General features: G+C 44.7%; 6 protein-coding genes across 14 annotated transcripts in view; 2 read left to right on the top strand and 4 right to left on the bottom strand.

Annotated features, from left to right (window-relative positions):
• The first annotated feature begins 9016 nt into the window (after positions 1 to 9016).
• Positions 9017 to 18718, top strand: pwp2h (PWP2 small subunit processome component). Its single transcript, XM_031813516.1, has 18 exons — positions 9017 to 9172; positions 9267 to 9379; positions 9536 to 9730; positions 9831 to 9974; positions 10393 to 10528; positions 10896 to 11119; positions 11326 to 11469; positions 11657 to 11727; positions 11849 to 11985; positions 12234 to 12382; positions 13341 to 13639; positions 13886 to 14066; positions 14205 to 14352; positions 14946 to 15120; positions 15526 to 15744; positions 15952 to 16102; positions 16271 to 16345; positions 17902 to 18718. The coding sequence occupies exons 1-18, from the start codon at positions 9155 to 9157 to the stop codon at positions 18059 to 18061; spliced, it is 2739 nt and encodes a 912-aa protein (XP_031669376.1). The 5' UTR covers positions 9017 to 9154; the 3' UTR covers positions 18062 to 18718.
• Positions 18691 to 30627, bottom strand: LOC109878267 (glycerol kinase). 7 transcript variants are annotated; one of them, XM_031813517.1, is made up of 21 exons: positions 30314 to 30627; positions 29042 to 29115; positions 28823 to 28929; positions 28646 to 28723; positions 28455 to 28534; positions 28142 to 28279; positions 27797 to 27906; positions 27619 to 27685; positions 27360 to 27377; positions 25004 to 25039; positions 24822 to 24889; positions 24653 to 24695; positions 24438 to 24518; positions 24227 to 24305; positions 23991 to 24087; positions 23684 to 23889; positions 23422 to 23565; positions 21568 to 21582; positions 21369 to 21455; positions 20841 to 20927; positions 18691 to 20344 (listed from the first exon to the last, which is right to left on the bottom strand). In XM_031813517.1, exons 1-21 carry the CDS (start codon positions 30404 to 30406, stop codon positions 20334 to 20336), a joined length of 1719 nt encoding a protein of 572 aa, XP_031669377.1. In that variant the 5' UTR covers positions 30407 to 30627; the 3' UTR covers positions 18691 to 20333. The 7 variants fall into 7 exon arrangements, with proteins under 7 accessions (XP_031669377.1, XP_031669382.1, XP_031669379.1 ...); XM_031813522.1 differs by lacking the exon at positions 20841 to 20927; XM_031813519.1 differs by lacking the exon at positions 21568 to 21582.
• Positions 30628 to 30883: 256 nt separating this feature from the next.
• On the bottom strand, positions 30884 to 37869 carry LOC116359800 (transmembrane protein 272). 2 transcript variants are annotated; one of them, XR_004206769.1, is made up of 4 exons: positions 37787 to 37869; positions 33237 to 33319; positions 32316 to 33056; positions 30884 to 31633 (listed from the first exon to the last, which is right to left on the bottom strand). XR_004206769.1 is itself a non-coding variant. In XM_031813515.1 (3 exons), the coding sequence occupies exons 1-3, from the start codon at positions 37797 to 37799 to the stop codon at positions 32679 to 32681; spliced, it is 474 nt and encodes a 157-aa protein (XP_031669375.1). In that variant the 5' UTR covers positions 37800 to 37869; the 3' UTR covers positions 30884 to 32678. The 2 variants fall into 2 exon arrangements, 1 of the variants encoding a protein (XP_031669375.1); XM_031813515.1 differs by having other exon boundaries at positions 30884 to 33056.
• A 4504-nt stretch (positions 37870 to 42373) lies between these two features.
• atp7b (ATPase copper transporting beta) lies at positions 42374 to 60337 on the bottom strand. The gene is given in 23 exon segments (XM_031813512.1): positions 42374 to 43051; positions 44020 to 44122; positions 44263 to 44380; positions 44505 to 44708; positions 44993 to 45135; positions 45918 to 46064; positions 47228 to 47420; positions 47638 to 47820; positions 48051 to 48245; positions 48378 to 48512; positions 48642 to 48796; positions 49304 to 49431; positions 49661 to 49752; positions 50256 to 50489; positions 51536 to 51547; positions 51549 to 51720; positions 51845 to 51921; positions 52101 to 52262; positions 52472 to 52635; positions 52797 to 53048; positions 55123 to 55969; positions 58654 to 58758; positions 60219 to 60337. Coding segments are annotated over 22 exon segments (4044 nt in total). The 5' UTR covers positions 58705 to 58758; positions 60219 to 60337; the 3' UTR covers positions 42374 to 42774.
• Positions 59770 to 65790, top strand: part of hikeshi (heat shock protein nuclear import factor hikeshi) — a 6131-nt gene continuing 110 nt past the window's right edge. Inside the window, exons 1-5 of the mRNA XM_020470524.2 lie at positions 59770 to 59974; positions 60710 to 60947; positions 61190 to 61341; positions 65335 to 65453; positions 65665 to 65790. The exon at positions 65665 to 65790 is cut by the window's right edge and continues 110 nt beyond it. Coding sequence (XP_020326113.2) covers positions 59945 to 59974; positions 60710 to 60947; positions 61190 to 61341; positions 65335 to 65453; positions 65665 to 65719 — 594 coding nt within the window. The 5' untranslated portion in view covers positions 59770 to 59944 and the 3' untranslated portion in view covers positions 65720 to 65790. The remainder of the gene's footprint in view (positions 59975 to 60709; positions 60948 to 61189; positions 61342 to 65334; positions 65454 to 65664) is intronic.
• Positions 64448 to 65790, bottom strand: part of eed (embryonic ectoderm development) — an 8182-nt gene continuing 6839 nt past the window's right edge. For both annotated transcript variants that reach the window (XM_020470527.2, XM_031813514.1), the window contains exon 11: positions 64448 to 65790. This exon is cut by the window's right edge and continues 912 nt beyond it. The gene's annotated coding sequence lies outside the window, so the exon portion shown is untranslated.

The following is a 65790-nucleotide window of genomic DNA, read 5'->3' as shown; positions in this document are numbered from 1 at the left end:
GGCCTTCTGCTCTCCATAGCTCCCAGGCCTTTGGCTCTCCATATCACCCAGGCCTTCTGCCCTTGGCCCACCTTTGTTCAAAGTACAACTAGTTAGCTATGCCCCGTGGGAGTACATTTTTGAGGTGGGCGTTCTTCTGTACACAAAGGGTCTTAGAGTTGCTGACGTCACAATGTGACAAAGGCGTGATCTCCACCACCACATTGAAGCTATTCATAGCAAGGTCACCACTGTTGCTCTAAGACACATTGTAGTACAGAAGAGCACTGAGAGGTTATTGAAAGTGCTTCAGGAGAAACTGCATTGCCTTGCTAGCTGCTGCAACAGCTAACACATAATGGAGGCAGCAGCACTGATGGACGCTGCATGATGGCCAAAGGAGGACTGAATGCTGCAGCCTCAGAGTTCTGGAATCTGTCAAAGACAACATGACAGCTAAATTCATTTTTAAAAATGAGTGGGAGGAAACAGAACGACGCCAGGGCAGTATTGGAGCCATCCCTTCATATATATCTGTAATTTAGGCAGCCCACTCAGAGTCTGGTGTTACAGTAGTTACAGGGGGAACAGTCATGGGTTTGAATGAGTTTGTGAACCCCGCGCCTGGTCTCAAAGAGGACATTGTTGAGAGCGGTGGAGAGAAACTGGAAAATATTTGAGGGAGAAAAAGGGAGTGAGGAAAGTAGTTGAAGTGTTGACTTCCTTAACCCAGAGGGCAACAGTCTCTGATTCTCTACGTGGGGAGAACAATGATGGGAGAGATGACATGCAGGCAATTCATTCCCTGGTGTTTCCACACACAAGTGCTCTGAGGGAGACAGCAATCCTGGGATGACGCTGGCCAGTTGGACAGGGCAGGACCTCAGAGGACAAGTGAAGCTAGTGTCTCACTGTAGAGATGGAATGAGTTGCAGTGTTTGCTGCCAGAGTATGTCCCTACAACACACTGTATGGAACATCCACGTCAGTAGGAGGGAGATCTCTGTATGATGCTAAATACCATCCATACAGGCTCATTTGATAACAAAGCAATATTTTTTCAACATTCCACTGTACATTGTTATTGCTACATCCCTTTTTGGACTTGTAAATGAATGATATGTACCCATTGATTCTTGAAGATATATAACTTATAAATGCCTGGTGAGCTTAGTTGGGCTCCCGAGTGCCACAGCGGTCTAAGGCACTGCATCTCAGTGCTGGATGTGTCACTACAGACACCCTGGTTTGAATCCAGGCTGTATCACAACCGGCCGTGATTGGGAGTCCCATAGGGCGGCGCACAATTGGCCCAGCATCGTCCGGGTTTGGCCGGTGTAGGCCGTCACTGTAAATAAGAATTTGTTCTTAACTGACTTGCCTAGCTAAATAAAGGTAAAATAAAAATATAATAATAATAATGTAGTTCAACTGTCGTACCCCATCAGAACTCCAATGTTTGTAAACAAAGACAATGTAAACAAACACTATTTAGCTTCAAAACATGGTTAAAACTATCATTCTGATATCCTGGATGGTCAGTCCTTACATCCATAGCGCTGTCTATGAATTTGAGAGTGGTTACATTTCTTCAGCCACATTCCTCAGCTTTTTACCTAACCGGGTTCTGGGAGGCCGCTTTGTTCTAGTTTCTACTGCTGATAACATAGAAAATAGGAAAATAAAGAGAAAATCATCTTATTTTGCTGAACAGACTGAGTGACAGGTGTCCTTTCAAATGCCAGAGAAAGAGCTTCCTGCTTGAGCATTGATATGCAGCACTATGTGGTGCTTATCGTCAGGCAGTGGATGGCCTGGATAAATGCCTGCCGGCTCACCTTCCAAATTACCTCAGTATTATTGCATCATTGGGGAGGAGGAGACGGAATGTACGGAATTGGGGGTGAAGCTCAATGATCTATTCTCTTCACACAATGGAAGGTTCTTAGCATTCCTGGGTTATTGAGTCATCCTCTCTGCAAGACTACTCAGAGCCCTGGGGGGGGGGGGACTCAGGGTTACAGGAAGACCATTGGTCCCTATGTCACCAGGTTAGGTGTTTCACTAATCTCCCCCTTCCAGGCCTGTCATGAATATTCTACAGCGTTTTGACTGCCACACAGGTCTGTTTCAGTGGTCACCATGGAGTCAACGGAAACACAGAATGAAGGCTGCCTCCCGTCTTAGCTTAGACATCTGTGTAAACCAACAAATATCCTTCAGGTGTTTGGCAATTTGGCCATTAAGAAGGACTATCAGCCTGGCTGCCAATCTCTTAACAGCTACATTCAACTACTTGTCCTTGTAGCCTACTCTGTGTCATTTGGCAAATGACACATGACACAGAGTAGAAGGAGTGGAATGTTACAGAGACTGGTACCCAGACTAGGACTTCATATTAACAGTTCATGGTCTTGTTCTAATCTTGAAGATTGTTCAGTGTCAATGGTCATGGTGAAACTACTGTCTTTTTTACAGTTGTATCTCAAACACAATTACTTGAGGAAAGAAATGGGCCAAACCTGCCAACCATTCATACAGTGTGTGGGTGGGTGCACTGCCTTACTTTCTGATTGGACTACAAACCAAGACAACGACCAAAACAAAGTTTTGTATGTAGGTGCTTTACGGCGTGGCCCCGAAGTCTGGCAAATATTATGGTCTACCATTCTGAGGGTTGATGGAGCCAATGTAGGGTAAGTGCTAATTGGGATCCTTGGGACACCCATACCCTAAACTTAACCCCTACCCTTATACTAACCTTTCAACTTCAATGGGGTAGGAACATCCAAAGGATTCCGGATAGCACGGACCACCAATGTAGAGAGCTCTCTAAAACAGGAAGCTGTTAAAACGGACACATTCTGTGATAGCGCAAGGTATCTTGTAAGGCTGTTGTTCATCTCCATATTAAATCTAAAAAGAGTCCTGACCTGTAAATCCTAGAACCACTGTAGGACTGGGCACATAGTCTTGCACTGAAACCACCCTTTCCCCAACAGTTCTCACGTCTCATGGTTTAATGTCTTAGTGAAATGTCACCAGAGAGCTTGCTGTTTTATATGTTGGATAAGAGCTCGTTCAGTGGAATTCGCCGGGACTAGCGGGAACTGGAACAGCGTGCTGCATGGCGAAAGGTGGTCTTGATTTTGAATTCAAATCAACACAGTTTGTGTTGTTATTATTAGGTAATGTAGTGACTATGTAATTATGACACGTTGAAGAAACTTCCAGGAAATATAATAAAACTTGAAATAAAAACTGAAATTCCCTCAGGAGAGACGATGAACATTGTTCAGTGCATGTGAGAATCAAAAGCCCGGGGTAAACAGTGGTATTTCAGCTTCCTGCTCTTCTTCTTCCACAAGAAAGAAAGAAAGAAAGAAAGACATTGGTATGAGAAGAACCAATCCTGTTAGCCACCCTGCTGCTACAGAAAGCTAATTAGACCCTCACATATTGCTCCCCCTGCTTGGCTAATGATGGTGGTGTGAACACTATGACACAGAAGTGTCACAAACTATCCCTGTCTCTATGGCTAGCTGAACATAGGTCCACAGATGAGATAAAGTCCTTTATTTCACCTGTATCTCATTGAGCACCAAATCACAACAGGTGTGTGTAATGTAGGACTTTGCTTTTAGTGGGAATTGGTGACATGTATAGCAGCAGATGGTCCTCTGTGTCAGAGTCGTGTATCCATGCTGTAGTCCAATGTTAAGAAGAATAGTTTTGTAGCATATAAAGAATATTCTTATTTATGCATTGGAGGAATGTTGTCCTGCACAACTGCTCTAAAGGTCAAGTGTGGCCCCAGAACAACAGAGTGCTGAATGTGACCTGGTACCTCCTGTGACCCCCAGCTACATCAGGAAAGAAGCCCAACGGAGCTCATCATGTAATGAACAGGTAGCCTGCAGCCATATTATCTGACATTTGCCTCTAGTCAAATGAAACAGTCATGGCTAGAAGGGCTCCAGCTTTTGTCAAATTAACATCAAAAGTAGATTTGTTTGGCCATTTTAGCTAACCTTAACTGTTTTCCTAACCTTAACCTAATTCTTATCACCGATTACGTTAATTCTCCTTACCGGCTGAGTACGTTCTCCTAACTTGCTACGTTAGTTCTCCTAACCGGCTGAGTACGTTCTCCTAACCTGCTACGAAAAGTCAAATTTGAACAAAGCTGTATCCCATCTATTCAAAACCAAATGAAACCGGACGATGTGCATTGCATTCTCCTTCTCCAGTCTCAGCCAAGAGGATTCAATAAAATACACACACTACCACTGCCCAAGAAGAGACAAGAAAGTGCTCTATTGTTGACAATATGCTAAGGTGAATACAAAGTTAGCTTTGGAAAATGTCATCAAATACATTTTACGACACCGTGCAGCATAAGACACAAACATGAAACAAACTTCCAAGAGACAAATGATCAAAGTCAACTAATCTGTCATACTTCACCAGGTCACAACAGCTAAATCAAGATTAGAATGGAGGGAAACAACTCATCAGACCTTTGATGTTTACTACCTTTCTTAATGGGCATGATTGGCCCATGATTACTCCTTTGGTTTCTGTAGATATGTATGTGAATACAGGCAGTAAGGGCACAATGAAATACAGTCTATAAATATTAATGAAGGCTTAAATGTCACATTCCAAACTGCCGTAATCTGTGACATTAGCTACATTTAGATCACTTTCACACACAAATCACTTTCATCTACTCCTCCACATTGTAGTTTGAATTTGAAATTCAATGCCAACGGCACTATCATGGCCAGGAAGATGTTTTGTGGTGGGGGGGGGCTTTTAGTAGCAGGCTAGGAGAACTTACTCAGCAGGTTAGGAGAACTTACTCAGCAGGTTAGGAGAAGTAACGTAGCAGGTTAGGAGAACTTACTTAGCAGGTTAGGAGAACTTACTCAGCAGGTTAGGAGAACTTACTCAGCAGGTTAGGAGAACTTACTGAGCAGGTTAGGAGAACTTACTGAGCAGGTTAGGAGAACTTACTCAGCAGGTTAGGAGAACTTACTGAGCAGGTTAGGAGAACTTACTGAGCAGGTTAGGAGAACTTACTCAGCAGGTTAGGAGAACTTACTCAGCAGGTTAGGAGAACTTACTGAGCAGGTTAGGAGAACTTACTCAGCAGGTTAGGAGAACTTACTGAGCAGGTTAGGAGAACTTACTCAGCAGGTTAGGAGAACTTACTCAGCAGGTTAGGAGAACTTACTCAGCAGGTTAGGAGAATTAACGTAGCAGGTTAGGAGAACTTACTCAGCAATTTAGGAGAATTAACGTAGCAGGTGGCACTGCAGTCTAGCCTCAACTATGCTGCTGTCTGACAATACTGCATTGCAAAATGGGCTCATCTTTCTCTCTCTCTCTCTCTCTCTCTCTCTCTCTCTCTCTGTCTCACACACAGATATTGACCAGGGAGACCATGTGGGAAGAAACACACACACACACACACACAGCCTGCTGTTTGGTCCTCAGTTAATCTAGATCTCAAGCGCCACCTTCTGTCCGTAAATGTAAAAGTACACTGAGTGCTCTTTCCATGACAGACTGACCAGGTGAATTCAGGTGAAAGATGATCCCTTATTGATGTCACTTGTTAAATCCACTTCAATCAGTGTAGATGAAAGGGAGGAGACAGGTTAAATAAGGATTTTTAAGCCTTGAGTCAATTGAGACATGGATTGTGTGTGTGTGTGTGTGCCATTCAGAGTGTGAATGGGCAAGAAGGAGGTATGGTAGTAGGTGCCAGGCGCACCGGTTTGTATCAAGAACTGCAACGCTACTGGGTTTTTCACACTCAACAGTTTCCCGTGAGTATGAAGAATGGTCCACCAGCCAACTTGACACAACTGTGGGAAGCACTGGAGTCAACATGGGCCAGCATCCTTTCGACACCTTGTAGAGTCCAAGCCCTGACGAGTTGAGGCTGTTCTGAAACGCAATATTAGGAAGGTGTTCTTAATGTTTTGTACACCCAGTGTATGTGTAAAGTATATTTTTCTAAATGTAGACCTTCTTGTCTCAAGGTCTGTTCTATGTGTGCAGAGTGAATCTACAAGTCACAGAATAATTATCATCCAAGTCAATTTTGCAGTTCGCTCACTGTTAGTCCAAATCTCTGTTGTTGGTCTGACTGTTCAGGATGGTCTAATGGAATACACTGGAATGTGAAAGAAAAGGATCAGATTCAGTTTGATGTTGTTTTGTGTGTGGCAAGACATGTTTCGCTGTGGTATTCGTCACGGGATCTCTGAAACAACATTTTAAGAACAATCTACAAAAGAAAAACACTTGAACACCAGTTTACAGCAAATACTGTAGATCACATGTCAAACTCATTCCACAGAGGACGGAGTGTCTGCATGTTTTCACTCCTCCCTTGTACATGACTGATGAATTAAGGTCACTATTTAGTAAGGAACGCCCCTCACCTGGTTGTCTAGGTCTTATGAAAGGAAAAACCAAAAACCAGCAGACTCTAGACCCTCCATGGGATGAGTTGGACACCCCTGCTGTAGATTATTCAACTTAACTTATAACATACAGAACAGAAGATTTACATTCTATGAACTGTATAAAAAGCATTTCTTGCAATGATTGGACATTTTAATATACAAAGATTTATTATGACACAATGTCAGGGCAAAAAGTTCCTAAACGCGTACGTGACATCGGGTTATGAGTTTACCATGGACTCAAACTCATCAATCCTCTGTTTGGTGTTCCCTTTTCGTATCTTCCTGTAGGATACGGTGCTGTACTTTAAAGCATTTTTGCTGCCAGGCTTCTCGCCAGGGGACTGCCGCCCACCACTCTGGAGCCCACCTCCATGTGACCCCTCTTCCTCCTCCTCACACTCTTCCTCATGTTCCTCATGGTTCTCTTTTGGCTTGGTGAATGTGTTAGGTCCTGCCCCTTTTGCAGGTTGACCAGTGGACACCCCAGTCTCCAGCTTTGTCTCCTGTGGCGTCCTCTCCATTGAAGATGTCACTTCCTGTTCTAGTTATGCAGAAACTGGTGCTAGTAAACAGAGACAAAACATTTCAATTGTTTATCAATAGTTGTTGTTCTGCCAACAATCCTCCATAATTATATCTCTCTTGATGAGGCACAAAGGCTTTTTGTCCAATAAAAAAAGAGGCTTGTTGATACACTGCTGCCCACTTTGGACAATCAATGGTTGGTAACATGGCATTGCATGAGAAGAGCAACTCTGTGGAACTTTAATTGTTATTCTAATTAATCACAAACTTCCAGCTAGGCCTGATGCCCTAATTTGTGTTGCATTACAGTTGTTGGTGTGCAATGAGCCTGCAGAAAATACGCTGCTTCACATACATCTCGACTGCACTCGCACACCACAACACATAGTTCCTAGAGCATGTGATAATAAATGACTATTTTATTTTTTCCATTCATCTACAATACACATAACTAGACATAAATAAGATAGGTGCATGTATGTGCCCAAGTACATCAACATATCTCCTTATTGTGAGTTTATCTGAGTATCTTCTCCACAATTCAATAATGTCAAGGTACAAAAATCATACCACATCCCTGACTAACTGTTCTCATCAACCATACTGAAATATCTTGTAGGAGCTTCCCACCTTGCTCTATGTGAAGATCTGTCTCTGGGTCACACTGTGTGCTTGGTCCAGGCTTTGGTTCGAGATGAGAAGTTTGTCTCTGTTGCTCTGGAGGTCTCTGGGGGGACCAGAGCAGCTCTGTCCCAGTCCTAGGGGGCAGCGTCTGTGACTGGGGCTCTGTTAGGGGCTCTTCTGCATCACAGGCTGTCCCACTGCTAACTCTCTCTCTCTCTCTCTCTCTCTCTCTCTCTCTCTACCATTGTCCAGTGATGTGACTAAAACATCCCACTGTGATTTTTGGCTGTAGTTCCTGCTGTCCCTCTCTCTTGTACCATGGAATCGCTGGCAGCAGCCATGGTGGCCCCATTACAAGGGTCATCATTGATTGTCTCTGTGACCACCACACTAATTCCCACTTTAGAGAACAGCGACCTACAGTATGTGGTTGTGATGATGATGATGTTCCCTGTACCACCTCACCATCCTTTACTGTGTTAGCTGCACTCATGTCTTCCTCACTGTCATCACAGCTATAATCTGTTTCTTCTTCATCATCCTCGTCATCATCTCCATCAAGCTCGGGCTCTATGGTGGGCTCTGATGACAAGATATCCCCAATACGATCAATGATCTGCATGACATGAGAGAACACTTCCAGCTCCATTCCTTCCGGGAAAATATTCCACCAGAATGCCATCCTTCCTTTGAAAACGGTTCTTCTCAGACAGTTCTGTAGCCCCCCCCCCCCACCCCCTCTCCGTCACTCTCTTTGACTCTCTCTCTCTCCGTCTCACTCTCTGTCTCTCTCTCTGTCTCTGTCTGTCTCTCTCTCTCCGTCTCCGTCTCCCTCTCTGTATCTCTCTCTCTCTCTCCGTCTCTGTCTCTCTCTCCGTCTCTCTGTCTCTCTGTCCCCCCCCCCTGTCTGTTGTCTGATATTTGGGGACTATCTATTGTGAATGAATTATTGGGACAGACAGGATTGGTGTATGCAGCAGACTGCATTCAGTTCTGGTGCACAATTCCATCTTATGATCAATGTTCTAGAACAATCCTGGAGGTAAATAATGTGCACTTTGTCTGCAGGGAGCTGATTGTTTAGTGTTTGTTCCTAATATGTTAATCTGTCAAGAGTAAACACCATCTAACCTCCTTTGTAATTGGATTAACATTCTTTACAAGTTTATCTGTCTGCACAATGTAAAGCTCCAAAGCTTTGCTTATGACTCAGGGTTATGGGGTTCCCACGGATATATATGGCAATATAGGAGGCTATTTAAATTGTGTAACATACCAGTTTATTAAAGTCACCATGAGGAGTTTTGTATGGTCTCAAAACAATATTTGTAACTTTTCACTTTCACGTGCATTTACCCTCCTCGACGCTAGAGGGCTCTGTAGATTTCCCTAACAACTCGTAAATTGCCCCTTTTATACACGGAAATGACTACTGTCAACATGCCGACACATGTGTGGCATGCTTGAAATAAATGAATGTACTCTTTCTGTGATGTTTATGACAATTTAAATAATAACAAATATAGAGAACAACTACCAACATGAAGTTTGCTTACAGGGTAAGTGATACCACTTAGTAGTCTGTATCTGCTTGCTAGCTTTAGTGGTTAGTTAGTTAGCTAGCTAGCTAACCTTTCTCATTTCTGCCTCTAGTTTTCCAATTTGTTGGGAGCTGTGTATCGTCGTGGGAATCTGAGTTTCTCTAAGGATGGCAACTCTGTGATAAGTCCGGTGGGAAACCGCATCTCCGTCTTTGATCTAAAAAAGTAAGATGGCATCAGATTATAGGATTCCTTTTATCTGCTAACTAGCTACATGTTATAGCTAGCTAGATTCCTTTACAAGACTGTGTTGATTAAAATACATTTATAACCTATTGCATTTGGAGAACAGACTAACTGATCACGTTCTCTTTCTAACAGCAACAAGTCAGAGACACTGCCAGTGTCCACTGCCAAGAACATCACCTGTGTCGGCCTCTCCCCCGATGGGAACCTGGCTATACTGGTGGATGAAGATGGAGCCGCGTTGCTGATCAGCCTGATCACAAGGGCTGTTCTCCATCACTTCCACTTCCACAAACCTGTGGCCAGTATCCGCTTCTCTCCTGATGGCAGGTCAGACCCTCTCACATCATGACACACGCTGCATGGCTACATCATTACATCAGCTGATGTAGCCTAATGTCTGTTGGTGTGACTCTCTCCTGGTCCTCAGGAAGTTTGTGGTAACCAAGGAGAATGTAGCGTTGATGTACCACGCTCCCGGGAGGAACCGGGAGTTCAATGCCTTTGTCTTGGACAAGAGCTACTACGGACCCTACGATGAGACCACCTGCATCGACTGGACCGACGACTCCAAGTAAGTCACTGGCCCACCTAGAACAGGTTTCATGTCACCTGGCAATGGAAAACCAGCTAACACTGCTTACCCCGACCACACTGCTTACCCCGACCACACTGCTTACCCCGACCACACTGCTTACCCCGACCACACTGCTTACCCCGACCACACTGCTTACCCCGACCACACTGCTTACCCCGACCACACTGCTTACCCCGACCACACTGCTTACCCCGACCACACTGCTTACCCCGACCACACTGCTTACCCCGACCACACTGCTTACCCCGACCACACTGCTTACCCCGACCACACTGCTTACCCCACTGGAGTTTAGCATCCCCCAGTACACAGTTTTGTGTTGTGACCCTTCCTTATATAATGGTGGTAGTAGTAGAGAGAAACCCCCTGCCTTAACTCTGTTTCCCCCACGCAGGTGCTTTGTGGTGGGCAGCAAAGACATGTCTACCTGGGTGTTTGGAGCCGAGCGCTGGTCCAACCTCATCTACTACTCTCTGGGGGGACACAAGGACATCATGGTGGGCTGCTTCTTCGAGAAGGACAGTTTAGATGTGAGTGTTCTCTCTCGGGTTTCCCCCTCAGCCCTTCTCTGTGTCCAACATGTTCTGGGTTTCTCTGTGCCCTGTGTGTGTTTGCAGATTGGAACCTGCGTGTGCTTGTGCATCATTTACCGTATGTGAGTTAAAGGGATGCTTCGGGATGTTGTCGACGAGGTCCTTTGTCTACTTCCCCAGAGTCTGACAAACTGGTGGATACCATGTTTATGTCTCTGTGTCTAGTATGAAGGACGTTAGAGGTAGCACAATGACTTGAAGTGTATGGGTATCTGCTATCATGCCAAAACCACAAAGTATCCCTTTAAGTGTGTGTGTGTGTACATGTTTCCATAGTGACCTGCTGAATATGTGTGTGTTCCAGTTGTACACAGTGAGCCAGGACGGGACGCTGTGTGTGTGGGAGAGTGATACGGAGCTGGACGGGCTGGTTCTGAGAAAGACCAGGCTACCAGCGGAGAGAGGAGAGGAGGAGGAGAGAGGAGAAGGAGAGGAGGAAGAGCCCAGAGGAGAGGTGATCAGAGGGAAAGGAGAAAGACCCAAGGAGAAGGAGGGAACCAAGAACGTCAGATACAAACAGAGGAGCAAGTATGTCATCTCACAAACATGTTGAAGTATCTGTGGTACAGCAGCAGACTGCCGACGGTTTGTCTGGCCAGGAGTCTAACCAAGTCTTACCAAGCCATTTACAGATAAACATTGATGATACTTACATTTGTTTTGGGCCGACTGAGTGTTACCAATGTGAGGTTGGTTTCTGATTGGACGCTGCCTGTTGTGTTGGTCTCCATCAGACACTTCTTTAACAAGGAGGGTGACTTCAACAACCTGACGGCTGCAGCGTTCCATAAGCCCACACACATCCTGGTGACTGGGTTCGCCTCGGGGATCTTCCATCTCCACGAACTGCCCGAGTTCAACCTCATCCACTCCCTAAGGTCAGGGGTCATACACACAGACACACGCACGCACACTAACTCCTCGACTGTTGAACCACTCAATGACCAGTTTCATTCAGGCCCCAAGTCTGCAGTTCTTGCTCGTGGGTGTCATTCATCATAAGTTGTTAGGACAATTAGGTTTTGTTGTATAACTGAGCCTGTATGTTTTCATGTGTTCTCTCAGTATCTCAGACCAGAGGATTGCCACAGTGTCAATGAACAGCTCTGGCGACTGGATAGGCTTTGGCTGCTCAGGTATGGTCTCATGGTGTCTCAATTAACATACCCAACTAGCACATGCAAACTTGCAGTGTTTAACAAAGGAACAAAATATCATCAATTACCTGTGTGACATGTTACCTTGTGTGTTGTCCAGGTCTGGGCCAGCTGCTGGTGTGGGAGTGGCAGAGTGAATCCTACGTGTTCAAACAGCAGGGACACTTCAACAACATGGCCGCCCTGGCTTACTCCCCCGACGGACAGTACATCGCTACAGGAGGGGATGATGGGAAAGTGAGTTCTTATACGTTTATCTCCATGGCCTGTTAGCTGCTGTATCTCAGTTGTTCTGTTGTGCCAAACCACGTTGGCTGAATGATACAACATTTTTGGAATACCAAGGTCATGAAAATGGTGACCCTGGCCGGGAGCCCCACTCCCCCCCCCCCCCACCCCACAAATGATTCTATGGTTAGGTAACAGCAGGATTTTCCTGTGTTTTCAAACAGGCATGTGAATGCTGATGGTTTTCTGTGTTTCAGGTGAAAGTGTGGAACATGACCAGCGGCTTGTGCTTCGTCACATTCACAGAACACACCAGCTCTGTCACTAACGTCACCTTCACCTCCAGAGGCTTTGTCATCGTCAGCGCCTCCCTGGATGGAACGGTCCGAGCCTTCGACCTGCACAGGTAAGAGAAGACACCTGGTGAAGGTCGCTTCACACCACGCCTACACACCACGCCTACACACCACGCCTACACACCACGCCCACACACCACGCCTACACACCACGCCTACACACCACGCCTACACACCACACCTACACACCACACCTACACACCACACCTACACACCACACCTACACACTACACACCACACCACGCCTACACACCACACCTACACACCACACCATGCCTACACACCATGCCTACACACCGCACCTACACACCACATCATGCCTACACACCACACCTACACACCACACCATGCCTACACACCACACCTACTCACCCTTTCAATTAAAACAACAACAAACTAGCAATGCCACATTATATAAACCTTCCCAGAAACATGTTTCCCCTTTCAGTCACATCCACCTGGAAGGTTTCATAGAGACACAGGCTCTATGGTTAATGAGTGGTTCATACTGATAGTTGATTTCAGTCACATCCACCTGGAAGGTTTCATAGAGACACAGGCTCTATGGTTAATGAGTGGTTCATACTGATAGGTGATTTCAGTCACATCCACCTGGAAGGTTTCATAGAGACACAGGCTCTATGGTTAATGAGTGGTTCATACTGATAGGTGATTTCAATCACATCCACCTGGAAGGTTTCATAGAGACACAGGCTCTATGGTTAATGAGTGGTTCATACTGATAGTTGATTTCAGTCACATCCACCTGGAAGGTTTCATAGAGACACAGGCTCTATGGTTAATGAGTGGTTCATACTGATAGGTGATTTCAATCACATCCACCTGGAAGGTTTCATAGAGACACAGGCTCTATGGTTAATGAGTGGTTCATACTGATAGTTGATTTCAATCACATCCACCTGGAAGGTTTCATAGAGACACAGGCTCTATGGTTAATGAGTGGTTCATACTGATAGTTGATTGTCTGGAACTACTGTATCTACACAGGTACCGTAACTTCCGGACGTTCACGTCTCCGCGGCCGGCCCAGTTCTCGTCTCTGGCGGTGGACCCGAGCGGGGACCTGGTGAGCGCTGGGGCCCAGGACTCCTTTGAGGTCTTCATCTGGTCCATGCAAACTGGACGCCTGCTAGAGGTCCTGGGGGGCCACGAGGGCCCGGTGAGCTGTCTGTGTTTCAGCCCGGTGCAGTCCATCCTGGCCAGTGCATCATGGGACAAAACGGTCCGCCTCTGGGACATGATGGACAGCTGGCAGACCAAAGAGACGCTCCGTCTCACCTCTGATGGTAAGCCCTGCCTCAGTCTCCCCTCAGTCCCTTCCACAGCTCTCTGACTGACAGTCATGTTAATGGGATAGTTTCCTGCTAAATTAGCATTTCTTCGCAATTTTCCTAATCCAGAGTTGTTAGTTGTTTCCAGACAGACACTTAGTCGTAGTGTGGCCGAGTGTAGAGACGATTTGGGATTCAGCGGAAGTAATGGTAGTTGGGGAAACACTGAATCAATGTCTCTGTCTCCGATTGGTTGTGCAGGCCTGGCGGTGTCGTACCGGCCGGATGGTCAGGAGCTGGCCGTGGCCACGCTGGACGGAGAGATCTCCTTCTGGAGCCCCCAGTCAGCCAATCAGACAGGCTCGGTCAGCGGACGCCACGACCTGAAGATGGGACGCAAGGAGACCGAGAAGATCACCTCCAAACAGTCCGCCAAGGGCAAGTGAGTGGAATAACCTGTGTGTTTCTGCCAGGGTTCTGGTTATTGGACCAACAGTTAATTTCCCTGGCAGCGTCTTAGCAATTACCTCATAGTTTCCCTTCGGGCATTAAGTGTGGCCACCCATACTGTGTATTCCAGGTCCTTCACATCGCTGTGCTACTCTGCAGACGGGGAGTCCATCCTGGCTGGAGGCCAGTCCAAGTTTGTCTGCATCTACAACATCAGAGAACAGATCCTCATGAAGAAGTTTGAGATCTCCTGCAACCTGTCCCTGGACGCCATGGAGGTACAATAGTGACCACAGGTTGACCTGTACACCTACAGAGCATATATAGAGTATACCTACAGAGCATATATACAGTACACCTACAGGGCATATACACAGTATACCTACAGAGCATATATACAGTACACCTACAGAGCATATACACAGTATACCTACAGAGCATATATACAGTACACCTACAGAGCATATACACAGTATACCTACAGAGCATATATACAGTATACCTACAGAGCATATATACAGTACACCTACAGAGCATATATACAGTACACCTACAGAGCATATATACAGTACACCTACAGAGCATATATACAGTACACCTACAGAGCATATATACAGTACACCTACAGAGCATATATACAGTACACCTACAGAGCATATATACAGTACACCTACAGAGCATATATACAGTACACCTACAGAGCATATATACAGTACACCTACAGAGCATATATACAGTACACCTACAGAGCATATATACAGTACACCTACAGAGCATATACACAGTACACTGTGCTAGTAGAATGGCGGCTAGCTGTCTTCTAGTCAGATGTTGCGTGAGATTGATCTCGTCTGTTTTCTATCTCCTACAGGAGTTCTTGGACCGGAGGAAAATGACAGAGTTTGGGAGTCTGGCGCTGGTGGATGAGGGGGTGGGCGATGGGGACGGGGTAGAGCTCAGTCTGCCAGGGGTTAGGAAAGGAGACATGAGCTCTCGCCATTTCAAGCCTGAAATCAGAGTGAGCTCTCTCCGCTTCTCTCCTACTGGTTAGTATCAGGATTACAAGTGTCCTATCTGAGCTGGTTCTGCTGAAGAGTCCACCTGGTGCATCGTTCTGTACCACGGATATCCATATAGTCAACGCTTCTCTTTCCCCTCCACCTCTCTTCTCTTTCCCCTCCACCTCTCTCTCTCTTCTTCTCTTTCCCCTCCACCTCCCTCTCTCTTCTTCTCTTTCCCCTCCACCTCTCTCTCTCTTCTTCTCTTTCCCCTCCACCTCTCTCTCTCTTCTTCTCTTTCCCCTCCACCTCTCTCTCTCTTCTTCTCTTTCCCCTCCACCTCTCTCTCTCTTCTTCTCTTTCCCCTCCACCTCTCTCTCTCTTCTTCTCTTTCCCCTCCACCTCTCTCTCTCTTCTTCTCTATCCCCTCCACCTCTCTCTCTCTTCTCTCAGGTCGTAGCTGGGCTGCTACCTCCACGGAGGGTCTGCTAACCTACTCTCTGGACGGGGCGCTGGTATTTGACCCCTACGACCTTGACCTGGACGTGACCCCCGCCAGCGTCCGCCGACAGCTGCGCCAGGCCAAGTGGGCGGCAGCCATCGTGCTGGCGTTCCGCCTCAACGAGACCGCCCTCACACAAGAAGTCCTGGAGGCCGTGCCACACCACCAGAGTGAGTGCTCATGGGCATTTCTGTTTCCGTAAAGGTGTGATGTGACTTACATTTTTGGTAAAAAAGTGCTGCGATCTCTACTTGTTTGTAAAAATGAGAGGTTGGGTATTGGAGGATGTAAGAGTTAGTTTTTTGTAACCACAGACGAGTAGATTATCATGGTAGTAGTCACACGCCATCAGCATGTCCTGTGTGTGTGTGTTTTAGTCGCCGTGGTGTGCGGCTCCCTGCCTGACGTCTATGTAGAGAAACTGTTAGGTTTCATAGCATCAGCCCTGGAGCGATGTGGTCACCTGCAGTTCTACCTGAGCTGGTCCCAGTCTCTCCTCACGCAGCATGGACAGAAACTCAAAACCAGGTGGGTACTGCTGGCCACAAACACACCATAGAAATAACAGGCTTCTCTTCCGTATCAAAAACAGTTGACCATTTACTGAGAGGAGAAATGCCATCTTGTAGAGTCATTTAAAGGATTGTGAAGCCACAGCAGAGGGCAGACTGCTAAACACTGGTTTGTGTTGATCAGGTCTGGAGCTGTTCTCCCCACCATTCAGTCACTGCAGAAGAGTATTCAAAAACACTTTGAGGACCTCTCAAAACTGTAAGTCCAAATATATTACACATCTCTCTTATTTTAACTTTTTGCTTTTCTCACAAAGTTATGTTTTGTCTCGGTACAGATCTGTGTGTGTGTCCTGCAACAGTGTGGAATGTGGTCGTGTTTGTCTCTGTGTCCTGAAACAGTGTGGAATGTGGTCGTGTTCGTTTGTCTCTCTGTCCTGTAACAGTGTGGAATGTGTTCATTTGTCTGTGTCCTGTAACAGTGTGGAATGTGTTCATTTGTCTCTGTGTCCTGTAACAGTGTGGAATGTGTTCATTTGTCTCTGTGTCCTGTAACAGTGTGGAATGTGGTCGTGTTCATTTGTCTCTGTGTCCTGTAACAGTGTGGAATGTGGTCGTGTTCATTTGTCTCTGTGTCCTGTAACAGTGTGGAATGTGGTCGTGTTCATTTGTCTCTGTGTCCTGTAACAGTGTGGAATGTGGTCGTGTTCATTTGTCTCTGTGTCCTGTAACAGTGTGGAATGTGGTCGTGTTCATTTGTCTCTGTGTCCTGTAACAGTGTGGAATGGGGTCGTGTTCATTTGTCTCTGTGTCCTGTAACAGTGTGGAATGGGGTCGTGTTCATTTGTCTCTGTGTCCTGTAACAGTGTGGAATGGGGTCGTGTTCATTTGTCTCTGTGTCCTGTAACAGTGTGGAATGTGTTCATTTGTCTCTGTGTCCTGTAACAGTGTGGAATGTGTTCATTTGTCTCTGTGTCCTGTAACAGTGTGGAATGTGTTCATTCGTCTCTGTGTCCTGTAACAGTGTGGAATGTGTTCATTCGTCTCTGTGTCCTGTAACAGTGTGGAATGTGTTCATTCGTCTCTGTGTCCTGTAACAGTGTGGAATGTGGTCGTGTTCATTTGTCTCTGTGTCCTGTAACAGTGTGGAATGTGGTCGTGTTCATTTGTCTCTGTGTCCTGTAACAGTGTGGAATGGGGTCGTGTTCATTTGTCTCTGTGTCCTGTAACAGTGTGGAATGTGGTCGTGTTCGTTTCTCTCTGTCCTGTAACAGTGTGGAATGTGTTCATTTGTCTGTGTCCTGTAACAGTGTGGAATGTGGTCGTGTTCATTTGTCTCTCTGTCCTGTAAGTGTGGAATGTGGTCGTGTTCATTTGTCTCTGTGTTCTGTAACAGTGTGGAATGTGTTCATTTGTCTGTGTCCTGTAACAGTGTGGAATGTGGTCGTGTTCATTTGTCTCTGTGTCCTGTAACAGTGTGGAATGGGGTCGTGTTCATTTGTCTCTCTGTCCTGTAACAGTGTGGAATGTGTTCATTTGTCTCTGTGTCCTGTAACAGTGTGGAATGTGGTCGTGTTCGTTTGTCTCTCTGTCCTGTAACAGTGTGGAATGTGGTCGTGTTCATTTGTCTGTGTCCTGTAACAGTGTGGAATGTGGTCGTGTTCGTTTGTCTCTCTGTCCTGTAACAGTGTGGAATGTGGTCGTGTTCATTTGTCTGTGTCCTGTAACAGTGTGGAATGTGGTCGTGTTCATTTGTCTCTGTGTCCTGTAACAGTGTGGAATGTGGTCATGTTCATTTGTCTCTGTCCTGTGCAGTTGTGACTGGAACATGTACACCATCCGCTACGCAGTCGCCCTGTCCAAGCAGAAGGGTGTGAAGAGGACAGCGGGGGACGCTCTCTGTGACAAGGATGAGAGCGAGGACTCTGAGGTGATGAGCGAGGCCTCTCTGGAGGAGACAGACATGCTCATGTAGGATGCAGCCCACAACCTCTTGAGTGGTGGACTTCCCTTCATCCACTCTGACCTGAATAACCATTGACTGGTATGAAGCAGACCCACTGCAGTTCTTCTACAGCTAACCACTGATAAAGGAAAGGAGACAAGGAGAGGAAGCCACTCAAGAGTACAGTGATGCAGCTTCAACAAGGTTCTGTTCCAATATCCACACTAGCATACCACTGCTACATTCCAATGAAGCAATGTATTGGGCAAGCATTTTAAGTACTGTAGTATGCTAGGATGAACATCGGAATGTAGCCAAGAGACACTGACCTCATCACACAAGGCCTCTCCCAGTGCCTTCTGGGAAATTAAGATGGCCACTAATAGGCCAAAGGAGAAGGACTGTGGCAGACCACAAAGGATTAACCTGTGCTAGTGAAAATCTGTTTATTTACAATAGATATAAACATGTTTTTGTTGTTGTTGTAGTAAACCGTTTGAAAAATGACTGATGAATAGTTGTTACGTTACCTGGATCACCACCAGCTCCTGTGATTTAAATAGTGATGGGGAAAATGTATACAGTTAAGGACCGCAATATTATTTTGGATACCAAGTATCAGTTCTATATTTGTCATCTTATAGAATTACAAGTGATACTAAAATAAACAATTTTATTTCCTTTTCATTCAAATGTTAATTTCAAAATCATCAGCTGTATTAGAAGTTGAATGTCATTTTCCTCACCCTGATATGCAGATCTGTACAGGCTGACATTTGGACAACTGGTTGTTCATCTCAAACACCACATGAGAAATATACATGTCCACAGTACAGGGTCAGCTAGATGCATAATCATACCTGATGACAATAGAAACCCTCGAGTGGCTTGAACGTTCCTTTAAGAACACTACTGGTCTCCATTTGACTTCCTTTTAATATGAAGACTCAAATCAGTAGTCAGACTAGGCAGAAGCAAGAATTGTGTTGCCTTGCTGGATTCAATCTGTATCAAGGCATTTAGTGATTGAGTCATCGTATTCCGTGAACAGTCTTCAAACATCGCCTTTAAATCTCAACCAGCTGTAATGCAGATCTTCCAAGATATGGATTGAATCCAGCCTTAAGTCTGTCTTCCAACCTGAAACCTTTCATATCTATTTTACTTACTGTGTTTAAAATGCTTACTCTGGACAAGGCATTCATTGGCCAAATTTACAGTAGTATTCAGTTGCCATAGACATTTATTTTTGGTACATTAAATCCTATACAATGGGTCCCTTACTCAGGCTGCGTCCCAGTCGAAGGTTATACTCTACATAGAGAACATTGTACCATATGGGACAAACTCTCACTTAGAGAAGTTGCCCCAGAGCACAGATCTAGGATCAGCTTACCCCAGTCCTCCATAAGAGGGGAACACTAACCACCCCCAAATCAGTGCATATGGGCAACTACATCCTTAACCAGTCTGTCTATAAACATGGCAACTTGAAAGTAACCACAGACTAGTCCTTTACAATAACCCTGCATTAACATTTCTTGGGGCCACGAGATTCAAGTTCTGCTCTCCAGGCAGTGGGTTCAACCAAACAGGGTTAGAAAAGGTTCATCTCTCAGACCATTTACATACTACACAAACCCAGAACAAAATCTGACGTGCTCCAGAAACCCACATTGCAGTTCATTGTGAGGCCCTTACCAACGTCAGGCTACCTTTCCAAGATAACGTTGGGAGAACTCGTTCAGAACCCAAGATAACGTTGGGAGAACTCGTTCAAGCACAACAGTGAAGTGAGGAATGTGTGACAGTGACAGCAGGGCAATGTTACAATTGACAGATTGTGTTTTTGTATTAGATGAGGAAGAGTTGTGTTCCGTGAATAGCACTACATTAGTGAATATCCTTCGACAAACTGATCGTTGACCAAAAAAAACAAGGAACCAAAAATGACATGGATAGATATTGCATACACAACCCATCCCATATTCACCACCCCACAGTCACTCAGTCACACAAGAGCAATGTCCATTAGGATGTAGAGCAACATCATTCCTAAACACCAGATTTATTCATTACTGGGTCCATTCCACACTACAGTTCCCATCAGCCACTGGGCTCCAGGCCAACAGTTGGGTTCCCAGGTAACGGTTGGATTGGAGCGCTGACATGGAACGTTTGTTTTGGCCATTCAACCAAAGGTACGGGGAGGGAGTGGTCCGGGAAAACTGAAGAATAGCAGGATGTGTCCTTTCCTGGACCCGCCCCTTCTGATCCACTGCAATGCATCACGGGCCACAGTCTACTTGTGGCCTGGGTAAAAACAAAAACAGAGAGAGTTTAATACCACCAGACCACATAGGAGGGGATGTTTTGCTATAAATGCCAGGGATTGAAACTACAGGGTAATGTCATGCAATTGATGCAAGCTGGTAGTATCGCTAAGTCTTGGAAGGAAGAGCTAGCAGGTGCTAAGGTGTTACTGCAGGAGAAACGATCAGGTGAAGTATGCGATTGTTGCAGTAGCAGCAGGTTGGGAGAACTAGCTAGTCAGTCTAACTTTGTTAGGACAAGAGTTAGAGCAAAGGATACAGATTAACCACAAACACACTTCAACACACCACTTTATCCCTCAGATCAACTAAAAGCTAGTCTGTATGATAGAGTACACACACACACACACACACACACACACACACAGTTCAGTCAAATTCATTCATCCTTGTTCATACAAAGTACATGTACATGTTTCACACACACTTCCTCTCTCATGCACTGTTAGCACATCCACACTAAAGCGGACACTGACCTGCGATGTATTTTGCTCCAATTAACATTAACATGCTACCCAGAATGTAAAAGCCCAGTGGGACACTACTGAAGATACTAGTTTCACCTGGACGATGTCCAAACCCAGGTCCAATTCAAGCCAGACAGGAGAGAGAGAGAGAGAGAGAGAAACAGCAGGACACAGAATTACCACCTCTGGGTACAGCTTAACCAGCCTGTTCCAAGATCCCTTTATTTCTACTGTCTTGCCAACTCCTACGGTTATTGGCGTGATGATGACCATAAGAGTTGGCAAGACAGCACAAACAGGCCTGGGACCAGGCTACAGCTCAACAACAACATTGCCACTCTAGATTACAATGTCTTGGACTTTTTCTTCAGTTTAGAAGTTGACTTTTTTTAGGAATTGGAACAGCCACCCAGTCTGTCACTGTATTCATTAGGTGCGCCACTGTTCAGTCTAACTGTCCCTGGTTGTTATACACGGTGCTATTATGGAGCAGCATACATTAAACCCGTCAGTATTGAAGTGGAGAACAGTCCCTACCATTTCCATTAGAGATGGGTTCAGTGGTTTCCCAGTTCATGGCTCTCTGTACAGCCTTCTTCCAGCGAGCATATCGAAACTCACTCTCTACAGAACACGAGAGAGAGCAAGACAGAAATAAATACATCATCCCATTTATTCACATGGGCACAACAGCAAACATTTGGCAGTTTGCTGGGTTCATGTATATTGTCCTTACCATAGGCTCCCTGACCTCCAGGGTTCATAGAGAGACAGAGAGACAGACAGATATATTTACCCATGTCTGTGTTCAAACAAATAGGAACAGCTAGCAATGAGATAAGGTAACAGGGCTTTACATGTCCCTTACCTCAAGGGTTGATAGCGAGACAGAAATACTTTGACCCATGTCTGTGTTCAAACAAACAGGAACTGCTAGCATTAAGGTAACAGTGGTGTCCCTTACCTCCAGAATTGAGACAAATACTTTTGACCTACAGTACCAGTCAAAACCTTGGACACACCTACTCATTCCAGGATTGAACTATTTTCTAAAGTGTAGAATAGTGAAGACATCAAAACTATGAAATAACACATATGGAATTATGTAGTTAACAAAACAAACCATTAAAAAGTGTTAAACAAATCAAAATATATTTGAGATTCTTCCAAGAAGCCACCCTTTGCCTTGATGACAGCTTTGCATTATCTCAACCAGCTTCATGAGGTAGTCACCTGGAATGCATTTCAATTAACAGGTGTGCCTTGTTAAAGTACATTTGTGGATTGTTTTCCTCCTTAATGCGTTTGAGCAAATCAGTTGTGTTGTGATAAGGTAGATGTGGTATACAGAAGATAGACCTATTTGGTAAAAGATCAAGTCCATATTATGGCAAGAACAGCTCAAATATGAGAAACAGTCCATCACAGGGCTCCCGAGTGGCTCAGTGGTCTAAGGCACTGCATCTCAGTGCTTGAGGAGTCACTACAGACCCTGGTTCGATTCCAGGCTCTATCACAACCGGCTGTGATTGGGAGTACCATAGGGTGGTGAACAATTGGCCCAGCATCGCCTGGGTTTGGCCGAGCTAGGCAGTCATTATAAATAAGAATTTGCTCTTAACTGACTTGCCTAGTCAAATAAAGGTTAAATCATTACTTTATGGCATGAAGGTCAGTCAATCCAGAACATTTAAAGAACTTTGAAAGTTTCTTCAAGTGCAGTCACAAAAACACATCAAGCGCTATGATGAAATTGGCTCTCATGAGGAACGCCACAGGAAAGAAAGACCCAGAGTTACCTCTGCTGCAGAGGATAAATTCATTAGAGTTAACTGCACCTCAGATTGCAGCCCAAATAAATGCTTCAGAGTTCAAGTAACAGACATCAACAGTTCAGAGGAGACTGCGTGAATCAGGCCTTCATGATCAAATTGCTGCGAAGAAACCACTACTAAAGGACACCACTAAGAAGAAGAGACTTGCTTGGGCCAAGAAACACAAGCAATGGACATTAGACTGGTGGAAATCTGTGCTTTGGTCTGATGAGTCCAAATGTGAGATTTTTGGTTCAAACTGCCATGTCTTTGTGAGACGCAAAATAGGTTAACAGATGATCTCCACATGTGTTGTTCCCACCGTAAAGCATGGAGGAGGAGGTGCGATGGTGCTTTGCTGCTGACACCGTGATTTATTTAGAATTCAAGGCACACAACCAGCATGGTTACCACAGCATTCAACAGCGATACGCCATCCCATCTGGTTTGCGCTTAGTGGGACTATCATTTGTTTTTCAACAGGACAATGACCCAACACACCTCCAGGCTGTGTAAGGGCTAGAAGGAGAGTGATGAGTGCTGCATTAGATGACTTGGCCTCCACAATCACCCGACCTCAACCTAATTGAGATGGTTTGGACGAGTGATGAGGAAAAGCAGCCAACAAGTGCTCAGCATATGCGGGATCTCCTTCAAGTTGGAAAAGCATTCCAGGTGAAGCTGGTTGATAAAAAAGCCAAGAGTGTGCAAAGCTGTCATTGGGGCAAAGGGTGGCTACTTTGAAATAAGGTAACAGTGCTTTACATGTCCCTTACCTTCAGGGTTGATTTGTGGCTCAAACTTCTCAGAGGTGACCTCACTGAGGTCCTCAGGACGCAGGCTCCAGACACTGACCCCCTCTGCTGCCCCCGCAGCCATGGCCGCCCCCAGGGCAGTGGTCTCAGGCATGGAGGGCTTCACTACAAACACATTCTTCCTCATCATTGTGGATATTAACATAAACATAGTTTGTGTGAAAGAGAGAGCGAGCAAAAGACAGACTTATAGAGTCAAAGAAACAGAGAGAGAGAGTCTTACCAACGGGGATGCAGAGTATATCAGCTTGCAGCTGCATCAGTAGTCTGTTGGAGGTCATGCCCCCGTCCACCTGGAGCTGGGTCAGAGGGATGCCACTGTCCTGGTTCATCGCATCCAGGATCTCTCGAGTCTGGAAACAGACAGCTTCCAATGCAGCGAAGGCCAGGTGACTCTTGTTAGTGAACTGAGTCAGACCACAGATTATCCTGTGTATGAGAGCGAGATATTTTACACTTCTTGATTTAACGTTCCTTCTTTACCAAATGTAAGGGAAAGAGAATGGGCTCATTTAAAGACTAGTACTCACCCTCGTGCACTGGGCTCCCAGTAGGGAGCATACAGACCAGAGAACGCCGGGACAAAGTAACAACCGTACGACGTGCCCACTGAAGCCGCCAGTTTCTCTGAGGATAAAGGAAACGAGGAGGAGAGGTATGGGGACAAGAGGTATGGAGACGAGAGTTATGGAGACGAGAGAGAGAGTTCTCATGAGGTGTTCTGGAACACACCCCTCTACTAGTGTTGTGAAGGACTTCCCCTTACCCAGCTCTGTGGAAGTCTGAATGATCCCCAGGTTGTCCTTCAGCCAGCGAACCACAGCCCCCGCTATGGCCACTGAGCCCTGGCAACGACCAATCATAGACCAGTAGGGGAATTAAGGACCAATCAGAAAATAGAACTGACAACAGACCGATCAGGTCAGATATGAATGCATAATAGTGCAGTACAAGTTTAATCTATGATCCATGCCTACCTCTAGCGCGTAGCAGGCAGGTTTGTCTCGACCTAGTTTGTAGGCCACCGTGGTTAGTAGGCCATGGTCCGACATGACAGGCTGCAAGAGATAACAGTTAGATCTTTCAAGAGACAGGCAAATGCCTGTCTAGGCTGAGTGATGTCACAGATGAATGTTCCACATCTTAAATGAGTTTTTAGTTTTTTTAAAAGATGATTTGGAAGAAAAATCACCTTGGCTCCAGTGTTTCTGAGTAGAAAGCAGCCAGTTCCATATCTGAAAGATAATCAGACCTGGTCACTGACATTTGTCACAGCAAAACATCTCAAAACTATCTTACAGTACATCCCAAAGATATGGTTCTATCACCAGCTATGAAAACCTTATGGAGAGAAGTCTTACGTGTTTTTGGCCTGCCCTTCCTGAAAGCACATCTGTCCAACAAGAGCAGCCGATTGGTCCCCAAGACACTGTAAACAAAGACTGTTCAGATAGGTGGGAACAGGTGCCAATTACTCCTCATAACATCAGGAAATGTAATAAGAGACCTTGAACAGAGTAAGACAGGATGTTTCAAAACCTACCCCTGAGATGGGTATGCCACTAAGAGAGCCCGATTTCTGTCAAAGAAACAAAAACCTGTTAGAAAAATGAACCAGCTTCACAGCGTAAAATTCTGGCCAACTCTGTTACCACAAGACCCAGCAAAGAAAGAGACTCTTCCCTGTATGAAACGCCATGTCAGTTTGATGTTTCAAGCTGCTGTAGAAGTGTTGCTTGTGTACAGACAGACTGTAGAAGTGTTGCTTGTGTACAGACAGACTGTAGAAGTGTTGCTTGTGTACAGACAGACTGTAGAAGTGTTTTACTCTACAGTACAGTGCTATAGCCAACAGAAGTTCTCGATGCAGCCAATCAAAGAGCATGAAGGAGACAGGTTGTCTTGGAGACAAATGGTTTAAGGCACACAAGTCAAATATCTTCACTCTCATTGAACTCACTATAACCCTCAATCACTTAACCCTCAATCACCAACAGGGGCTAGGGATCGAAATGGAACGGAGACGACCGAAATGGAACTGAGTGGAAGAGTGAAGAGATTTACATAACAGCTTGTAGAAACATGTCAACAGGATGAGGAGCAGCCAGATAGGAAGTAGTCAGCAGGCCACGTGAACACCTGGGTAAGGTGTGGGACATTGCAGTAAGGTGTAGGGCGGCATCATCCACAGTAGCGGAGCGGCATGCCACGACAGGAGCAGGAAGCACAAACCCATCCAGTACATTTCCAATCTGATCCAGAAAGGTTTGGTGGATGTCTGTGTCTGTTTCAGTCGGACCGGACTACTCAAGATGTGTTCTACAAATACACTACAAAAGCATGTGGACACCTGCTCATCTAACATCTCATTCCAAAACCATGGCTATTGATATGGAGTTGGTGGTCGATGGTCCCCCCCAATTCAGCCACAAGAGCATTAGTGAGGTCGGACTCTGATGTTGAGCGATTAGGACTAGCACGCAGTCGGCGGTCCAATTCATCCCAAAGGTGTTTGATGGGGTTAAAGTCAGGGCTCTGTGCAGGACAGTCAAGTTCCCCAACACCGATCTTGACAAACCATTTCTGTATGGACCTCGCTTTGTGCATGGGGGCATTGTCATGCTGAAACAGGAAAGGGCCTTCAAACTGTTTCCACGAAGTTGGAAGTACAGAATAGTCTAGAATATCATTGTATTCTGTAGCGTTAAGATTTCCCTTCACTGGAACTAGGGGTCATAGCGCGACCCATGAAAACAGCCCCAGAACATTATTCCTCCTCCAAACTTTATAGTGTGCACTATTTATTTTTACCTTTATTTAACCAGGCAAGTCAGTTAAGAACCAATTCTTATTTTCAATGATGGCCTAGGAACAGTGGGTTAACTGCCTGTTCAGGGGCAGAACGACAGATTTGTACCGTGTCAGCTCAGGGGTTTGTTTTGAACTTGCAACCTTCCGGTTACTAGTCCAACGCTCTAACCACTAAGCTACCCTGCCTATTGGGGTAGGTAGAGTTCTCCTGGCATCCACCAAACCCAGATTCATCCGTCAGACTGCCAGATGGTGAAGCGTGATTCACACGTTTCCACTGCTCCAGAGTCCAATGGTGGCGAGCTTTACACCACTCCAGCAGACGCTTGGTATTGTGCATGGTGATCTTAAGCTTGTGTGTGGCTGCTCGGCCATGGAAACCCATTTCATGGAGCTCCCAATAAACAGTTATTGTGTGGACGTTGCGTCCAGAGGCAGTTAGGATCTCAGTAGTGAGTGTTGCAACCGAGGACAGACAATTTTTACACGCTACGCGCTTCAGCACTCGAGAGTCCCGTTCTGTGAGCTTGTGTGGCCTAACAGCACTTACAGTTGACCAGGGCAGAAATTTGATGAACTGACTTGTTGGAAAGGTGGCATCCTATGACAGTGCCACGTTGAAGGTCACTGAGCTCTTCAGTAAGGTCATTCTACTGCCAATGTTTGTCTATGGAGATTGCATGGCTGTGTGCTCAATTTTATACACCTGTCAGCAACGGATGTGGCTGAAATAGCCAATTCCACCCATTTGAAGGGGTGTCCACATACTCTTGTGTGTGTAATATATATATTGTGTGTACCATGAACATCCGTTTCACCCAAACTTTTAAAATGCTTTACAATAAAGGGGGGGGGGGGGAAATCAATATAAGTACATTTAGGGTGAGGCGTAACTCCCTAAAAATAAATATACTTGTCTCAAAGCCTTCAAAAGTCTTGCTCAACACATCTGACCGTTGTCTTCTCAATGGCTTGGAAATGCACCTTTGGATGGTTCAATCACTGACACAGAAGCAAGATGACTGGGGATCACATTCTGACAGAGCAATAACAGTGATGAGGACATCGATGTGGACCCCAATACTCACCAGGCTAGAACATATTTTCTATAGACAACAGGGACACACACAAAAGAATGCTTGTGACAACACCTCAAACAAGTACAGACTATGAAAAACAGACTAAATGCCCTACGAATGTGATTCATAAATGCTTATGATTGGATAGAAGTACAGCTAAGCACAGGTTGTTATATAATAATCATAAGCATGTTGAATAGACAGAGCAACACTTCATTATTCACCTTCTCCCAACCCACAGACATTCACAAAGACAATGGGGACTTACCATTAAGCCATAGATTTCTGAGGAACTCCTCACTTTTGGGAGAATCTCCATTGGAATATCAAAATACCTGAAAGAACGTGTCAAAAACAGGAACAACTGTAAATACACAGAAGATATGGTTTGTCTCACTGAATGGACATGTATGAGGGAGTACACTATGTACTGGACGTTCACCTACTTGCAAAGCTCTGGGTCCCAGTCCAGGGTGTGGATGTTAAACAGCATGGTCCTGCTGGCGTTGGTCACGTCTGTGCAGTGGACTCCCCCACTCTTCCCCCCTGTCAGACACTGTGGGAGGGGGCAAACACAGACACCTGTCAGACACTGTGGGGGGGCAAACACAGACACCTGTCAGACACTGTGGGGGGGGGGGCACAGACAATACTGGACACATGTAAGATCTAGTCAGAAACACAGAGGACAACTTGTCTTGGAGTAAACAAGGCCATGGTGGGCCTTTCCTATCCTTACCACTCACACACAGACATCATAAACCCCATCTAAAGAGGTGTGTCCCTCCTACCCAGATGAGCCAGGAGTCCACGGTGCCGAACATGGCTCTGTGTGTCAGGACTGCCTCAGCGACCTCGTCCACATTATCCATCAGCCAGCGAAGCTTCACAGCACTGAAGTACGTACTGATTGGGAGACCAGTCTTGTGCTGAGCAGAGAGGGGGGACAATTATAACACATACCTCAGAGAGGTAGAACTGAGCTTATTCTTTTGTTGTACTTCAGATAGTTGGATTGTTTCTTGGACATTTGCCTTTGACGTCCGGGTAAACTAGGCCTGATAAAACATAACTGTCTGCAGTCTGTGTTCCCCGGCGTCTCACCTTCAAATGGTTCTTGTTTCTCCCAGGTGTCTTGTTGATCAGACGCTCCGCGGTCGACTGAGTCCGCAGGTCCAGCCACACTGCACACAACCAACACAACCTGGGTCTTTAAAATCCTTCCAGGCCTTAGATGATGGCTTTATAGGTCATGAGGAAAGAGATGTGAACACAGGCATATATTCATATCTCACCGATAGCATTGTAGAGGGGTTCACCTGTCTCTTTGTCCCAAACCAACGTGGTCTCTCTCTGATTGGTCACTCCAATGGCTAGAAAGGTTCACGTTTGGTGAGTGAAAGTGACAGTCTGTAATATGAGGAAGCGTTTGCATGGGTGTGTTCAGTATGTGGTGTGTGTGTGTGTTTTACCTTTGATGTTGGAGATGTCAATATTGAGCTGGGTGAGTTTCTCACAGGTTCTCTCCATACACTCGTACACAGACTGCAGGATCTCTTTGGGATCCTCCTCCACCCACCTAAACAGAGGGTTAAAGGTCAGAGGTTAATAGACCTCAGAGGTTACAGGTCATCCAGTTTGAATGGAACTAATAGGGGATTTGTAGAGGCAACACGGCTGCATGTACCGACCCTTCCTTGGGGAAACTCTGGTTGATCTCAACCTGGTGGTGACTGAGGAGCTCAGCTGTTTTAGCATTGAACACCTGGGGATGAGAAGAGAGAACAGGAGTGAACATCTGGACCAAAGCATCTCTGCTACCTAAACCGCAGAGTGGAACTGAAAAACAACTCATGACAACACAGATGAAAACAGGAGAGACGGACGACGACAGGAGAGACTGACAACAGGAGAGACGGACAACAACAGGAGAGACAGCACACAGAGTTATGATGTATCAGTTGTGGGAGAGGAGAGAAGACAGACAGCTCCATGCCCCATCACAGTAGTATCCTCAACAGCAGACACCTCTCCAGGAAATGTGACAACAATAACACAGATAGCTCTTTAACAAATCAAATAGTGTCCTTGTTAGCTTTCACACACACACACACACACACACACACCCCTCCTTTCCTGCCTTCCCTTCAGAGGGCTAGTGAAACATTTTGAGATTTTAGGGGTGACCCGTCAGTCAACCTGTCCATTCTGGTCCAAACTGGCTTCCGTAGGACACAACAGCTGGTTTCAATGTGGGGTAAGAAGATGCCATAGGGGAATAGCAGCAGGGGGAGGACTGGGACAGAGTGAGGGAGAGAGTCCCTCCAAGCCTACTGTTACACAAACTTCAGGCACTGGAGGATGTGCTGGTCTGCACAATTAATGAATTACAGACTCAGCATTTCTATGGTGGCTACACATTAGAACAGGATAGTCCTATCAACAAAGGGTGTGTGTGTGTGTGTGTGTGTGTGTGTGTGTGTGTGTGTTCAGGCTTTCACTCCAGCTATCAGGTTCATGTGCTTAGTGTTTAATCAAGTATTTCTGCTGGAGAAAGAGCCTGCAACCACACCAGCCATTTGGAGATTTAGGCCGAATGGCTGTAACAACCGAGATTGGACACCAACCACCCTTGCAGAATTTACAAGCCGAAATGACATCCAAGAGGAAGACAATTTTCCTAGCTAATTGACTAAATTACTGAGTTAACTGTCCCTTAGTTAGTCCCACTAGAGTCCTGCGTGTTCATGCATGAATGAACGATTACTAAACAACAAATCTGTAGAAAGCACAAACATTCCGTCGGCAGGACTAGAATAGTGTACGGCTATATAGGTTACATTAAAAAAGCTAATCGGAGAGTTATAACGAAATCAACCGGGTGTCTTATTAGGTTATTTAAAGGACATTCACCGTTAGGCAAGAAGAACCATTCAATGCGACTGCGGGGGGTTGTAACTCACCAGGAACCTCGTCGAGCTCGTACCCTGGTCAATGGCAGCAACGAGTGGCCCCAGCATTACCCTGCTCGAAGACGCAGCCATTCTACTGTTCATGTGCCCTGTGTCCTTGCGGTGGTCGGGGCTAGCACTGGACTGGAGCTGGTTTTCTTTTGCCGCTGCCTGTACCTAGCTGCTGACACTTCGACCGCTTAAGCTCACAGAGACGCATGCGTGAGACTGCTTCTGATGACGCAGAAGCACCAAACATTGCTATCTGGGATCCTTGGGACGTCCCTACCCTTTTACCTAACCATAACGCTTACCTACAGACCATTTTAAATATCAACGTCAATGGACGTCCCAAGGATTCCAGATAGCACAGACCAAACCAATGCGCAGGGATAGGGCGCGCATAGCCAATGGCGTGGGGGATTGGCGTATCCTTTAACAGCTCGTCAGAAGCGTCTTCGAATAGACCAATCAGATTTGGAGGCACGTCCAAACTAATTTGGGTAGACATAACAGAGTGGAATTTATGGCCTATTTAGCTACTGCCTCCAAAATAAATTGATTTCATGAATGATTGTGTAAGATTTCTGAAAAAGGTATTATTTATTTGCAATTCAAATGTCCTTATGATAAAAAATGAATACCAATTCAATTGAGAGATTATTCATCACACCCACTAAAGATTATAATTACATTTAAAAAATGAGCTCTCGTGAGATTACGCTTTCATAGTACTTGATTTGACCACTAGATGGTGGAGTAGTATTGCTGTACTGTTAGATTGGCGGAGTTCAAAAAGTATCTTCCACAAGTCAAGAGCCTAATGTAACAGTGCACATTGCCTCCTGACAAACAAAATGATTTAAAATACTATAGAAAGTGCAAACATGAATTAATAAATATTAGTGCTAAAATCCTACATTGAGTTAAACACAATATACTGTACATGCTGACATCTGTGTTGATCAAATGTTGATCTGGAACTGTATATAAAACATGCCTTGTAAATTCAGACCCTACAAAGTACATGAAACAGTTGTAGAATTGTAGCACATGTTTCATTTGTGTAATTTAATATCTAAAAAGACAATTACATTGCACAAAAACACCCACACATGATGCAATCAAGTTAACAACAGGCTCCCAGGCCCACCTGTGTGGTTACATATGATACATGTAGATTTCACAGATTTGTTTGGGAGCTGCCACCAGAATGACTCTTCTTTCCTCGTGCAACTGTCTAGGTCACATATAGAGGCCTAGAACTTCTGTTAGTTATGCTAAGGTGAGTCTTTCCTTGTGCTCATATCTCCCCAACGTTACACACCCAACCTCACCTGTCGCTCTGCTCTTCTAAATACAGGACCATCTAACTGCAATGCCCCACTGTTCTACTAACTACAGAACCATCTAACTGCAATGCTCCACTGTTCTACTAACTACAGAACCATCTAACTGCAATGCTCCACTGTTCTACTAACTACAGAACCATCTAACTGCAATGCTCCACTGTTCTACTAACTACAGAACCATCTAACTGCAATGCTCCACTGTTCTACTAACTACAGAACCATCTAACTACAATGCCCCACTGTTCTACTAACTACAGAACCATCTAACTGCAATGCCCCACTGTTCTACTAACTACAGAACCATCTAACTACAATGCTCCACTGTTCTACTAACTACAGAACCATCTAACTACAATGCTCCACTGTTCTACTAACTACAGAATCATCTAACTACAATGCCCCACTGTTCTACTAACTACAGAACCATCTAACTGCAATGCCCCACTGTTCTACTAACTACAGAACAATCTAACTGCAATGCCCCACTGTTCTACTAACTACAGAACCATCTAACTGCAATGCCCCACTGTTCTACTAACTACAGAACCATCTAACTGCAATGCTCCACTGTTCTACTAACTACAGAACCTTCTAACTGCAATGCCCCACTGTTCTACTAACTACAGAACCATCTAACTACAATGCCCCACTAACTACAGAACCATCTAACTGCAATGCCCCAGTGCTCTACAATATTCTGTACAGATGTAGGATCTTTATTTGAGACAGTTTGCTACAGCAGGAAAATATTTATAAGGGCAACAGGAAATGTAAATTATTATGTGGATTATAATTCATGGACCTTTTTGTAGGGTTTGATACAGTACAATTTTTGTAAGGGAAAATCAAGCCTGAAATTTCAAAGTGGAAATTACAAACTTCAGAAGCCCTTTTAAACCTCAGATACACTACAAGCTTGTATTTCCTGCTGCGCCGGAACATTCCTGTAAAAACAGGATGATCAAATAAAAATCCTACATCTGTATGCTTCTCTGAGTCAGTCATCCAGCCAGCCAGTCAGTCACTCAGTCTTCATCACTATCCCCGTAGTCGTCCCTGGTGCTGGTCTGAGAGCAGACGTGTACACAGACCCCACAGCAGAGTAGCAGGAGCAGCACGGTGTGGCTGAGCGTCAACACAAACACAGCAAATAGGTACAGAGACTTCCTGCAGTAGTCCTGTGGCTGGTGGAAGGGTGTGATGAAGTTAGGCTGGAACACAGAGAACACCCAGTAGTTCCCCAGGAGGAACCAGACGAACAGGAACAGGCTGAGGATGACGTGGACGTAGTACTTGTTTGCGTTCTGTCTCCATGGATACTCGTCGGCATCGTCGTCGCCGATGACGACGGACTTGGAGATGAGCGACCTCATGCGGGTGATGTCGTACAGGAGCAGCGTGACCTGGAAGGTTCAGGGTCAGAGGTCGTGGGTCAGATTGGGGTGAACACTAGAGCGACAGTGCCTGCCTTCCTTACATATTGTTTTGCACTGTCTATCATTTTTATAGCCTGGAAGTGTTTGGAACCTGTTCTACTTTCCTGTTGACACATTACAACCTATGATCTGGAACACATCCATTACCTTTACACTGCCAATAACCCCACCCACCAGCAGGTAGAGAGGAATCATTGGCTGAACAGGGCAGTCGTCTATAGACTTCACACCTGCAGGGGTTAAACATCATCAATAGTTCATTAGTTTACCAACATAACTCAATAGAACAAATACAGTACCAAAACCAATACGTGCATCTCTCCAGACCCCCCTGTCTCAGTCTCCTGTATCTATGCTGTAATGGTCTATGTGCCGGGGGGCTAGTGTCAGTCTGTCCTATCTGGTGTAATTTCCTGTCTTATCTGGTCACCTGTGATCTTAAGTGTGCTCCCTCTAATTCTCCCATCTCTCTCTCCCCTCCTGGTGGTTCTGAGCCCTAGGGCCATGCCTCAGGAATACCTGGCCTGACAACTACTGGCTGTCAGGCCCCAGTCCACCTGGTCATGCTGCTGAGTTTCTGCTTGTTCTGGACCTGCTGCTTCGCCCCTCTCCCTCTCTGTCTCTCTGTCTCTCTCTCTCTCTCCATCTGTCTCTCTCTCTCTCTCTCTCTCTCTCTCTCTCTCTCTCTCTCCCTCTGTCTCTCTCTGTCTCTCTCCCTCTGTCTCTCTGTCTCTCTCTCTCTCCCTCTCTCCGTCTCTCTCTCTCTCTCCGTCTCTCTCTCTCCCTCTCTCTCCCTCTCTCTCTCTCACTCTACCGCACATGCTGTCTCGACCTCTGAATGCTCAGCTATTTAAAGCCAAATTACATTTACTCCTGAGGTGCTGACTTTTTGCGCCCTCTATAACCACTGTGATTATTATTTGACCTGGCTGGTCATCTATGAACATTTGAACATCTTGAAGAACGATCTGGCCTTAATGGCCATGTTCTCTTATAATCTCCTACTAGTACAGCCAGAAGTGGACTGACTGGCCACCCCTCAGAGCCTGGTTCCTCTCTAGCTTTCTTCCTAGGTTCCCAGCCTTTCTAGAGAGTTTTTCCTAGCCCACAAAGTTCCATAATGGGATGAAAATGGCAGCCATATTGGTCAGGGAGAAATCCAACCCACTTACTTATGCAGGAAAATAAAAGTGAAGGCATGTGATATTTCAGAAATTGTGTAATATAATTAATTATTGTCATCCTCAAATATTGTCATATGTATATTATAATAGGCCTGTGCTAAGGATTCTAAGCTCCAGGAAGGTCTCCTACAATTTTGGGCCAATTTTTTTTCTTCATTTTAGGATCAAGCAAAGCTTGTCATATTACCATATCTGATTATCCAATTTATATTCCACTGTGTTTTGTATTTTTCCGGTTTTTGTGTTTGGAATGGCACAGTGACAATTGCATCATCCTGACAATGCTACTATGACCTCACTTATGACAGGCCTTTTCAAAATTCTAATTGTAATTAATAATTATTGCGTCATCGTTTATCCCATGATGACGTAACTCCCGCCCCCCCCCCCCTCCTCCAGCCCTATAAAAGGAACCCCCGGCACATCTCAAAGTCATTCATAGTCTTATCTATCAATCACTATGCCCAGAAGACGCAGAGCCAGCCGCCGTATCCGCAGGCGCCGTCGCCCCAGGGTGTCCCGGCGTCGCAGGAGAGGAGGCCGCAGGAGGCGTTAGACAGGCCGGTAGGTTACCACCTACCTGAACTAACCGCCCCCTACCGGTTCTCCCTCCAGACTCGACCACTGGTAGTGCAGAGATGTTAAAAGTCTGCTTAAATAAAAGATGGGCGTTTAACTAAAACTGTTACGACTTTGTCTTTTTATTATTAGATGGTTTAGAGTTTTTTAGGCAGTATAGAGTTAAATAAGTAGATTAGGATAACAAAATATTGAGACATTGTAATCATTGTATCTGTCCCTGACAGGCGCAAGAGGAGAGTTGGCAAGGAGAAGGGGGAGACGTTACGAGAGTTGGCAAGGAGAAGGGGGAGACGTTACGAGAGTTGGCAAGGAGAAGGGGGAGACGTTACGAGAGTTGGCAAGGAGAAGGGGGAGACGTTACGAGCGCTTCCAACTAACTTTAAAGTATTTCTTGTTTTATTCGCAATCCACATAGGTCTAGGTATTAACTGCGCTGCTGGTTTATAGTCTAGGGCGGACCCATGCAATCCACATAGGTCTAGGTATTAACTGCGCTGCTGGTTTATAGTCTAGGGCGGACCATGCAATCCACATAGGTCTAGTGTAACTGCGCTGCTGGTTTATAGTCTAGGGCGGACCCATGCAATCCACATAGGTCTAGGTATTAACTGCGCTGCTGGTTATAGTCTAGGGCGGACCATGCAATCCACATAGTCTAGGTATTAACTGCGCTGCTGGTTTATAGTCTAGGGCGGACCCATGCAATCCACATAGGTCTAGGTATTAACTGCGCTGCTGGTTTATAGTCTAGGGCGGACCCATGCAATCCACATAGGTCTAGGTATTAACTGCGCTGCTGGTTTATAGTCTAGGGCGGACCCATGCAATCCACATAGGTCTAGGTATTAACTGCGCTGCTGGTTTATAGTCTAGGGCGGACCCATGCAATCCACATAGGTCTAGGTATTAACTGCGCTGCTGGTTTATAGTCTAGGGCGGACCCATGCAATCCACATAGGTCTAGGTATTAACTGCCTGCTGTTAGCTGCGCTGCTGGTTTATAGTCTAGGGCGGACCCATGCGTAAAATATTCAACATACTATCTTATCACCCGCTGCCCTGTTATACCCAACTTCACACCTTTCAAACAATGTTGTCAAATATAGCAAGGAATATAATGCGTCATATAGCTCAAGCACTAGGCCTAAAACATAGGAAACAAACGTGAGCTGGTAGATAAAGTGGAGAGGTAGAAAGTAGGCATACTTCTTCCATGCTTGGATGTGGTTGCATCTGTGACAGCTACAAATTCTGTCTGGTCACTTCACTCAATACTTTCTATTTTGGGGGCAGCTAAAACCATAATTTGGTCAAACAGTTACATCCTGATTCCTGGATGAAAGTGTTTGCCCTGCCCCTGTATCTTCCCTCGGGGGTCGGAGTAGCCTAGCTGGAGAGGGTAGAAAGAGAAAAACATCTAGAATTAGGCTACACAACATTTCAAAATGTAGAGAGCCTTTTGGCAAACTCCAAGCAGGCTGTCATGTGCATTTTACTGAGGAGTGGCTTCCGTCTGTCCACTCTACCATAAATGCCTGATTGGTGGAATGCTGCAGAAATCCCATCTCCACAGACGAACTCTGGAGCCCTGTCAGAATGACCATTGGGTTCTTGGTCACCTCACTGACCAATTGGCCCTCCTCCCCCGATTGCTCAGTTTGGCTGGGCAGCCAGCTCTAGGAAGAGTCTTGGTGGTTCCAAACTTCTTCCATTTAAGAATGATGGAGGCCACTGTGTTCTTTGGGTCCTTCAATGCTGCAGACATTTTTTTGGTATCCTTCCCCAGATCTGTGCCTTGACACAATCCTGTCTTGGAGCTCTACGGCAAATTCCTTCGACCTCATGGCTTGTTTTTTGCTCTGACATGCATTTTCAACATTGGGACCTTATGTAACAGGTGTGCGTCTTTTCCAAATCATGTCCAATCAATTGAATTTGCCACAGGTGGACTCCAATCAAGTTGTAGAAACATCTCAAGGATGATCAATGGAAACAGGATGCATCTGAGCTTAATTTCAAGTCTCATAGCAAAGGGTCTGAATACTTATGTATATGTTTGTTTTTTTATGTTGAATAAACTTGCAAAAATGTCTAAAAACCTGTTTTATCTTTGTCATGTGTAGATTGATGAGTATTTTTTATTTTATAAAGAATGTTTAGAGTAAGGCTGTAACGTAACAAAATGTGGGAGAAGTCAAGCGGTCTGAAAATGAAGGCCCTGTATATATAACGTGTGTTCATGGTAGGACAACAATACATTTTAAAGAGAAAGCAGGTGACATGTTCCCATGGAAATAGGCCTATGGGAGTTTTTTAAATGCTCTGGAGTTGAGAATATATTGGTATATCCAGAGACCAAAAAGATAAACAGATAAACACATTTTTGATTTGTAGGAGGGGGAATTGCATTAAATCAAATTAATCATTTAAATGATATACAGTCCATAAGGACGGGTGCCATTAGTAATTATAACTTTAGTTTATACTGGTTTTATACCAATTTTCTGTACAAGTAGCCTCTAAATTATATGTAAACAATCCATAAATGTCAACATTTTTGGTTTTCTCAGAAAGCTGTTAATGCAATGATATGATACAATATCAGAACTTGTTGCATTTACCACTTGTCTAAGTCCTACAGAATCATAAACTGATTTCAGCCAGTGTGGCTGTGGATTGACTATGTTGTTTGAATGGAATGTTGGCATATTGGCATTTAATTTGAAACATTCATGGAATCATTCCTCTAAAACCGTCTGGTTATCTAGCTCACAAACAAACAGTGTTGATAAATTCTTCATTTTTTTTACCACATTATCTTACCACGCTGGCTGACCAACTCCCTGACCAAAATGGATGACCTTAATCCCATCAATCATAACAAGGTTCATGTCCATTCTAGTATTGTCATTTATAATTACATGGTCTTACCTACAAACGCCATGGTGAGAGGAACGGCAAGAAAGAACAGAAGTCCCACCACAAAGTAGGCTAGAGAAAAAGAAACCGTTATAAATCTGTCCAGCAAAATACATGCAAAGCATTAACCATCAAACAAGTATGTAGCTTTTTTCCTGTTGTTGTGTTTTTCCATGTTAATAAGTGGCCTCCTCTGTATGCACTTTGACTGCTGCAAAAGGAATTCCTCTTGATGACATGAACATTTTCTGAATCTTATTAAACTACCATTACCACTATCCAGTGTTGATGTAGGCCTACTCCAGATGAGTCCGGTGTCGAGACCACATATTGAGTGTCTCGGTCTTGGATACATTTTTACTCTGTCTTGACTTGGACTCAGAAACCAGTGGTGTAAAAAACAAACATCAAAACTAATAATTATCTCCCCCTTCAGTCAACGCATAAAACCACTTTGCTGGACCAGATATCCACACTCCTTCATGACACATATTAAAACCAGTCTCGATTTGCTCCGGTCTTGGTCTTGACTCGGATTGGCTTTAGGTGATCTCGAACACAACACTGACACTATCCCCCTTCGCCCCTCCTCTAGTCCATCCTAGAGAGACAGCCTCTGGTACTTAGCAGCTCTTAACAGATTTAGCCTCTGGTACTTAGCAGCTCTTAACAGATTTAGCCTCTGGTACTTAGCAGGTCTTAACAGATTTAGCCTCTGGTACTTAGCAGGTCTTAAAAGAGTCTATTATTTAGAGGGAAAGTACCCATATCTGAAGTGCTAATAAATTGATCACCAACTCTATTTTAATATATAATATATGCCATTTAGCAGACGCTTTTATCCAAAGCGACTGACAGTCATGCGCGCATACTGTACATTCTTTACGTATGGTTGGTCGCTGAAATCACTATCATGGCGTTGCGAGTGCAGCTACAGAGGATCCACATTTTATCCATGATATTCCACAGTGCAATTCAGTTCCTTCATGTTAATGAATGTTTTTGAATACATTGTGTGTGTTTGTGTGTGTTACTCACTCACCATTACTGGCCATCTTAGACAGACAGTGATGACATGTCTTCGCCACACCAGTCATGATGAATTCTGCACAGGTCACAGTAAGGAATTTTATAATAGCTGTACATTATAGGAAGATGCTTGGGTGTGGAAAATACATTCTAACTGTTACTAACCATGACAGACAAAATGAGAAAAAAAATTCCAGAAAATCACATTGTAGGATTTTTAATGAATTTATTTGCAAATTATGGTGGAAAATAAGTATTTGGTCAATAACAAAAGTTTATTTCAATACTTTGTTATATACCCTTTGTTGGCAATGACAGAGGTCAAACGTTTTCTGTAAGTCTTCACAAGGTTTTCACATACTGTTGCCGGTATTTAGGCCCATTCCTCCATGCAGATCTCCTCTAGAGCAGTGATGTTTTGGGGCAACACGGACTTTCAACTCCCTCCAAAGATTTTCTATGAGGTTGAGATCTGGAGACTGGCTAGGCCACTCCAGGACCTTGAAATGCTTCTTACGAAGCCACTCCTTCGTTGCCCGGGCGGTGTGTTTGGGATCATTGTCATGCTGAAAGACCCAGCCACGTTTCATCTTCAATGCCCTTGCTGATGGAAGGAGGTTTTCACTCAAAATCTCACGATACATGGCCCCATTCATTCTTTCCTTTACACGGATCAGTCGTCCTGGTCCCTTTGCAGAAAAACAGCCCCAAAGCATGATGTTTCCACCCCCATGCTTCACAGTAGGTATGGTGTTCTTTGGATGCAACTCAGCATTCTTTGTCCTCCAAACACGAAAGTTATATTTTGGTTTCATCTGACCATATGACATTCTCCCAATCTTCTTCTGGATCATCCAAATGCTTTCTAGCAAACTTCAGACGGGCCTGGACATGTACTGGCTTAAGCAGGTGGACACGTCTGGCACTGCAGGATTTGAGTCCCTGACGGCGTAGTGTGTTACTGATGGTAGGTTTTGTTACTTTGGTCCCAGCTCTCTGCAGGTCATTCACTAGGTCCCCCCGTGTGGTTCTGGGATTTTTGCTCACCGTTCTTGTGATCATTTTGACCCCACGGGGTGAGATCTTGCATGGAGCCCCAGATCGAGGGAGATTATCAGTGGTCTTGTATGTCTTCCATTTCCTAATAATTGCTCCCACAGTTGATTTCTTCAAACCAAGCTGCTTACCTATTGCAGATTCAGTCTTCCCAGCCTGGTGCAGGTCTACAATTTTGTTTCTGGTGTCCTTTGACAGCTCTTTGGTCTTGGCCATAGTGGAGTTTGGAGTGTGACTGTTTGAGGTTGTGGACAGGTGTCTTTTATACTGATAACAAGTTCAAACAGGTGCCATTATTACAGGTAACGAGTGGAGGACAGAGGAGCCTCTTAAATAATAAGTTACAGGTCTGTGAGAGACAGAAACTTGCTTGTTTGTAGGTGACCAAATACTTATTTTTCCACCATAATTTAAAAATAAATTCATAAAAAATCCTACAACGATTTTCTGGATTTTTTTCTCTCATTTTGTCTGTCATAGTTGAAGTGTACCTATGATGAAAATTACAGGCCTCTCTCATATTTTTAAGTGGGAGAACTTGCACGATTGGTGGCTGACTAAATACTTTTTTGTCCCACTGTATATACTGTACTCTATATCATCTACTGTATCTTTATGTAATACATGTATCATTAGCCACTTTAAACTATGCCACTTTGTTTACATACCCTACATTACTCATCTCATAAGTATATACTGTACTCAATACCATCTACTGCATCTTTGCCTATGCCATACTGTACCATCACTCATTCATATATCTTTATGAACATATTCTTTATCCCTTTACACTTGTGTGTATAAGGTAGCAGTTGTGGAATTGTTAGGTTAGATTACTTGTTGGTTATTACTGCATTGTGGGAACTAGAAGCACAAGCATTTCGCTACACTCGCATTAACATCTGCTAACCATGTGTATGTGACAAATACAATGTGATTTGGTAACAGATAGACAAAGGGAACTTTTCTGTTGATGCCATGTTCCACAATGCCATGTTCCAGTCTTACTTCTGCTAGCACATGATAGCAATAAGAGGAAGAAGGATTGGGAAACTAACTGCCAATAACACAATAAACTGAACTCCGCCCAGAGGAGTGAAAATGATGAGCTTATATGGTATTAAAGTTAAGGGACATCACCCTGGGCGGGGTGAACTATAGTGTGGGATAAAAAGGGGAAACACCATCTTGAGAACTGAGTGTCTTCCTTGCAAATTGCTGTAAGTGTAAACTCCAGGTTGCAATCCTTATTTAACAAAACCTCTGATCAAAGAAGTTTTCCTGTGGTCTCTAGTGTGCATAGGGCAGAATTCCCTTACAGTCACCTAGAACCTAATATCCACCTGAACATTATTTTGCATCCACACTGACCAGAAAACAGATGGGGAGCGTACTGGAAAACTGGTAACCATGCACATCCAATTGAAATAAGCGCAAAGGCTATATCGAATGACTTGGATGGTCAATTATGCCAACGCAGAGACAAAAAGGTTAGCCTACTGTTGAGATAGAATTAAAAATAATGTTCTCCACAAATACTTGTTTATAATATAAAAACTCCACCAATTCACAATTACTTACCTTCTGGCCTTCCTGAAATAGTCTGCGACAAGGTGTGTAAAGATCTGTTTTTAATCAGTGCACAACAAAACAAGTGGAACTAGGAGACGGTTTCAGTTGAGCATCTTCTGTGAAACTGTATTCTTGAGCCCCTCTCCTTTATCAGGGAGAGTCTCGCCCTCCCACGTCCCCGCAGAGTAGTTTATTAAAACAACTGCAATGTTTTCATGAATAGGAGGAATATTGTCCAAATACGTTTCTCTGAATCTTGCGCCTAAAATCCTGTTTTTTCATCTCGCAGGTTACCTACAGCTGCCCACCACCCACAGCTGCCCCCACCCCCACAGCTGCCCACCCACCAGTTAAAACAGTTATGTAACATAATTTAGAAATAGACATACAAGTTTAATAGCAGAACAAGTCTTCTCAGTTTACTGAATGAAAGAGGAGTGCATTTTGTGGACCTCTTTATCAAGCAACGTAGACAGTGATTGGTAACCCCACTCCCTTACCCTGAACTTTGTAAAGATGAGGGGGAAAATAACATCTTATAAGGAATCCAAATTAATTGCCGTTCTCTCGTGCATGTCAAATGACAGACAGTTGAAGTCACTGCAGACTATTGAGATGCACCCTAGGGGACTACTTCAGGGGTGTAACCTATTCCCTGTCCTCACCATCTACTACCACTAGTGTGAAGACATGAGAGGTCATGCAACATGAATGATCCATTCTCTCACGGACACAGAATGATGTGTATCTTTAGCTCTGAAGATGTAGTAAAAGTCTTTCTGATGAGGTTCTACAAACACAATGCTTTTCATTTAGAAGGTGATTATACACCTATGGCCTACTTACAGGCCTACATGTACATTTTGATGGAGATGTTTTGTAAAAGCTTAATGAGATGGGCTACGCAAGCAAGTCAAGGGAAGTACAAAGCAGAAACCTTGGTGGATTTTACTGAAATATATTTGGACTACAGGGACAAATGAACCATTAGAACACACTCAAAACAGACAATAGGTGGGCAAACCACACATGACAATCCCCCGAAAAAAAGTTCACAATGAATAACATTTCCTCATAATGTAAACTGAAAAGCCATATTGTTTAACCGCTTGTGATAAAAAGTGTCTTGAAAGATTTAAAGAAAGTAACTTTGTGAATGATTAATTTCTAGGTATTGATTTATTTCTCAGTTATCGTTCAGTCAAATATTAAAATACATCTAATTGACATGAAGAGGATGAGACTAAGGAATGTGGACAGTTTCCCTTGGACCTTTCCATCAGATGGTTTCCATAGGACAGGCAGTTTCCCTTTCGACATAATGTCCTCTACCTGGCACCTTGCTACACTACGAGGCCCACTTCCTTCTCGTGGTCCAGCAGGGAGCAGCGGTCCTGGAGAGAGGGGGTGGATGGACCTCGGCTGGCCGGCTGGCTGGAGAGGGAGATGGGCAGGGAGAGGCGGCTGCCCTGGCTCAGGCGCTCCCAGGCGCCGCGGAGGGAGGGAGGGGTGCGTCGCCGGTCGTCCAGACCCACGTGGGTGCTCACCTGGCTGGGGCTCAGGCTCTTCATGTTCCCCTGGGCCCGGAACTCATACGTCTCGATTGACGTCTTTTTATACCTGGAGCAGGCAGAAGCAGGAGAGGACTGAGGTCAGTTTTAGTAAGAGAGAGAGCAAAAGGAGGGAAGCTCCCTCTACCAAATTATGGCTTAGCGAATTGGCAAATACTGTACACTTACAAAGAATGAGATATATTCTAACATTTGATCAAATCTGTCAGCCTTTCCTCTCCTACTTGGACCAGTTGGCGCTGTGGATTTGTACATTTTAACACACTCTCAATTCTAATATTTTAATCTACCTTTAGGCAGCATGTGCTGGCCCCGCCACCCGAGCAGTTGGGAGGGGAATAGGGGGGAATAAGGGGGTGACATCTACCCCCTGTCTTTCTACACCTCCTTGTTCTGTAGGTCTTGGTTTGTATTATTTGTTTTGTACCCAGAACTCTGGGTCTTGTTGTTCCTGTCTGCTCTTTTATGTTTAAATAAGAATTGCAGACTTGTCTTTTATACCTATACACCATTCTGGTGCGTGTTCAATAAAAAATATTTGAACGAGTAAACGAGAGTATGAGGAGGATGGGGAGAAAAGTGTAGAGACAGAGACTTGTGGCGTGTTAATATAGGCAGAATAACGTGTGAGTGAGTAAGACAAACATAACATGAAAACATGTGGCATATAAGGAACAGAAAAGGAGAGAAAGATTGAGACATTTACACTGTTTTCCATAAATAAAGGAGGGAGTTGGAGTGGTTCCAAATAGTGAACTAGATACAGCTGAGAGGTCAAAGTGCACTGTGTTCAGTCTGTGTAGTGTTCAGTGAGTGGGCTGCTGCAACAGAGACACTCTGGACATGGTGCCCTGGGCTGTTCTACAGGCACACGCTACTTTACTCAGGTTACTATGGAAACGCTTCTCAATGGACCGAGTTTACAGTGAAGAGATTGAGATTACACAGCAAAATCCCCAACAGACAGAGAGATAGATGGAAGGACGGACAGACAGAGAGGCAGAAGCATACACTCACAGTTTTAACAGCAGGGAAGAGATGACCACAGACACAGAGGAAGCTGCCATAGCTGCTGAACCCATCCATGGCTGTAGGACCAGACCAGCGGGCAGAAACACACCTGGATGGGTACAGTGCAACCCAGCTTTACTACACACACAACTGCACTGTTGGTGCTAGGATCACAGGCATTTTGCTACACTCGCAATAACATTTGCTAAATATGTGTATGCGACCAATAAAATATGATTTGTTACTGACCTGCGGCGATGGGAATCCCTACCAGGTTGTAGATGAGAGCGAAGACAAAGTTGATGCGTATCCTCTGAACAGTCTTCTTGGACAGCTCAATACAGGCCACCACGTCTAACAGATCATTCTACGTAGAAAGGAGAAGAAAAAAAAACTCAAATAACTGAAGTTCCTTTGGGACAGAAAATACACCCAGGAGACCAGGATGTAGTTAACATCCCAACCACACCCCACCCCACACTGCTCCTCACCCTGATCAGCACCACGTCAGCTGCCTCTATGGCCACGTCTGTGCCCGTCCCTATGGCGATGCCCACGTCGGCGCGGGCGAGGGCGGGCGAGTCGTTGACCCCGTCACCCACCATGGCCACCCTCAGACCCCTCTCCTGCAGCTCCTGCACCTTGGCCACCTTGTGGGACGGCAGCACCTCCGCAAATACCTTCCTGATGCCCACCTGGAGGAGGGACAGAGACACAATTCAGACGTGTGTGTGTGTAATGAACACCACGCTGCTTGCTTAGCAAGTACCACTTCCTCCTGATTCAGCTCACACCAAGACTCGAACCCAGAACCTCTGTCTTGCTAGCACACGTGACGGCCCTCCCAAAGAGTCTTACCAGTCGGCACCACCATAAAATGTACAATTTGGCGGCACAAGTGGCGACCCTTCAGGCTGAGGAGTTTCCCACATCCCCCTGTGCTGCACATGCATGCGTGCGGTCTCTATCTTTCTCTTACCTGTGTGGCTATAGCCTTAGCAGTACGTCTGTTGTCCCCAGTGATCATGACCACCTCTATCCCCATGCTGAGTAAAGTATGGACAGCCAGGGCAGACTCGGTCTTCACTGTGTCTGCTATGGCCAGCATGGCACACAGTACACCTAGGGCATAGGAAGAGGAGATGGAACATGTCCCCGACACAGAACGGTGAGGTTGACGCAGGGGATTGACACATATCCCTTGTTCAATGTATGTACCTCATAGATAAACCACTGTTGGAGTAGGACACAGTCCTGAGGGTCATAGATAAACCACTGTTGGAGTAGGACACAGTCCTGAGGGTCATAGATAAACCACTGTTGGAGTAGGACACAGTCCTGAGGGTCATAGATAAACCACTGTTGGAGTAGGACACAGTCCTGAGGGTCATAGATAAACCACTGTTGGAGTAGGACACAGTCCTGAGGGTCATAGATAAACCACTGTTGGAGTAGGACACAGTCCTGAGGGTCATAGATAAACCACTGTTGGAGTAGGACACAGTCCTGAGGTTCATAGATAGACCACTGTTGGAGTAGGACACAGTCCTGAGGTTCATAGATAGACCACTGTTGAGAGACAGTTCAGGACTATTACAATATGTGTCCATAACCTGACCCAGTGGGATGTGAAGGCTTTTCCTCTGTTGGACCCCCCCCCCCCAAAAAAAAAAAACCACCTTCTGTTAGTTTTGTGAACTAACACTCGCACTTGACTTTTTCCACTTACCAGCACTGACTCTGCTGACAGATACTTTAATGAGGAAAAATGTACTTACTCTGACTGATATGTATGTGGTTGTCCCACCTAGCTATCATGAATGCACTAACTGTAAGTCTCTCTGGATAACAGTGTCTGCTAAATTACTCAAATGTAATTGTCTGTAAATGGACTGAGACTGTACCATCTATAGCTACCAGGATGGCTGTCTGGCCCTTGGTCTCGTGGCTGGACATGGCGTCATCCACGTCAGCTCCTACATGAAGCCCGTTCCGCCTTATCCACTCTCTGTTCCCGATCAGGACCGAATAGGAGGGGCTAGCTGAGGCACCTGGACAACACACAAAACACCATTAGCAATGGAGTGGACTTCAAGGCTAGAAACCTTCTACATTGTAGAATAATAGTGAAGACATCAAAACTATGAAATAACACATATAGAATCATGTAGTAACCAAAAAAGTTTAAAACAAATCAAAATATATTTTATATTTGAGATTCTTCAAAGTAGCCACCCTTTGCCTTGATGACAGCTTTGCACACTCTTGGCATTCTCTCAACCAGCTTCATGAGGAATGCATGTCAATTAACAGGTGTGCCTTCTTAAAAGTTAATTTGTGGAATTTCTTTCCTTCTTAATGCGTTTGAGCCAATCAGTTGTGTTGTGACGATGTGGTATACAGAAGATATTATGGCAAGAACAGCTCAAATAAGAGAAACGACAGTCCACCTGTCACACCCTGATCTGGTCTTTGTGAGATGCAGAGTCGGTGAACAGATGATCTCCATATGTGTGGTTCCCACCGTGAAGCATGGAGGAGGTGGTGTGATGGTGCTTTCGCTGGTGACACTGTCAGTGATTTATTTAGAATTCAAGGCACACTTAAGCAGCATGGCTACCACATAATTCTGCACCGATACGCCATCCCATCTGGCTTGAGCTTAGTGGGACTGTCATTTCTTTTATAACAGGAAAATGACCCAAAACACACCTCCAGGCAGTAAGTGGCTTTTTGACCAAGAAGGAGAGTGATGGAGTATGCATCAGATGACCTGGCCTCCACAATCACCCGACCTCAACCCAATTGAGATGGTTTGGGATTAGTTGAACCGCAGAGTGAAGGAAAAGCAGCCAACATGTGCTCAGCATGCGTGGGAACTACTTCAAGACTGTTAGAAAAGCATTCCTCATGAAGCTGGTTGAGTGAATGCCGAGAGTGTGAAAAGCTGCCATCCAGGCAAAGGGTGGCTACTTTGAAGAATATAAAATATATTTTGATTTGTTTAACACTTTTTTGGTTACTACATGATTCCATATGTGTTATTTCATAGTTTTGATGTCTTCACTATTATTCTACAATGCAGAAAATAGTAAAAATAAAGAAAAACCCTTGAATAAGTAGGTGTGTCCAAACTTTTGATTGGTACTGTACATCATGAGTACAACCACCAAGTAAAGGGGTAAAAACTGTGATGTTGTAAAGCAACACTGACCTGACACTGACACAGTATCACCGATCAGGCTGCTCTCATCAGTCGTGGCCCCCTGCAGTGTGACTTGGGTATGACAGGAGTCCTGGTCACCCTCCAGCAGTACCTCCTCAATGTTAGACACCTTACAGCTGATCCCACAGCCTGGCACCGACTGGAAGTCCTTACAGGAACCCAGAACATCTGTCTCCAGCTCCTGATATACATACGGACAGGCGCTCGCTCACACTAGTTATTTATTTCATTATATTGAGCCCATTCTTCACTAGGTAAGTTGACTGTGAACATTCATTCTCATTTATATCAACGACCTGGAGAATAATTCCAGGGTAAAGTGGATAGAATGACCTTGTCTGTGTTTATACAGTGGCTAAAGCACAGATACCTGGTAGATATCAATGAAATACCCTCACCTCTTTGCAGTGCTTGGCCACAGCCATCCCCAGTGGGTGTTCACTGCTGGCCTCTGCTGTGCCCACCAGTGCCAGGACCTTACGCAGGGGCAGCCGTGCCCTCTCCCACAGCACCAACACCCTGGTCACCCGCGGGACACCGTTAGTGATGGTGCCCGTCTTATCAAACATCACTGCACCGATCTGAATGGGAGGAAAGGAGGGAGTGGAAAACACTGTCATTTTCCTTCTGTGTTACTGCTGGTAGCTTTAGCTGTGGCTTTTAGGGTTAGAGCAGTGGAAAATGCCTGTCATACATGTACAGCTTCACACTAATTCACCATAACCGACTCTACCCTGTACCCGGCCCACAATACAGTTTGGAAAACACTGGACGTTTACGGGTTGGGAGGTAGTAAATAGAGGTGCATTGCCTTGTGGGCCATCTCCAGCGGTTCCCCTCCCTTGATGAGGATGCCGTTCTGGGCTCCGACCCCCGTGCCCACCATGACAGCTGTCGGGGTCGCCAGGCCCAGAGAGCAGGGGCAGGCGATGGATAGGACTGTGATGGAGGCCTGGAAGGCGAAGCGGACAATAACATCTGTCTTGGGGATGTTCTCATCGTAACCCTGTGAGGTTGAAACACACAAACAGAAACACACACACAAACACTATGATTCAGAACGGATCTTTTCATTCAGAAAGTACATCAATGCCATAAGGCTTTGTTCTGAGTTTGATAAGCTCTTGTGGTTACTCACAGGAAAGTACTCCTTCACAACATGGAAGTTGACAAAGCCGATCACCAGCCAGACCAGCAGTGTTAGCACTGAGGCAATGACTATGAAGGGTACAAAGTAGCCACTCAGTCTGTCTGCAAACTGCTGGATGGGGGCCTGGTCCAACAAGAGATGTTTCAGATACTTAGAAAATATAATTGTCTTAAATGTAATCTTACACAGGTAATTGTAGCCTACAATCAAAGACGTCCCATCTTGACCTTGGCCATAAAGTGGTTTGTTTACCTTGGATGTCTGTGCCTCCTCCACTAGCTTGACTATCTGACAGAGGGTGGTGTCTGCTCCTACGTGGGTGGCCTGCACCAGTAGAGATCCGTGGGCGTTGATGGAGCCAGCTATCACTGAACTGCCGGGCTTCTTACTCACAGGCATGGGCTCACCTGACCACAGAGAGAACATTGACCACCCCATCAACCATGGTAGACCACCAAAGAACCATAATGACTACCAGCAACCACCGATACAGACTACTAAATGACCACAATGACTACCAGCAACCACCGATACAGACTACTAAATGACCACAATGACTACCAGCAACCACCGATACAGACTACTAAATGACCACAATGACTACCAGCAACCACCGATACAGACTACTAAATGACCACAATGACTACCAGCAACCACCGATACAGACTACTAAATGACCACAATGACAACGATCGTCGTTAGCGGTGAATAGAGTCATGCTACCTATATTTTCAATGCATTTCTCCACACTAGGTGGGTCATGTAGTGGTATTTTGCTACTATTAAATAAAAAAGGTGCATTTACATGCCTTTACCCTTCACTACAACACAGTCAATCACCAATAGACCACAAAAGGACCATAATGACAGTAAACCTCTATGGCCCATTGGCTCCCCAACAAAACGGTTCTTACCTGTGATGAGGGACTCATCTGCCATGGAGCTTCCCTCGATCACCTTCCCATCCACGGGGAACTTTCCCCCAGGCACCACCTTCACTATGTCTCCTCTCTGGACCAGCTCCACCGACACCTGCTCCTCACTGACACACACACACGCATGTACGCACACAACACAGACACAGTACTGATTTATTGTGGTGAAATATTCTCAGAATAGTTTATGGACACAGCTATTAACAGATTGTAAAGAAATCATGGCTAAGGCAGGTTTGATTATATGAGGCCAATATAAAAATAAACATCACATAAAATAAACATATTTTTCCACAAGTGTTCACTGTGGGAAAATGAAGCTGGGTTTAGGTTCACCTGAGGATGGAGTGGTCAGGACCTAACGTGACCACAGTGGCATCAGTAGCCTGCAGTGACATCAGCTTGGCCAGTGCTTCAGATGTCTTGCTCTGCAGAACAGGAACAGGAAACACTGAGACAATGACGTGAGTGGGTGTTGATTAAACCTGGGAATTACCAGCCGACCTCAGCATAAGTCTTTAGCCTGTAGTCTGGTGATTGCTTTCCCACACTGACACCATAATAACACAATCATATAACCATAAATGCCACAAAAACTGATCAGATATGACCTAGAATAACCCCCTGGTGATCCACCATCCATAAAGCTGAGAGCAGAAGTACTTCCAACCAAAAGGACTTTAGCTGTGGTCCAGGTAAAGGAAAGTGGAATGCAACCCGCATAACTAATCGTAGGAGATTAGAGTATAGAGTATAATGGAATAGAGTACAGTAGTGTAGAATGGAATAGAGTACAATAGAGTAGAAAATAATAGAGTAGAATAGAGTAGAGTAGAATACAATTGAGTAGAATATAATAGAATGGAATAGAGTAGAATATAGCATAATAGAATAGAGTAGAGTAGAATAGAGTAGGGTAGAAAAGCCATACCTTTGCTATGTGCTCCAGCCACCGGCCCAGGGCGATGAAGACGAAGAGCATGGGCGGGGTGTCAAAGAAGGTGACAGGGCTCTGATTGGCTCTCTCTGCCATCGCCACAATGAGGACCACAACTGAGTAGATGTAGGCGATGGAGGTTGCCAGGACGATGAGGACGTCCATGTTAGCCGTGCGGTGTCTCAACGAGCGGTACGCCTGGATGTAGAAATAACGACCCCCGAAGATCTGATGGAGGAGTAGGATATGGGGGAGGGAAAGAAGAGGAGAGAGAGAGCAAGAGACAGAGAGAGATTGAGAAAGAGAGGTATAAAGAGAGAGAGCGAGAGACAGAGAAAGATTGAGAAAGAGAGGTATGAAGAGAGAGAGACAGAGAGATTGAAAAAGAGAGGTATGAAGAGAGAGAGAGAGAAATGTGACGTACAGTTATTATATAATGGACTGCGACATACAGTAGATAAGCAGTATCAGGGCTTGGTAGGGTCCTATAGTATCTGGGGGTCACAGACACATCTACAGTACTGAGACTGAGCCAGTATCAGGGCTTGGTAGGGTCCTATTGTATCTGGGGGTCAAAGACACATCTACAGTACTGAGACTGAGCCAGTATCAGGGCTTGGTAGGGTCCTATAGTATCTGGGGTCACAGACACATCTACAGTACTGAGACTGAGCCAGTAGCAGGGCTTGGTAGGGTCCTATAGTATCTGGGGGTCACAGACACATCTACAGTACTGAGACTGAGCCAGTAGCAGGGCTTGGTAGGGTCCTATAGTATCTGGGGGTCAAATACACATCTACAGTACTGAGACTGAGCCAGTAGCAGGGCTTGGTAGGATCCTATAGTATCTGGGGGTCACAGACACATCTACAGTACTGAGACTGAGCCAGTATCAGGGCTTGGTAGTGTCCTATAGTATCTGGGGGTCACAGACACATCTACAGTACTGAGACTGAGCCAGTATCAGGGCTTGGTAGGGTCCTATTGTATCTGGGGGTCAAAGACACATCTACAGTACTGAGACTGAGCCAGTATCAGGGCTTGGTAGGGTCCTATAGTATCTGGGGGTCACAGACACATCTACAGTACTGAGACTGAGCCAGTATCAAGGCTTGGTAGGGTCCTATTGTATCTGGGGGTCAAAGACACATTCACAGTACTGAGACTGAGCCAGTATCAGGGCTTGGTAGGGTCCTATAGTATCTGGGGGTCACAGACACATCTACAGTACTGAGACTGAGCCAGTAGCAGGGCTAGGTAGGGTCTTACTATACCTGGACAGGTGTTACAGAGCAGGAAGAAGGCCAGGTTGAGGAGGGAGAGGCCTGGGAGAAGGTTCTGCTCCTCGGGCATAGAGCCACCGTGTTCCTCGTGCTGACTGTCCATCACCATCATGTAGATCATCAAGCCCATGACTGGCACCCCAAACACCAGACTGAACAGGAACGAGTTCTTCCACCTGGAACACACACACACACACAGGACGCATATGCAGAGAGGAGAGTGTGTTAAAACAATTCAAGGTTGATCCAAAAACACGTATCTCAAGTCAAAATCGACAGACGACCAAAATAGATACGTACTGTTGAATCTCTTCCCCATGATCCAGGTTGTTCCCAAAGCCTTCAGCTTTCATTAGAGACGCCCCAAAGCCCAGCCCCTAGAACAGACAGAGTTACTACAGTTGTAAATATGGGTAAGAATATGTACCAACACTGTAATTGCACAATGTGAATATATAGGTGATCAAAACAATTACAAGATGTTGGTGATGGAAAAACAAATGTAGCAACCAAATTTAAAGAGACATGACAGCAAAGTAAACTTATAGCTAGCTACCTCAATCACTCTGATGATGTCACGAGCTCCAAGCACTTCTGGGTCAAACTTGATCTGGGCTTTATTGGTTGCCAGTGCAACTGAGGCTTCTAGAATCCCTTTGGTCCTGGTGAGTTTGGACTCAATGTTATGGACACATGACGCACATGTCATCCCAGTTACCTACACATGAGATGAGCAAAACTAATTTAAACTTAATGCAGCTGTACCAGACAACACGTTGGCCCAATGTAGTACTGCACTAAACATCAAAGAAAATGTATTTAGCCAAGCATAGAAATGTATTTAGCCAAGCATAGAAATGTATTTAGCCAAGCATAGAAATGTATTTCTTCTTTCTCCATGTTCTCTCAGCCAATGAGAGGACTCACAGAGAGGTCCAGTTTCCCATCCATAACAGCATTGTCCTCTATCAGTGTGGCACCGAAGCCTAGACCCTCTATGAGCTGTGTTATCCGCTTGGCATCAACAATACCAGGGTCATACTTCACCTCCGCCTTACCAGCCATGAGGGCAACCAGCACTGAGATGACACCTGGAACACACAATGTTGTGCAGTTAACCCCTAACCAGGGAAAGTGGCATCACCACAAAATACTTGTTTATCCTCATGATAGAAACTGTACTGCCAGGTCAAGCGTTCTGCTTAGTGACTCTATGGGAAATGACAGTGACCTAAAGGATAACATCACCCACCTCTGTGTTTGACTAAGTTCCTCTCAATGTTGGCCACACAGGAGGCACAGGTCATGCCTGTCACACGGATGAAGCACTTCTGAACCTTCCCCTCCTCACCAGCAGTGGCCATCTTGGTAGAGCCAGAGCTACCGTTAATGGAAGCCTTGGTAGAGCCAAAGCTACTGTGAGCCATTCTGGGGGAGTGGGGGGAAAGGGGAGTCTTTCGTCTTTGAAGGGGAGGGGTTAGTAGAGTTTCTGCAGAACCAGATTCTTCAGGAGAAAAGAACACAACATACACTGCTCAAAAAAATAAAGGGAACACTAAAATAACACATCCTAGATCTGAATGAATTAAATATTCTTATTAAATACTTTTTTCTTTACATAGTTGAATGTGCTGACAACAAAATCACACAAAAATTATCAATGGAAATCAAATTTATCAACCCATGGAGGTCTGGATTTGGAGTCACACTCAAAATTAAAGTGGAAAACCACACTACAGGCTGATCCAACTATCGTTAAAACAAGTCAAAATGAGGCTCAGTAGTGTGTGTGGCCTCCGCGTGCCTGTATGACCTCCCTACAATGCCTGGGCATGCTCCTGATGAGGTGGAGGATGGTCTCCTGAGGGATCTCCTCCCAGACGTGGACTAAAGCATCAGCCAACTCCTGGACAGTCTGTGGTGCAACGTGGCGTTGGTGGATGGAGCGAGACATGATGTCCCAAATGTGCTCAATTGGATTCAGGTCTGGGGAACGGGCGGGCCAGTCCATAGCATCAATGCCTTCCTCTTGCAGGAACTGCTGACACACTCCAGCCACATGAGGTCTAGCATTGTCTTGCATTAGGAGGAACCCAGGGCCAACCGCACCAGCATATGGTCTCACAAGGGGTCTGAGGATCTCATCTCGGTACCTAATGGCAGTCAGGCTACCTCTGGCGAGGACATGGAGGGCTGTGCGGCCCCCCAAAGAAATGCCACCCCACACCATGACTGACCCACCGCCAAACCGGTCATGCTGGAGGATGTTGCAGGCAGCAGAACGTTCTCCACGGCGTCTCCAGACTCTGTCACATGTGCTCAGTGTGAACCTGCTTTCATCTGTGAAGAGCACAGGGCGCCAGTGGCGAATTTGCCATTCTTGGTGTTCTCTGGCAAATGCCAAACGTCCTGCACGGTGTTGGGCTGTAAGCACAACCCCCACCTGTGGACGTCAGGCCCTCATACCACCCTCATGGAGTCTGTTTCTGACCGTTTGAGCAGACACATGCACATTTGTGGCCTGCTGGAGGTCATTTTGCAGGGCTCTGGCAGTGCTCCTCCTGCTCCTCCTTGCACAAAGGTGGAGGTAGCGGTCCTGCTGCTGGGTTGTTGCCCTCATACGGCCTCCTCCACGTCTTCTGATGTACTGGCCTGTCTCCTGGTAGCGCCTCCATGCTCTGGACACTACGCTGACAGACACAGCAAACCTTCTTGCCACATCTCGCATTGATGTGCCATTCTGGATGAGCTGCACTACCTGAGCCACTTGTGTGGGTTGTAGACTCCGTCTCATGCTTACACTAGAGTGAAAGCACCGCCAGCATTCAAAAGTGACCAAAACATCAGCCAGGAAGCATAGGAACTGAGAAGTGGTCTGTGGTCACCACCTGCAGAACCACTCCTTTATTGGGGGTGTTTTGCTAATTGCCTATAATTTCCACCTGTTGTCTATTCCATTTGCACAACAGCATGTGACATGTATTGTCAATCAGTGTTGCTTCCTAAGTGGACAGTTTGATTTCACAGAAGTGTGATTGACTTGGAGTTACATTGTGTTGTTTAAGTGTTCCCTTTATTTTTTTGAGCAGTGTATTAACAAGACCGTTGGTTGGATGGGTTATGCATGGATGGAGAGAGAGTGCTTTCAGTGTAAGGGGGGGGTGACATAAAAGAACCAAACTGGTTCATAATCCGTTTATAAGCTTGTTTTACTGGCCCCAAGTCTGGGTAATTCAAGAACACTTGATGCCACACTAGAAAGCACACTTGTCTCGTTTCCAAGGAGACCTGTGCGCAAATGCTGCCTACTCTCCACCAATAGCAAGGCTGGATGGAAATAGAATGCTTTGAACAGCATTGTCCATTGAAAGCAGTATTACTGTATGCCCACCGCTGTGAGACTGCCAATTTGGTGAGTTTGGAATGTTGAAGTAATCCATTTCTCTGCATTCTGTACAACAATGTACCTACTCAGTTGAGCCACCCTCCCCATATTACATGAATGAAATGTCTGATTAGAAAAGTGTAGTTGTAATTTTTGTTCAATTTCTAAGGTGAAATAAACATATTAAGCATACCTATGAGTGAAGCATCAAATCCCATGTCTTCAATGGCTGCCCTTAGTTCCTCTGGCTGAGTCAGACTGGGGTCAAAGGTGACGGTCCCCCGTTCCTCCTTTAATGACACCGCTATAGAACACACCCCAGTCATCTCAGAGATCTTGCCCTCTATGGACTGGACACATGAATTACAGGTCATCCCTACAATCCCAATGACAGACGTCCGAGTCAGTGAATCCAAGATGGAGGATGACACAGGTGTCTCCCCTTGACCACAATCTATACTTGTGTCTTTGTTCGTAAGAGTCGCACCAAATCCCATGTTCTCAATCTGTTCCTTTACCTCCTCAGATGTCACTGTGTGGGGCTGAAATTGTACTACTGCCTCTTGATCGCTCAGAGACACCTTGATGTGCAGAACCCCAGGCAGAGTCCCTATCCGTCCCTCGATGGAGCGCACACAGGACTGGCATGTCATTCCCTTCACCCTGATCCTCGTCAGGGACTCTGTGGCCTCCGTCTCCCCGGTCTTAGTCACCTCTTCCCCAGCCATATCCACGACGCCGTAGCCCATGGCCTGGATCTCCAGAGATAACTCCCTGGTAGAGATAGATGATGCGTGATAGTCCACCTGAGCCAGGCCACTGGCCACAGAGAAGTTGACAGACACCACTCCCTTCAGGCTAGCGACGTGGCTCTCGATGGCCTGGATGGAGGACTTGGGGGTGAGGCCAGAGAGCTGGAAAACAGCCCGGGAGAGGGCCTTAGGCTGGGGGTAGAGCTCACTCTGACTCCCAGGCTCGTAGGCCAGGTTCTCATAGGTCTGCTTCTGGGAACACCAGGCCTCACAGGGACACATCTTCTCCTTAAGAGAGGGTCAGAGAGGTAGAGGACGAGAGCAAGAGAGAGAGAAAAGATTGAGATGCACATACTTGATCATGTCAGTAATATGTAGGCTCAGTGTTTTCAGAAGTCGAAGCAGCAAGGTTTTTTATAGTCCTTTAAATACTGGATGCCATAAAAAGCTGATTGCAATCAGCTCCTTGAAATCTTGAGTTAGATTTGTTCACCCCTTAAAAAGGCTTGAAGCAGAGGACAAGTTAGGTCACCACTGCTTCACAATGAATTCTCCAGTGTCAACATCGTTAGTGGCCCACCCTGGGAACGTACAGTACTTCTGGTCATCCACTGTATGAGGATGGAGCACATAGACCAGAGACTGCTGGTGTAAAACAAAGGTGTTGAAAGACCCATGGATTACTAGAAGCTCCAGGCCCACGTGACCATAAGTAACCCTGCTCACACGGTAACAATGTGACTCTGCTTAGAGTCAACGCTCATCTGGATCTGACACCCAGGCTAAGAGGAGGAGAGGAGAGGCCAGGGAGCATTCGGTGCATTGGCAGTCATTGTGAACACCACCGATGCCATTTTGTAATATGGTAAAACTGCAGTCTACCATACAATAAGAATTAACACCACCTCACCTGATCAATATGAACTCCTGACCTTGTGTCACATGTGGGCAATACATTTTCACAATATTTGTTTCATTACTGTATATTAGCCTACATTACTGTATATTAGCCTACAGTACTGTATATTAGCCTACAGTACTGTATATTAGCCTACATTACTGTATATTAGCCTACAGTACTGTATATTAGCCTACAGTACTGTATATTAGCCTACAGTACTGTATATTAGCCTACAGTACTGTATGTCCTATGAGGAAACTCACAGCTCACACTGTCTGTTAAATACTAAGATACTCCATGTTTGTTAATGGGAATGTCAACGGAGAGAGAGCTTTCTATGTACAGTAGTAACCTCAAACCAACGGGTCAAGGGATAGATGTGATATGAACACACAACATGGTCGGACTTTCGTGGCTCAAAACAATTTTTTCACAGATTTCAAATACATCAATTCAGAATTTATAAATAAATTCAGAATTTTTGTGAGCAGTATAAGGCCATACATGTATATCTAAAATGGGAATATACATTTAAATGTAAACAGTTAAACACTAACTGACCGGTTTCTTCTTACCTTTAGATCAGCCTGATTTGCTACCCTCTCATGGTCTGCGGTTTGTCCGTCTGGTACAGCTGTCCTAACAGCGCAAGGCGACTGACATTCAACCATACAAACCTCAACCTGTCCCACGACTGACGGCTTCGAAACATATTTAGTAAGGCTACTTATCGGATTTTGCGAAAACATGGTCACTTCTCTGTGGTTCTTTATTTGTTTCTCACAACACCCAGAGAGGGCAAAAGTTCGTGGTTCACGTTTCTATTAGGCAACACGCCACTATAATGTCAGAGAGCGCAGAGTGCAGAGCTGTGCACATGATTGAAGTCCAGTCGCACTGCTTGCGGTTACCTCTGTCTCTGGCAATGCCTTTCTTTTGCGCCCAGCTCTTGGACAAATCGAATTTCATTCGTCACATGCTTCATAAATTCATTGCCTTTACCTCCCTTCTCACCTCATTTGCTCACATTGTATATAGACTTGTTTATACTGCATTATTGACTGTATGTTTGTTTTTACTCCATGTGTAACTCTGTGTCGTTTTATCTGTCGAACTGCTTTGCTTTATCTTGGCCAGGTCGCAATTGTAAATGAGAACTTGTTCTCAACTTGCCTACCTGGTTAAATAAAGGTAAATAAATAAATAAATAAATAAACAACAGGTGTAGACTAACTGTGATATTATTACTTACGGACCCTTCCCAACAATGCAGAGAGAAATAAAACATATACATAACGGTCAATAATAACACGTAATAATACAAGTAAAAAAGCAGTGGGCACTTGAATGATCGTAACAATTCACAGCACCGCTGTGGGACACCCCACAGTAACACACGGAAACCCATGACAGTGTTTCACTGGGCACTTAGTTTGGTGATTGTGTTACTGTATTGTAGTGCAGATACAGCGTGTATTGTAGATCATTTACCTGGCTAGAAGAGGACGCGCGCAAAGCCCCTCCCGTTGCACTTTATACTGGAAACGAGTGCAACAACGTAGCAAACTCGGTGCTGTGTCATGTATTAGCTACAAACATGCATATATAATCCTACACTCACACCTTCAGCATAGCCTAGCCTAAACCTACTCTGTGAATTCAAAATAACCTTTTCATAATGGTAAATGCATAAAAATAACTTTATTTTTCAATTACACTAATACATACAGTTGTTTAATTGTCATACTTTAATGTTTAACTTTTCTTTTTTAATAAGTTAATTGCAGAAGCAGATAATATAAATATGTCTGCGATATGAGTATGACATACTTTTCAACAACAATGTCACACATAATATATATTGAATAAAGGCTCTATGAAGGATATGAATGAATGTCTCGACAACCCATATGCTTGAAGTTGTCTCAAATATAGCACAACTGTCTATTGTCTATTGACCCAAGCCATTGATCAGAGTATAGAGATTTTCTGAATTCAGTAGTAGTCTGAAGCCTGATAATAACATGAACATGTTAACACATAGAGCTAACACTGTATCCAGATTACTCACATAGTTCAGGTAATTCCTCGTCCACTTAGTGGGCCATGTGGATCCATACATGGTAAACTTCCAGTTGGATCAGGGGCCTTCTGCAGTCTTCTTCAGAGAACGGATCTGAAGGCAAGACAACAATGGACAACTCCAGTCCGAACAGGATGAGCCACATGACACAAGTCACAGTTATCCAATTTTGTCTGTAATGGATGATGTCAACTCTAAACTATCACATCACTGGAATGCTGGAGTGCTTGACTTCATGGAAAGAGAAAGCTTTAGTATAAACCAATAGAGTTTGATAGAGTGTGATTATAAAAGTCCACATAGTCATAGTTAGGGGGGTGTAGGTTTACCTTGGCAGCTTTTGGTGACAGTTATTAGATATTGGTGACTATGGCCTCGCTGACAATAATGGATTCATTGTGGCAGGCATTGGTGCTATTCAATCTATATTGACATGTCAACAAACATTGCTCAACCCAGTGCAACCAGCTTCAATAAAATGCAATACTCTTCAATGAAACAAATCTAGGTTACATTTCCCAATATATCCCAATTTTAGATGACCAATAAGCCAATAATAGGTGAATTCTCATGACTTCCATGGCAGTTGTTTAAAATGTGGATTAATTCCAAACCAACCAAGAATATAGAAGACTCAGAGGTCACAGACCTTGACGAGCAGCTCACATTCACCCTAACATTCTCCTCCGAGCCATGCATCAGTGATTTGAACAGATCCTCGGGTTTATAGGCCACACAATGAAGCCTTTGACTGACTCCTACTGAATGCTCCTTCAATTCCAAATATAAACCTGCAAGTAAAGGCTGGAGAGTTGTGGGAGAGATATAGGATGGATCTTTCGGGATTGTATCACTTATGTTGGTTACACGGAACTAAGTATTTCTGTTTTCATACTTCATACTTCCATATTTTTTCTGCAGTCCCATCACAATACAATTGATCTTAGATTATAGACATATGTTTTTTCTGGCGCTTTCTTTTTGTATGTTTTTTTCTTTCTTCTTAAACAAACAGCCTACCTATTAGAACCACGCAAGCGTTCTATCACATCGTTCTATTTTATCACTTTCTTTCTGGTTGATTTTATTTTGAAACGTCAATTCAACCGGAAGTTCTCGTATACACGTGGTCTGAAGCAGAACATATACAAGTAACAAAACATTGGAGTTAGCTAGCTAACTTTCTCGGGAGTTTTGTGAAATGGACTCAGCTGGTGCTATCGATTAAGTATAAGACAGTCATCTTGACCGAAATATAAAGTAAACCAAGGACATTACAATGTTTGGATGTTTGGTTGCTGGTAGATTGGTAAGTATGGAACTTGCTAACGGCAGCAAGCTAACTTGGGACTGAAATGACAGCTAACTACACATTTGGTATGAAGGAACAATGTGTTATTGTATTCCTGGCTGCTGACTGGTCATTTCTACTCGTAGGCTACATATACCCATTGATTCTTCAACAATATAGCTAGTTATACATGCTCTATGATATGAGCTTAACAGAGACAGAGGTTTTGTGTACATTGTTTAGCTTGTACAACTTTTCTTACCGTAGTTAGCTAGTATCATAACCCAAATTGTACTCAAATGTTTGTTGTTTTGGGGTGTCATTCTAAACAGAAAATGTATAGCTTCAAAGTATGTTTCCTACTACCATGACAGGTCCATGGACTTGCAAGCATGGCTGTCTATGAATGTAAGAGTCCCAAAAGAGATACATCATGATGTCCCTACAGAGGCAGGTGGGAGGAGCTATGTGGACAAGCTCATTGTAATGTGTAATGGCTGGAATGGAATTCGTGGAATGGTATCAAACATATGGAAACCAAGTTTGACTCCGTTCCATTCCATCCATTGAGTCCATCCTCCTACAGCTCCTCCCACCAGCCTCCACTGGTCCCTACCTACCCCAATTATCAGTTTACCAAAAAAATGGCAGGGTCAAACTGCTGAAATACAGAAACAGATTGTGCCTTTAATTAAATGAAAAGTACCTCTTGAAATAACTCCAGCTCAAGTAGGAGTCACAATTGTCTTTTAGGTCCAGACTGACGCCCAGCAGGTTGCTGGTGACAAGTTTGTCTTCAACCTACCAGACTATGAGAATGTGAACCATGTAGTGGTGTTCATGTTGGGCACAGTGCCTTTCCCTGCGGGGATGGGTGGAGCCGTCTACTTCTCCTTCCCGGACCCTGTCGGTGGGCAGATCTGGCAGCTCCTGGGTTTCATCACCAACGACAAACCAAGTGCCATCTTTAAAATATCTCAACTAAAACCAGGTGAGTATCATTCAAATGTATTTAATAAAGCCCTTCTTTCATTAGTAGTTGTCACAAGGTGTTTTTTCAGTGTGTGTGTTTTAGTGCTGTTGTAGTAAAACAATAGGTGGGTAAACTGTGATCGCCAGTTGTGGTGGGAAAAAAGAACCCATCCTCTTCTTTCAAGGCATTTTTTTGCAAAAGGTGGGTAAACTGTTGAGCAAAAGTTACACACCATTGGTGTTTCTGCTGTCTTCCTATAGGTGAGGGTGGAGAGCATCCATTTGGAGTTATGACAGTCCCTCGGCTTACCTCCGTGGCCCAAGTTGGTGTGTCTATTGAGCCTTTGGAGCAGCTGGTCCAGCAGACGCCTGTATCAGGTGCCGCTGTGTGCGCTGTCGACTCCTTTATGCAGGTTAGAACATTATGAGTGCAGTGCACATAATCAGTGAAAGGAACCTTCCTTTGATAATATGTATACGAGTCAATACTCAAGCTGCTTGGTTTGATTGCGTGTACCAGCAACACGGGTGTATTTAGTGCCTATGGAAAGTCTACACCCCCTTCAACTTTTTTCACCTTGCTTTTAAAGTGATAGATTTCATTGTAATTGAGCCACACAAAATACTGTCAGTGAAAATAAAATTCTACACGTGTAAAAAAACAAAAAACACAACTAAACTATAGTTGTTGCATATGTATTCACCCTTTTGTTTAGGCAAGCCTAAATTAGTCCAGAAGTCAAATTTGGTTTAACATATCACATAAGTTATATGGACTCACACGGTTTACATTGTTTTTAAGGACTACACCTTCCTCTGTCCCTCATACATATATATGTAAGGTCCCTCAGTCATGTATTGAATTTCAAGCACAGATTAAACTACAAAGACCAAGTAGCTTTTTCAAAAGCCTCAAAGGGCAGTGATTGGGAGTTGGGTAACAATAACAAATCAGACATTGAATATCTCTTTAAACATGATCAAGTTAATTATGCTGTGGATGATGTATTAAACCAGGTAATCCCAAACTGGGGTACGTACGTGCAATGCCATCTGGGGTACACCAAATAAAAATGTGATTTCACATTTTTAAAAACAGTCCATTTATATTTTCCAACAGGGCTATAAATTTGGGTGAGTTTTTTTCTCTTCACTGCCAAAAATCATCTAGTGTTCAGTGAAATAACAACACTGTCAAATACAGGTAGCCAAGTCAAATAATTAACATTACTCTCTCGCGGGAATTCCACTAATGGTCCATATGTAGCCAAACATAGCTGCTGCACATTCCGTTTGCTCGAAAATTGATAAATGGTCAAATTTTAAAAAGGCCCATGTCCATAGACATATACCAACTCTACTGGTAGTACTGTTACTACCAGCAGTACACCTGCATCTGTCAACAAGTTGGTCTGCTTCCACAAGCACATCCAATGCTAGCATCAGTAATTCTACATTTGTTGTTAGCCCAGCTAGAATGGATGTGAATCTGATGCAGCTGAAGAGCTATTGCCCCCTTACCCGGGAAAGCATCGAACAGACTGGGACATTGGACCATCGAAGAGGCGCAAATATGATGAGAACTACATTGATTTGGGGTTCACTTATTGGGAGTAGTGCCTTTCCTCAGCCACAGTGTTATATGTGCAAAAGTAAACCTTCACTCTTGCGCAGACATTAGACAACAGGGAAAAGGCCCAAAAAACTATACAATGTCTTCATCAAACAGCACTTTCACGACGCATCAGTGACATGGCAGGAGATGTTTTGAAATCATTACTGCTTTGCATACAAGCCAGTGAATGATGTGTTACAGCTGGATGAGTCAACGTGGCGGGCCTGGCACATGTCTGTTATATTTATGGGGGGTCAATTAAGGAAGACATCCTCTATTGGAAACCAGGAGAGAATATTTTTTAATTCACTGGACATCTTTGTGACATCAAATGGACTTTGGTGGTCAAGATGTGTTGGTATCTGTACTGATGGCACAAAAGCCATGACAAGGAGACATAGTGGAGTGGTAACGCACATGCAAGCAGTTGCTCCCGATACCACTTGGGTACACTGCAGAGCCAAGAGGCTCTTGCTGCCAAGGGAATGCCTGACAGCTTGAAAGATGTTTTGGACACTACAGTGACAATGGTTAACTTTGTTAAAGCAAGGCCTCTGAACTCTCGTGTATTTTCTGCACCTTGCAATGATATGGGCAGCGATCATGTAATGCTTTTACAACATACAGAAGTGCGGTGGTTATCAAGGGGCAAAGTATTGACACTTTTTTAAATTGAGACTAGTTTAGTTATTTTCTGACCATAATTTCCACTTGTCTGACTGCTAGCATGATGACGAGTTTGTCACACGACTGACCTATCTGAGTGATTTAAATCCTCGCCTGAATGATCTGAATCTAGGATTACAGGGACTCTCCGCAACTATATTCAATGTGCGGGACAAAATTGAGGCTGTGATTAAGAAGTTGGATATCTTCTCTGTCTGCATTAACAAGGACAACACACAGGTCTTTCCATCATTGTATGATTTATTGTGTGCAAATAAACTCAAGCTTCCGGACAATGTCAAATGTGATGTAGCGAAGCACCTGAGTGAGTTGGATGCACAATTACGCAGGTACTTTCCCCGAAACGGATGATACAAACAACTGGATTCGTTCTCTTTCATGCCCTGCCTCCAGTCCACTTACCGATATCTGAACAAGAGAGCCTCATCGAAATTGCATTCAAGTGGTTCAGTGAAAATGTTATCAGAAGCCACTGCCAGATTTCTGGATTGGGCTGCGCTCAGAGTATCTTGCCCTGGCAAACGCAGATGCCCTTTGCAACCACGTACCTATGTGAGAGTGGATTCTCGGACCTCACTAGCATGAAAACTAAATACTGGCACAGACTATACGTGGGAAATGATTTAAGACAAACTCTCTCCAATACAACCCAACATTGCAGAGTTATGTCCATCCTTTCAAGCACACCCTTCTCAGTAACCTGTGGTGAGTTATTCACAATTTGATATGTAAGATGGTTAAATAAAGAGCAAAATTATTATATTATTTGTGCCCTGGTCCTATAAGAGCTCTTTGTCACTTCCCACGAACTGGGTTGTGACAACTCACACTCATTCTTATGTTTAATAAATGTATTGTATAGTGTGTGTGTGGCAGGCTTACAATGATGACAAAAAACAACATTTGAGAGCACGCTGACCCTGGTGCTAGAGGGGGTACGCAGCTGGAGGTTGAATGTTTGAAGGGGTACGGGACTATTAAACGTTTGGGAACCACTGTATTAAACCACCCAGATACATCAAAGATGCAGTCGTCCTTCTGAACTGAGCTGCAGGACAGGAAGGAAACTGCTCAGGGATGTCACAATGAGGCCATTGCTGATTTTAAAACCGCTAGAGTTCAATGGCTGTGATGGGAGAGAACTGAGGATGGATCAACATCATTGTAGTGACCCCATGACCTAAATTAGAGTTAAAAGAATACAAATACACAGAAGATTCCAAAACATACATATGTATGCGACAAAGCACTAAAGTAATACTGAGAGAAAAAAAACACAAAGGAAGACACTTTTTGGCAAATCTGATACATCACTGAGTAGCTGCATCATGGAATGATTGACATCAGCAAAGACTGGGGAGTATTTCAGGATGAAAAGAAACAGGATGGAGCTAACCTCAGGCAAAATCCTACAGGAAAACATGCTTCAGTCTGCATTATACCAGACACTGGGAGATGAATTCACATTTCAGCAGGACAACCTGCAACACAAGGCCAAATCTACACGAGTTTCTTAGCAAAAAGACCGTGAATGTTCCTGAGTGGCCAAGTTACAGTTGACTTAAATCTGCTAGACAATCTATGGCAAGACTTACTGTCTAGCCATGATCCCCAACACCTTGACAGTGCTTGAATTTTGAAAAGGAGAAAATATTGCACAATACAGGTGTACAAAGCTCACTTACCCAAGAAGACTCACAGCTGTAATCGCTGCGAAGGTGTTTCTAACAAATTAAGGTATATTGGCACTTATTTTTCATGAATCTTTAACACAAAATGGGAAGAAATCCAAGGGGGGGGGGTAGACTTTCTACAGGCACACTAGTATTGTGTTCAATTGTATTAAGTTACACAAACAGTCAGTGGGCAGAACAGTTGGTCATTATGACAGGGTATTTGAGAACATATCTAAAGGATCGTAATTGAGACTTCTCAAACATGGGTCTATTGTAGACCTACTTCCTCTCTGCTTACCCCGTGTCAAAATACATCCCCACAAGTTATTCCTTTTTTGTCCACATATGGCACATGTGCAGGACTTTTATTTTGATGTTGCTAAGAGCACCTACACACTCAGCTGACCAACTCAACTCTCTCTCCTCAGTTCACTCAGAAGATGCTGGACAGTTTGTATAATTTCTCCTCGTCTTTTGCCGTGTCCCAGTCGCAGATGACTCCAAACCCCTCAGAAATGTTCATCCCTGCCAGTTCCATCCTCAAATGGTAAAATAAACACCTGCTTGAATTAACCCAATCAATTATTTTCAATTTGCCTGACCCACGTTTGTGGAACCTGTGGTTATTGGGCTGGCTACAAGGAAACTAACATTTGAAGAATTTCTCAATCAGTTAAGCATGGACGCTGCAAACGATCTGAATGTGCTTCCTAAATCAAAAGCATAAAGTCATGTGCTCCTCTGATATTTCTCCCCAGGTATGAGAACTTCCAGAGGCGCATGGCTCAAAACCCTCATTTCTGGAAGACTTGAGTTGTCTCGACGATACCACAGTGTTAAAAACCATGATAAAGGGGCATGGACAGAGAAGACCAAAGACTTCA

The sequence above is a fragment of the Oncorhynchus kisutch genome, unplaced genomic scaffold (genome assembly GCF_002021735.2).
Source record: "Oncorhynchus kisutch isolate 150728-3 unplaced genomic scaffold, Okis_V2 Okis05a-Okis16b_hom, whole genome shotgun sequence".
NCBI lineage: Eukaryota > Metazoa > Chordata > Actinopteri > Salmoniformes > Salmonidae > Oncorhynchus > Oncorhynchus kisutch.
This window is presented reverse-complemented; position numbering and strand designations above follow the sequence as displayed.

Excerpts from the sequence above, each read along its gene's own strand:
- pwp2h (XM_031813516.1), top strand. Across the intron at positions 11,470-11,656 it reads AACCTCATCCACTCCCTAAG|TATCTCAGACCAGAGGATTG; the intron begins GTCAGGGGTCAT and ends GTGTTCTCTCAG. Across the intron at positions 16,346-17,901 it reads TTTGAGGACCTCTCAAAACT|TTGTGACTGGAACATGTACA; the intron begins GTAAGTCCAAAT and ends TGTCCTGTGCAG.
- LOC109878267 (XM_031813517.1), bottom strand. The coding sequence starts at position 30,406 with ATGAACAGTAGAATGGCTGCGTCTTCGAGCAGGGTAATGCTGGGGCCA. Across the intron at positions 28,930-29,041 it reads CAGAGTTTCCCCAAGGAAGG|GTGGGTGGAGGAGGATCCCA; the intron begins GTCGGTACATGC and ends CCCTCTGTTTAG. Across the intron at positions 24,890-25,003 it reads GTGGCATACCCATCTCAGGG|TGTCTTGGGGACCAATCGGC; the intron begins GTAGGTTTTGAA and ends CTTTGTTTACAG.
- LOC116359800 (XM_031813515.1), bottom strand. Across the intron at positions 33,057-33,236 it reads GGGTTATTGGCAGTGTAAAG|GTCACGCTGCTCCTGTACGA; the intron begins GTAATGGATGTG and ends TGAACCTTCCAG.